General features: G+C 37.6%; 1 protein-coding gene across 1 annotated transcript; it reads right to left on the minus strand.

The window, feature by feature from the left end:
- Window positions 1-25,722: 25,722 nt before the first annotated feature.
- On the minus strand, window positions 25,723-34,733 carry LOC118847371 (zinc finger protein with KRAB and SCAN domains 3-like). Its single transcript, XM_036755822.1, has 5 exons — window positions 34,308-34,733; window positions 33,844-33,994; window positions 32,933-33,015; window positions 31,760-31,886; window positions 25,723-26,489 (listed from the first exon to the last, which is right to left on the minus strand). Exons 1-5 carry the CDS (start codon window positions 34,731-34,733, stop codon window positions 25,723-25,725), a joined length of 1,554 nt encoding a protein of 517 aa, XP_036611717.1.
- Between the last annotated feature and the right edge of the window lie 37,356 nt (window positions 34,734-72,089).

A 72,089-nucleotide genomic window follows, 5' to 3' on the forward strand; every position in this document is an offset into this window, starting at 1 on the left:
AAATGCCAAATGTTTTCAAATTTACATTTGAAATTACTCTTGCTGTAAACCTTTAGCACTATCTTGCTAGAGTTCTTTGAAGTAGAAACCCTATTGTCACTCTCTTAATTTCTGCCTTTTGGTTTTTTTTAACTTAAATTTAATTATTTCTAATTTTTAAGAATCTATTTTCTCTCTTCTCTCACTGAAAAAGAATAAAAACAAAACCCTTGTAACAAATACGCATAGTGAGGCAAAGCATGTTGGCTACGTACAGTACGTATGTATATGTATTTATATATGTATACATGTATTTGTATATATTTATGAACATGTATATATGCATATCAATCTATACCCTCAGTCCACTGCCTCTCTGTCAGGAGCTGGCTAACATTTTTCTTCATTGGTCTTTCGGAATTATGGGTGATAACTGCTTTTATCAGTTCTTAGGTCTCAAAGTTTTTTGTCTTTATGAGTTTTTGATATTGTTTAAATTGTTCTCCTGGGTCTGCCACCCCCATTCTGTATCAGATTATATAGCCTTTCCAGATGAGTCTTTGTGATTCCCATTCCATTGCTCTATCTACTGTACCACCCAGCTACCATATGTGTGTGTATATATATATATATATATATATACACATATACATATATACACACACATATATATACACACACACACATACACATATATGTGTGTGTGTATACACACATACATACTATATATATATGTATACATGTATATACATATATCTATCTATATCTTTTTGTAAGGAAGCAAAAGGAGTTTTTTTTTCTCTTTTGTAACTGGTCAGATCTTTCTCATTTTTCCTGTTGAGTCTGTATGGCAGGAGATATTAACTTTAGCATCTGTAATCAGCCATTGGATCAATCCTGGAAGACAAAAGAAAGTGTTTATTCACAAAATGGAGTCCCTCATACTCCTTAGGCCCTGAAGCTGAACCTTAACTTGAGGGAACAGCTCTCTGAGAGGGTGTGTTGGTAACCACAAATGGGCTCCTTAGCACTTAGTCAACAAGTGCCCTTGAATAGTTTGGCTTTTTCCCCTGAACTAAATGAATGTTCTGAAGTTTGGGGTGCTGGTTTTTTCCCCTGAACTGACTGAATGCCGTCTGTATGTTGGATTGGAGTAAGCTTGTCGGCCCCTTCACCTTGCTTCCCTTGATTAAGCAGATCGAAAGAACCTGTGCTTTCCTCGGCGTACCTTACACCCCCGCAGAAGCTGCTAGCCGGATGGTTAAAAACAGCTTCCGTTGGAGCCAGAGACAGCTACAGCCACAGCCGAAGCTGAAGGTAGCAGAGCTGACCTACGTGTGGATTGAGAAGTGCTGAACAAGGACTTGAGGCCGGTGGGTAATCTTTTTACCATAGAGGGGAAGCATGTATATGATTTTGCTTTATACCATCATGCTTCTCTGTGGCCTCCTGGTTACTCTTGTGAGGCGGACTTATTGGGCCTGGAAGCTTTTGATCAAAATATCAAAATGGGGATGGTGGTTTGTGGGTTGGTTACTGTGGAGCCTAAATATATGCTTTGATTCTTCTGCATCCTACTTTGAGAATTCCTTATATCCGGTGGTTCCAAGCCTTTCAGACATATATATGATTCTTTTTGAAATTATAAACTCTGCCCTCATAATATAGAGGGAAGGGACCCCTCTGAGATTATAGAAATCTTCCTGACAGTTTTAGGGTTCAGATGTCATATGGTGAGAAGTGTTGTTGAACCCAGCTTGATGCTTCCTCTTAGAACAACAATTGAAATTTCAGTATGAGCATTTGTACCTCTGAATTCAGTAAACACTACAAATAAGGGTTTGATTTATTGTTTTGTTGATTGTCTTGACTTAAGAAAGTGATGGAGCAAATGTTAATAATACAGATTAAATTTAAAAGTGTATCATGGGCATAATCTGGGTTTTTTTTGGAGGGGGCAGGTAAGAGCTGGTGGTTAAACATTTAGCAACACACTATTGCATATGCCAAAGATATCCCTCTTATGGAGATTTCCCTTCCTGCCTGCCTTCCTTTCTTTTCAGGTTAAGATATCAGAATGGTCAAGTGAGTTATCCAAAGTAACACAACTAAAAATCCTCAGAACTGGAACTCAAACCCTGATCCTCTGACCTTTGAACTCTTAGAATTTATTTGGAATCATAAATTTTTCTTGTAGGAAATGCCTAAGGGGAAAAGTGCATGGTGCAATGGAAAGAACATTTCATTTGAAGTCAGAGGACCTGACTTTGAATCTTGGTTCTGCCACTTGCCATTTGTGTGACTTTAAGTGAGTCACTTCTTATGGAGCCTCAGTTTCCTCAATTTCAAAATGAGATGATTAGACTAAATGATTTCCATAACCCCTTCCAACTTTAAATTGTGATTCTATGATCCTAGGACCGACTTCTGTTGCACCCCGCCTCCCAATTCCAAACTTTATACTGCAACACATACCAAGATTGGTGATCAAAAGGAACTATTCAAATTACCTGTAGAACTGATACATTCACATTTCCCATTATTAAAGATAGTAGTGTTGACAATAGTTGCCCAGTGTTTATTAAGAGCCCTAATTATTTATTAATAAGTAATGATATCCTGCAGCTATCAAGAAACTATTTAAGAAACTACTCAGTGAATTTTGAGACAGACTGTAACAACAATGCTGCTTGCAGCTGCTGCGGGGGTGTAAGACCAATAACACCAGCACACAGGAGGGCAGCTAGCACAGGTTCCTTGATCTGCTTTTCTAAAGGAAAGCAGCTTTAAAGGGGTCAACAATCTTACTTTGATCAAACACACACACACACACATGTATATCATGACAGGACTTCCAACTGTCTGACTAAAAACAATACATACATAGTTACCAGAGAGAGAAGCACCATCATCTGGGTTTTTCAAAGCTGGGGGCCCCTTAGTGGTTACCAGGAGTCTCATCTGGCTAAATCACATGAACACTCTTTTAATAAGTAAGCCCCAAAGCAGAATGCTAACCTCAGAGTATATATGCTCTTCTTCAGGGCCAGAGGGCATCACAACCCTTGTGACTCAGGCTTCCATGTGACTCAGGTTCGAAACAGGTCACATAGGCCTGTTATGGGGTGGGGAAGCTCTTCAAATTGTATTAACATAACACAGACATATGCACATACATATGCACACACATTTCCAATTGTGAAAGGAATTTGAAGAGTATGACAATAATCATTTCTTTAATTATAACATTGTATTAGGTGGTGATGAACTTGGCTATGACATTTTCTCCATTAACAGCTCATTAGTGTCATTGAGCAAGTCACTTTTTGGCCCTAGTGCTCTCATTTGTAAGCTGGGCATAATTCTCCCCGCTTCTAATCTCTGGCCCAAGTGCGTGGTGGGGATTAATTAGATTAAATAAATGTCAGCAAGGATCTTTGTGGTCCCTAGAACTAGTCTGGTTTTTTTTTCTATCCAAGGTATTCTCATTATCATTATTATGCCATTTATACTACAGGGCTCCTAAATAACAGCTGTTAGAGATGCAAAAGATTTTGTTGGATTGCCAAGTCCCTCCTCCCAACCTCTTACAGTCACAGGGCAGGGCAGAGTCCCAAGGCAGAAGACACATAATGGATTAAACTGATCCTACACTTGATCATAGCCAAAAGGTTTGTGTTAATGAGCTCAATAGTATTTACTTGGTAGGTGTCCAGAACAGCTGTCCTTTTTTTGTTGTTGTTGCATGTGCCAGAACCCAGGCCAAGGCAAAGCAGGATTTAGCAAATCCAATTACTTCTCAGGATTTGCTTCTTTCCAAGGCAGTACTTATCATAATCACTGGTTGATAACAGACACTCTGTTAAGTTGTTACTACATACTCAGCACAGCAGACCCGGAGATATATTCAAAAAATAATAAAAATGATGTTTAATTTATGTAACAAAGCTTATCAGATATGTTTTACATTTATACTGAAAGTTTAGCTTTGATAATGATAGTATGAACAACTAATTCTGGATTCACTTGATTCACTAACACCCAGGCAACAATTGCATTTTAATTGTTTCATATCTCACGAAGATATTTTTTGATTAATTTTTTTTTTGGTATATATATCTGCAGGAGCAGGAATGCAATACATAGGACATCCTAATTAAAAAGGAAAATGGATCATCAAACAAGTAGATTATTATGAAATAAATGTAAAGGACCCTGGGGGGAAAACACGAGAATATAATCTTCAAACAGGGTAAGATCTGTGTGTGTGTGTGTGTGTGTGTGTGTGTGTGTGTGTGTGTGTGTCTCTCACTCTCTCTGTCTTTTAATATTGAAAACACCTGGATATTTCAGAGATGTAAGGTGAAAGTGACCTTGTAATAAGGAAAAATTCTTATATGGAGGAAAGATGCCTGAATGAGCAGACTAACTGGTTACTGAAATAAGAAAATCCTTCCAATCAGTTTGAAGTAAAGAGCTCATACATTTGTACAATGACTGAAATGACATTGACGGCCAATCGCTTTAAGTCTGCTCATGCACACATGCTGGCTGCCAGAGTGCTAACTTTATTCAAGATAGTTCTTGGTGAGAAAGAAAAGAAGAGGGAAGATTTGTGCCTGTGGGTACACAAATCTCATTTTTAAAGCATATATATACATACATATGTGTGTATATACACATACATGTGTGTATATATACATACATGTGTGTATATATACATACATGTGTGTATGTATGCATAGATGTGCATGTGTATACATACCTATGTGTATATACACACACATATGTGTATATACATATATATGTGTGTGTGTATAGATAGATAGATAGATAGATAGATAGATAGATAGATAGATAGATAGATATATATATATATATATATGGTTGTTTTTTCCATCTATTTTATATTTTCTGTCATTAGCCATCATTTATTTATTTATGTTTAATTTTTGGACTTCTTTAGGTGAAGCAACCCTGCTTCAGTGAATCCTTTGGTCCCACCCTTCCATCAATAAAGGGCATGTTAATGGCACAAAATAAACACACATTCCTCTGCCTCTTTGTGGAGCATGAGCAATATTTCAGCCATTGATTTGGTGAACTGCAAGACTTTTCCCAAGGCAGTATATTTCTTTGAGAACATTAGGTGACATTCTCAACCTAAATCTTTGTTTGTAGGTTACTAACTGCCTACAGTAAATTGTTTTTCTAGACAATATATCTGATTGCCTACAGGATCCTCCTTATTTCATAGAAGCTCAAAGTTAAAAGGAAGTTTGATATAAGATTCACCTACCATCTAACCCATATCTGATCCAGAATCCCTCTACAACATACTGAGCAAATGGTTATCCAGCCATCATTTGAAAATCTCTAGTGAGGGGGACCCAAAGCAACCCTTTTGACTTTTAAGCATTTCTAACTCTTAGAAAGTTTTTCCTTATATCAAGCCTCTACCTTTCATTGTAATGGTAATCAGGGCAGGATTTTTTTTCACTATTTTCTCTTTTGGAATGCTAAAGTAACCAAGTACCTTTGATTAAGTCTTACTAGGTGCAAAGCTCCAGACCCACACCCTTTTGCTGATTAGATATGAAGTCTTTGAGCCCTAAGAAGGGTATATAAACTCAGAGGTTAGCATTTTGTTTGGGGCTCTCACTCACTGGAAGAATGTTGATGTGGAGACTCTGGGTAGCCTCTGGAGCCCTCTCCACCCTGCCTGCTGCACCCCCATGCTTTAGAAAACACAGATGTTGGTGCTTCTCTGGTAACTATGTATTGTGATTTGGCTAGACAGAAATGTTCATCTGTTTATACTGTCTCTGTCTGCAATTTCTGTTTGTATTTGCTCTGAAGTTCAGGGTACTGGCTTTTCCTCCTCAACTAATTGAATGACATATATACATATATGTGTGTGTGTGTGTGTGTGTGTGTGTGTGTATGTTTAATTAAAGTAAAATTGTTAACCCCTTAAAGTTACTTTCCTTAGAAAAGCAGATCAGAGAACCTGTGCTGGCAGCTCTTGTTACTGGTCTTGTTGGGTCTTACACCCCTACAGTAGCTGCTTGCCACATAATTGTTATATGCATATGCATTCTTTCTCATTTCCTCCTAAATACTGAGGTTTATTTTCAGCAATAACTGTTCACCAAGATTGTTGGTTAGTGAAGAGCCTGTGATCCACACAGTTTGGAAAGGATATTCATGGTAAAGGAATTCTTGAAGTTTTATTTGTAGCCAAACGATCAAAATGGTTTCCCAAAGCAGCCCATTCAATTCTTTTTTTTTTCACTTTTGAGATTTTTTATTTTTACTTTTCAACACTCGGTTCTACATAATTTTGAGTTCCAGATTTCTTTCCCCCCACCCCTCTCCCTCCCCAAGGCAGCATGGAATCCAATATATCTTCTACGTATAACTTTGCATTGAACTTATTTACACACTAGTCAAGTTGTGAAGAAGAATTATGACCAATGGAATGAATCATGAGAAAGAAGAAATAGAACCAAAACCCCCCCCCCAAAAAAAACAACCCAAAACCCAAACCAAAAACAAAAGAGAAAAAAAGGAAAAAGAGATGAGCATAAAGTGAGCCTCAATCTGCATTCAGACTCCATAGTTCTTTCTCTGGATATAGATAGAATGATCCATCATGAGTCCTTTGGAGTTGTCTTTGCACCTTGTGTTCCTGAGAAGAGCAAAGCCTATCAGGGTTAGTCATCACAGAATCCATATCTGTGGTTGTGTATGATGTTCTTCTAGTTCTGCTCCGCTCACTCAGCATTACATCATGTAGGTTTTTCCAGGTTGTTATAAAGTCCATATCATCCCCATTTGTTATAGCACAATAGTATTCCATTATGTTAATATACCACAACTTGTTCAGCCATTCCCTAGTTGATGGGCATTCCCTTGATTTCCAATTCTTTGCTACTACAAAAAGAGCTGCTATAAATATTTTTGTACATATGGGTCCTTTTCCCACTTGTGTTATTGTTTCAACAATCTGGCTAGCAGCTGTTGTGGGGGTGAAAGACCAACAGAAGCCCAACAACAGGCACACTACCAGCATGCTGCAAAAGCCCAGGTTCTTTTGATCTGCTTTACTAAGGAAAGCAACGTTAAGGGGTTAACAAGCTTACTTTAATTCAGCATACAGACATCATTCAATTAGTCCAGGGGAAAAAGCCAGCACTATGAACTTCAGAGCAAAATACAAACAAATTACAAACATCGACAGACAGACCAAATATAATTCATAGTTACCAACATCTAAGTTCAGCCGGGAAGCTCATAAAAAGGGCTGGCCCAGAGTCAGTCACACCACCATAGCTGTGAGTAAGAGCTCCAAAAAATAGAAAGCCAACCCCTGGTTTTATATCTTTTTCAGGGTCAAGGGTGAGTCACACATGCGACTCACCCACGTGACCTAAAATCGTCACAAAGATGTGACTTAAACCCACGTGGTCTAAAAGCCTCTGATGTCCAAAACATGCCACTCAAACCCCTGTAAACTAGTCCCTCCCTTAGTTAGCCCCACCTGGGGCCCCACCTTGGTTGCTAATTCACACCCACATAGGTTTAGCACCTAATTGGGTTTTGGGTCTGGGGCTTAGCACCTAATAAGAATCAAAGACACTTAATTAATAATTTTAAAACAGTAATTGGTATTACAGTTCTCTCTTTGGGATACAACTCTAGAAGTAGTATTGCTGGGTCAAAGGGTATGAACATTTTTATAGCCCTTTGGCCATAGTTTCAAATTGCTCTCCAGAATGGCTGCATCAGTTCACAACTCCACCAGCAACATAACAATGTTCCAATTTTCCCACATCTTCTCCAGCATTTATCACTTTCCTGTTTTGTCATTTTGGCCAATCTGACAGGAGAGATGTGCTACTTAAGAGCTGTTTTGATTTGCATTTCTCTAATCAGTAGTGATTTTGAGCATTTTTTCATATACCTATAGACATCTTTAATTTCTTCCTCTGAAAACTGCCTGTTCATATCCTTTGACCATTTCTCCACTGGCGAATGACTTGTATTTCTATAAATTTGGCTCAGTTCCCTGTATATTTTAGAAATGAGGCCTTTATCAGAGATACTGGTTATAAAGATTTTCTCCCATTTTTCTGCCCCTCCTAATGTTTGTTGCATTTGCTTTTTTTATACAAAACATTTAAATTTAACATAATCAAAATTATTCATTTTGCATTTTGCAATGCTCTCTATCTCTTGTGTCATGAATCCTTTTCTTTTCCATAAATCTGATAGATAAACTATTCCTTGCTGTCCCAAATGGCTTATAGTATCAGTCTTTATTCCTAAATCATGAACCCATTTTGACTTTATTTTGGTATATAGTGTAAGATATTGGTCTATGCCCAGTTTCTGCCCTACCATTTTCAAATTTTCCCAGCAGTTTTTATGAAATAGTGAATTCTTAGTCCAGAAGCTGGATTCTTTGGGTTTATCAAAGTGTATGTTGCTATAGTCGTTGACTTCTCCATCTTGTGTACCTATCCTATTCCACTGATCCACCAGCTAGTTTTGATGACTGCTGCTTTACAGTACAGTTTAATATCTGGCATGGCTAGGCCACCTTCCCTAGCATTTCTTTTCATTAACACCCTAGATATTCTAGACCTCTTGTTCTTCCAGATGAATTTTGTTATTATTTTATCCAGCTCTGTAAAATAAGTTTTTGGTAGTTCGATTGGTATGGCACTGAATAGATAGATTAATTTAGGTAAAATTGCTATTTTTATTATATTAGCTTGGCCTACCCATAAGCAAGTGATATTTTTCCATTTATTTAGATCTGACTTTATTCGCATGAAAAGTGTTTCATAATTTTGTTCATATAGTTCCTGGGTTTGTCTTGGCAGACAGACTCCCAAATATTATATAGTGTCTACAGTAACTTTGAATGGAATTTCTCTTTCTGTCTCTTGCTGTGGGGCTTTGTTAGTAATTTATAGGAATGCTGAGGATTTATGCAGGTTTATTTTATATCTTGCAACTTTGCTAAAGTTTTTTATTATTTTGTGGCGGAGCCAAGATGGCGGCTGGAAAGTAGGGACTAGCGTGAGCTCCCTGCCGAGTCACTCCAAAAACCTATAAAAAATGGCTCTGAACCAATTCTAGAATGGCAGAACTGACAAAACAGCAGAGGGAAGCAGGGCTCCAGCCCAGGACAGCCTGGATGGTCTCTGGGTGAGGTCTGTCCCACACGGAGCTGGGAGCTGGGAGCAGAGTGGAGCGGAACAGAGCCCAGCACGAGCAGCATGGACCAACCAGACCAGGAGCTGGGCGGAATGTGCCCTACCACCCTGAATCAGTGAGCTGCGGCAGTCACCAGACTTCTCAACCCACAAACACCAAAGACAACAGAGAAGGTTAGTGGGAAAAGCTGCGGGAGTGGAAGGAGTTCACAGTTCGGCTACCAGTCCTGAGGGCAGTGGAGGTGGGGCAGCTACAGTTGCAGTTGCTTCCAGGCCACAGGCCCACCTGGTGGGAGGAATTAAGTGGTGGATCAGAGCAGGAGTGCACAGCCTGCTGAAGATTTAAGCCCAGTCTGGGTTGGGGGTTCTTGGGGAAGGAGCAGTGCTGGTGTGGCAGAGCTGGCACATCCCCCCCAAACATGGAACATAGAACTCTTCAGTCTACAAGCAGTCATACCCCACTGAAAAACTCAAGGGCCAATTTAGTTGGTGGGGAATATGGCCAGGCAGCGAAAACACACCCAGATTCAGTCTCAGACTTTGGATTCTTTCTTTGGTGACAAAGAAGACCAAAACATACAGAGAGAAGAAGTTAACAAAGTCAAAGAGCCTACAACAGAAACCTCCAAGAAAAACATGAACTGGTCTCAGGCCATGGAAGAGCTCAAAAAGGAGTTGGAAAAGCAAGTTAGAGAAGTAGAGGAAAAATTGGGAAGAGAAATGAGAATGATGCAAGAAAACCATGAAAAACAAGTCAATGACTTGCTAAAGGACACCCAAAAAGTGCTGAAGAATACATTGAAGAAAACAACACCTTAAAAACTAGACTAACACAAATTGCAAAAGAGCTCCAAAAAGCCAATGAGGAGAAGAATGCCTTGAAAGGCAGAATTTGCCAAATGGAAAAGGATGTTCAAAAGACCACTGAAGAAAATACTACCTTAAAAATTAGATTGGAGCAAGTGGAAGCTAGTGACTTTATGAGAAATCAAGATATTATCAAACAGAACCAAAGGAATGAAAAAATGGAAGACAATGTAAAATATCTCATTGGAAAAACCACTGACCTGGAAAATAGATCCAGGAGAGATAATTTAAAAATTATTGGACTACATGAAAGCCATGATCAAAAAAAGAGCCTAGATATCATCTTTCAAGAAATTATCAAGGAGAACTGCCCCGATATTCTAGAGCCACAGGGCAAAATAGAAATTGAAAGAATCCATCGATCGCCCCCTCAAATAGACCCCAAAAAGAAATCTCCCAGGAATATTGTCGCCAAATTCCAGAGCTCCTAGATCAAGGGGAAAATACTGCAAGCAGCCAGAAAGAAACAATTTGAGCATTGTGGAAACATAATCAGAATAATCCAAGATCTGGCAGCTTCTACATTGAGAGATCGAAGGGCTTGGAATACGATATTCTGGAGGTCAATGGAGCTAGGATTAAAACCTAGAATCACCTACCCAGCAAAACTGAGTATCATGCTCCAAGGCAAAATATGGACTTTCAATAAAATAGAGGACTTTCAAGCTTTCTCAGTGAAAAGACCAGAACTGAATAGAAAATTTGACTTTCAAACACAAGAATCAAGAGAAGCATGAAAAGGTAATCAAGAAAAAGAACAAGAAAAAGAAATTGCAAGGGACTTACTAAAGTTGAACTGTTTTGTTTACATTCCTACATGGAAAGATGACATGTATGATTCATGAGACCTCAGTATTAGGGTAGCTGAAGGGAACATGCATATATATATATATATATGTTTATGTATATATATAAGTGAATGTATATGTGTGTATATATCTATGTGTGTATATATGTGTATATATATATACATACATATATATATATATATATATATATATATATATAGAGAGAGAGAGAGAGAGAGAGAGAGAGAGAGAGAGAGAGAGAGAGGACACAGGGTGATTTGAAGATGAAGGGAAGATATCTAAAAGAAATAAAATCAAATTAAGGGATGAGAGAGGAACATACTGAGAGAGGGAGATAGGGAGAGATAGAATGGGGTGGATTATCTCACAAAAAGGTGGCAAGAAGAAGCAGTTCTGTAGGAAGAGAAGAGAAGGCAGGTGAGGGGGAATGAGTGACTCTTGCTCTCATCAGATTCGGCCTGAGGAGGGAATACCATACATACTCAATTGGGTATCTTACCCCACAGGAAAGAAGAGGGAAGAAGATAAAAAAAAATAAAGGGTGGATGATGGAGGGGAGGGCAGATGGTTGTGGAGGTAATCAAAAAACAAACACTTTCAAAAGGGGACAGGGTCAAGGGAGAAAATTCAATAAAGGGGGATGAGTTGGGAAGGAGCAAAATATAGTTAGTCTTTCACAACATGAGTATTGTGGAAGGGCTATACATAATGATACACATGTGGCCTATGTTGAATTGCTTGACTTCTTAGGGAGGGTGGGTGGGAAGGGAAGAGGGGAGAGAATTTGGAACTCAAAGTTTTAAAAACAGATGTTCAAAAACAAAAAAAAAAACGTTTTTGCATGCAACTAGAAAATAAGATACACAGGCAATGGGGCATAGAAATTTATCTTGCCCTACAAGAAAGGAAGGGAAAAGGGGATGGGAGGGGAGTGGGGTGACAGAAGGGAGGATTGACTGGGCAACAGGGCAATCAGAATATATGCCATCTTGGAGTGGGGGAGAGGGTAGAAATGGGGAGAAAATTTGTAATTCAAACTCTTGTGAAAATCAATGGTGTAAACTAAATATGTTAAATAAATAAATTTATATTTAAAAAAGTTTTTTATTATTTCAAGTAGTTTTTTACTTGATTCTCTAAGTAAATCATTATATCATTTGCAAAAAGTGATAATTTACTTTCTTCTTTGCCTATTCTAATTCCTTCAATTTCTTTTTCTTCTCTTATTGCTACAGCTAATGTTTCTAGTACCAAATTGAGTAGTTGAGTAGTAGGGGTGATAACGGACATCCTTGTTTCACCCCTGATCTAAGTGGGAATCCAAATAAAACAAATAATGCTTGTTGATGGTTTTTGGTAGATGCTATTTATAATTTTAAAGAAGGCTACATTTATTCCTATGCTTTCTAGTGTTTTTTAGTAGGAATGGGTGTTGTATTTTATCAAAGGCTTTTTCTGCATCTATTGAGATGATCATATGGTTTCTGCTAGTTTTGTTGTTGATATGCTCAATTATGCTGATAGTTTTCCTAATATTGAACCAGCCTTGCATTCCTGAAATAAATACTACCTGGTCATGGTGTATTACTCCTGTGATAAGTTGCTGCCATCTTTTTGCTAATATTTTATTTAAAATTTTTGCATCAATATTCATTAGGGAAATTGGTCTATAATTTTCTTTCTCTGTTTTGACTCTACCTGGTTTGGGTATTAGTACCATATTTATGTCATAAAAAGAATTTGATAGGACTCCTTCTTCACCTATTTTCCTGAATAGTGTATAAAGTATAGGAATTAATTGTTCTTTAAATGTTTGATAAAATTCACATGTAAAACCATCTGGCCCTGGAGATTTTTTCTTAGGGAGTTCATTGATGGCTTGCTTAATTTCTTTTTCTGAGATGGGATTATTTCAAAATTTTATTTCCTCTTCTGTTAACCTGGGCAATTTATGTTTTTGTAGATATTCATCCATATCCCTAAGGTTCTCAAATTTATGTGCATACAATTGGGCAAAATAATCCCTAATTGTTGTTTTGATTTCGTCTTCATTAGAGGTGAATTCACCCTTTTCTTTTTTGATACTGGTAATTTGATTTTCTTCTTTCTTTTTTTTTTAGTCAAATTGACCAAAGGTTTATCAATTTTATTGGTTTTTTCATAAAACCAGCTCTTTGTTTTATTTATTAATTCAATAGTTTTCTTGGTTTCAATTTTATTAATCTCTCCTTTGATTTTCAGTATTTCTAATTTGGTATTTATTTGGGGATTTTCAATTTGTTCTTTTTCTAGCTTTTTCAGTTGCATGCCCAATTCATTGATCTCCTTTTTCTCTATTTTATTCATATAAGCATTTAGAGATATAAAACTTCCCCTAAGAACTACTTTTGATGCATCCCATTAGTTTTGGTATATTGTCTCTTTATTGTCGTTCTCTTGAATGAAGTTATTAACTGTTTCTCTTATTTGTTCTTTGGCCCACTCATTCTTTAGAATTAGATTATTTAGTTTCCAATTAATTTTTTACTTATTTTTCCATGGTTCTTTGTTACAAATAATTCTTATTGCATCATGACCTGACAAGTATGCTTTGACTACTTCTGCTTTTCTGCACTGGACTGTGAGGTTTTTATGCCCTAGTACATGGTCGTTTTGAGCATGTGCCATGTACTGCTGAGAAAAAGTATATTCCTTTTTATCCCCTTTCAGTTTTCTCCAGAGTTATATCATATCTGCCTTTTCTAATATTCAGTTCACTTCCTTAATTTTTTTCTTATTTATTTTGAGGTTAGATTTATCAAGTTCAGAAAAGGGGAGGTTGAAGTCTCCCATTATTATACTTTTACTGTCTATTGTTTCCTATAACTCCCTTAACCTCTCCTCTAAGAATCTGCATGCCATACCACTTGGTGCATATATGTTAAACAATGATATTGATTCATTGTTTATGGTCCCTTTTTAGAAGGATGTAGTGTCTTTCTTTATCTCTTTTAATTAAATCTATCTTTACTTTTGCTTTGTCTGAGATTAGGATTGCTATACCTGCTTTTTTTACTTTAGCTGAAGCACAATATATTTTACTCCAGTCTTTAACCTTTACACCTGTGTGCATCCCCCCCTTTCAAATGTGTTTCTTGTAAACGGCATGTTGTAAGATTATGGTTTTTAATCCATTCTGCTATCTGCTTCCGTTTTATGGGAGAATTCATCCCATTCATGTTCACAGTTATGATTTCTACCAGTGTCTTTTTCTCCTTCCTATTTCCCCTCTTTTATGCTTTTATTTCTCCCTTTCCCCTTCTACTCCTCAACAAAGTTTTGCTTTTGACTGCTGCCTTCCTCAGTTTACCCTCCCTCTTGACTCCCCTCCCTTATCATTTTCCACTTGCTACTTCTTCCCTCCTTTCTGACCACCCTCTTCCTTTTTTCCCCCTTTCCCCTCCTACTGCCTGTAGGATAAATTTAATTTCTATACTTATCAGGGTATGTTATTCCCTTTTTGAACCAGATCTGATGACAGTAAAGCTCAAATACTGCTCTTCTCCCTCCCTTCTTTCCCTCTACTGTAATGTGGTTTTGTGCCTCTTCATTTGATGTAATTTACCCTTTTCTACTACCTCCTTACCTTGTCTCCCATAACCCTCCCTTTACCTCTCTTAATTATGTTTTTAATCCTTATATCAGTTATTTTATAAAGACATCCACAGTCTATGTGTATCCTTTTCAATTGTCATAATAGCTGTACTATTCTCAAGATTGACATATATACATATACATACATACATATATACATGTATAACATTGCATAAGATGATATAATCCTATATAAAAATCCTAGATTCCCATATGGACAATACAATAGAGTCTTGTACCCCGTGCCAGCCAGGTGTCCCCAGCAATCTCCTTTGGACAAGTTATCTGGCTCCCTTACCATATGTGGGCTGAGAGCTCCAGAAACAGTCATTGTTAATTCAGTCATTCCCAAGACTTGCTGCTAACTTCCTGAGGCTCAGTTGGCTACTGTCTTGCTTGGGTATGGCCTGTGCTAGACTCCATTCCTTCTCACCCCATTGAGACAGACCTTTCCTGTCAACCTTCTAAGTTGTCTTGGGTTGGAAAAAATGTTTCAACCTGTCCTTTTATTGATTCTGCTGTTCTAGAATTCATTTTGATGTGTTTTTTTTTAAGTTTTTGTAGGAGAGTTTGGGAGAGCTCAAGTGAGTCTTTCCTCTGCAGTCCTGGCTCTGTCTCAGTTGGCATGGTTTTGAGATTTTCTCCCCAGCTCTATTCAGCAGTATGTGAAAATAATGAGTAAGGAAAGTTATCATGAAAGACAATGAGCTATTTTGGTCGTGTAGTTTGAAATGATGAATTCTACAAGCGAAAATATCCTGTTGGTAGTTAAACATGTGGAGCTCAGAAGAGAGATTAGGAGAAGAGCTTTAAGAGTCATTTGAATAGAGGTGATAGTTAACACTGGAAGTGAAAGATATTGACAACGAACATAGTGCTGAGAGAGTAGAACTAAGGAGGGACCTATGGGAAACATTCACATTAAGAAACTGGAGAATATGAGAAACTACTGGAATAGGAGTAGTAGAGGTAGGAGATGCAGCAATGTGATAACTACTAGAGAAACGTATATCTGGAAGAAGGGAGTGGTCAATAGGGTTAAAAGTTACAAAAAGGTAGAAAATATGAAGGCCATTGGAATTAGAGGTGTGTGGGAGCTATTGAAGGGATTTATACCCCACTGTCTCTTTAATCTAAGGGGCTGCATTTACACTCCATTGTTAAGAAATCCTGGGACCATTCCTATGAAAACAATAACAACTATTTCAAATGTCTTTGAAGTAGTCATTATCCAATTTCTATCACTCCTTGAAGGTTTTCAGTCTTCCATGTTATATATCATGGGAACTTCTTTAACTTCCCTCTTTTTTGTTAGGGAATTCCCCACCCACCAACTTTTATTGTCACAAAAAGGTTCTGCCTACAACATTTATTGCTTTGAGGAAATGCTAGGGCAAGTATAAATTACATAACTATGCATACAAAGGTATGATTGGCAACGTGACTCCTTAATCAGAGAAAAATTTGCACTATGGCTGGATGCTATTTTCCTATGCCTCTTAGAAAGTACTCATGGGAGAGCTAGGCTTTAAGTTGTTGTTCTGAAAGCAATTAAAGGTAGATTTTTAGTTTTTTGGCTTGAATGGCTTCATTTGACCTTTGTTGATCTTTTCTTCAATTCAGCAAGTATTTATTAAGTCTATTATGGTCAAGGCATTTGGAAAGGCAGCAGGTATAAAAAAAGGAAGAAAAAAGTGACAGTCCATGATATCAAGGAGTTTACAGCCTAGCAGAGAAATTAAGACATGTATAAAATTAAGTACAATAAAACATAGTTAAGGCAATGAGAAATTCAAGCTGTAGGGATGGTTTATAGCTTCAAGATGAGGTGGCATCTGAACTCAATCCTGAAGGATATCAACAGTGGAGATTTGGAAGGAAGAAGTCTTTTTTTTTTCAACAAAAGTCTTTAATTCTACTACTACTGTTACCTACTGTGCTAGGCTAGGCTTTCTGGGGCACACATAAAAGATGAACCTGACTGAAGGACTAAAGTAGAAAAGATAGAGTGAAACAATAAGAGATATTTTCAAAACATTATGTGAATACGGAGGTATTTCCATCTAGGGAGATCAGGGAATGCTTCATAAAAGGAGGCAGCACTGGATCTGGAGCTTGAAGATGATTGAGCATTCAACAGGAAGACCTAAGTAGGGGTGGGGTGGGAGAAGGGCATCCCTGGAAAAGGGAATAGTGTGAATAAGGGATTTTAGGATCATAGATTTAGTGATAAAGAGCAAAGAGGGGTAGGAGAGGTCAGAAAGATAGAATTAGGAGAATCAGTATCAAAGAAACAAAGGGCAAATTTCAACAATTTTAACTTTAATTTTACATTTCTCTTTAAGCTATAATTTGCTTATTTCATAGTTTTATTCCCTTTAAAATCAGGGTAAAAGGAGTGACATTGTATAGGAGACTGCTGATAGTTTGTCCTTCAAAGGGCAATGGGTTCAAAGGATTTCTTTATGAAAACTTAGCTCTCAGAAGAGACTTTCTGCTCCAGTCTCAGGCATTCCCTGGACCTGAAGGCCATTGGGGAAAGTTAAGAACCCCACATCAAAATCATAACTTCTGGCAATACACCTGAGCTACAGTACAAAATTTTCTCTAGGAAAGAAATTCACTTAGTACCTAAAATAGTTCAGAATTCCTAGTAGGACTTATGTCTAGAAACTGTATGTTTAATCCTTGTATGAAGAAATCTGAGAATTTAAAACCATATTAAGCTTATTTTTGGTTTGCATAATAAACCCCTCTTCTTTTCTTATATTTTCATATTTTTATTTTCGTTTAGTTTGAGGTTTTTGTTGTTCTGTTTTGTTTTGTTCAAGGCTGGCACTATCTATCTCACCCAGGATAGAAGTACAATGGCCACTCATGGGCCTGATCCCATTACTGATTATCATCAGAGCTTTTAATTTGCTCATTTTGGCCTGGCCTGACTTGCCCCTCCTTAGACAGCTTGGTGACCACCCCCCCCCCTACTTCAGAGAATTCCCATATTTGTACCGAACTTAGGGACAGCATCCAATTGGTTTAGCACAATGTATCTCAGAACTCAGAGCTCAAGTAATCTACTAGTCTCAGCTTTCCTAGCGGCTGGGATTAGAGTACCTGCTATATAGTAGGGGCTTAATAAATGTCTGTTGACTGACCATACCCAGGTCATACTTTACAAATGAGTTTTTGACAAAATGTATTGAGCAGCTACTATCTCTTAACATTGTGGTAGGGAGTACAAAGGCGGTACAGAAAAGATATGATTTATAACCACAAAGAACTTATATAATGATGGAGACCAAGCACCTGCACAAGAAATAGTAAAAATAAAATGAATGCAAGGCACAATATATGTGGCAGATGACATGGTAGGAATTACCAACATACCTGGATGAAGTTATACCTGAGGTAATTTTGAATTATCACCTCAAAACAATAAGAGACTCAAAATTACAAAGCAATATGTTACCATATATTGCTTTGTAACTTTGAGTCTGTTATTATTTTGAAGTGACACTAGTTGGAATCTAGACGCCTAACACTTCTTACTTCCTTTAACTCACTAAAGATCCTGAAGCTTTATTCAAGGAATATTTGTTGTTGTTCAGTCATTTTAGTCATGCCTGACTCTTTGTGACCCCATTTGGGGTTTTCTTTGCAAAGATGGTGAAGTGGTTTGCAATTTCATTTTACAGATAAAGAAACCAAGACAAAACAGTGTTAAGTGACTTGCCCAGCATCACACAGCTAGTAAGTGTGTGAGGCTAGATTTGAACTCAGGAAGATGAGTCTTCCTGACTCCAAGCCCAGCAGTCTATCAATATTACCACCTGGCTACCCCAAGAAATATATAGAACATTGTTTATGAGTGAGAGAAGATAACCTTCAATGAAAGATAATTTTTATTACTCAGCATTACTCTTTCAAGTTCCCTTGGTCCAGAGAAAGAAGCCTTACTTAACTTCTCCCAAAGGGTTGGGAAGGAAGGAAGGAAGGAAGGAAGGAAGGAAGGAAGGAAGGAAGGAAGGAAGGAAGGAAGGAAGGAAGGAAGGAAGGAAGGAAGAAAAGCATTTATTCTTTACTCATATCCAAAGGTCCAGATTTTAGAAACCAGCTTGAATCACAAACCAGATCACAGAAAAGAGCTAATGAGGGGCAGATAAGCAAATGCTGAGTTATTTTACTCTGCCATAACCCCAGCTGAAAGCTCCTGACTTTTAACTGTTTGTTCTGACTTCATAGAAACAAGATTATGGGCTCAGAGCTTGCAGAACTTTAGAGATCATCCCTCATTTAACAGGTAAGGAAAATGAGGACTACAGAGGGTTTAAGTGACTAGCCTAACATCACAGTCAGTAAATCATGTGGTTGGGATTCAAAGGTAGGAAGTTGGAATTCAAATTATGTTATATAATGCTGTCTTGGTATTCAAAAGTCCTCTACTGGGAGCCAAAGTTGCAATTTTAACACATTTATACCAGCAATTGTGAAAATACAACATTTTGATGGCTCTATTGTTTGCAACAACCAGTAGGATTATTGTTTATTGGACACAGTTAATTTTAACCAGAAGAATAAAGGCTACCAGTGCTGGGCATAATGCACTGTACACAGTAAATACATTATAAATGTATGTTGAACTGAATTGATTTCAGAAGTCTAGGTTTGAAGTCTGATTCCAACACTACTCACCTGTTTCATTCTCATTTCTTCATTTTAAAATGAGATTAATAATATTAATAATAATAAAATGAGAGTAATAATATAAGTGAGAAAGTAAAATTATTCTATATTTTTTATTGATGCTCTTTACAGTTAATTGATTTTGCCCTGTAACTGCCTAAGTCATCATTCCTTATCTCTGGATTTAATTCAGGAATTCATCTGGCTTGCAATTAGCTATGTCTAGGAATCTAGTTCTCTTGTTAATCACCATTCCATTCTTGCCTCAAGGAAATCTGCTATCCTGGAGGAATGAGGGTGGACACCAGGGAGTCTGGTCTACTATATTTATACCACCAAGTTAGCCTCCAAGGATGTCTAGTTTGCTATCCAAAGAAGTCTGGGCCACTATCTCTGACCTTGCAGTTGAACTCAAACAATGAACATTTCTTAGTCACAGAAGGGAAGGGGGGTTCATGCTAGACCCTCATTCCCAATTTCCGACCAATCATATTGTTTCTCATGTCTCAACTCTGTAACCAATTATATTGATTTCACCATTCATGATGTTGAACTCTTGTAACCAACTGTAACTTGACCCCTGCCTAAGAAGTCCTATTTTTTGTTCTGTACTCCCCCAAAACTACAAAAGGGGGCTGTCCTTCTTGTTGGGGTCTTTGACTTAACTAAGACAGCCACTGACCTACGTTACTACCAGGTTCAGACCCTGCTAATAAACAATTATATTTTTTGGAGACAATGTGCCTCAGTTTATTTTTGTTGAATTTCACTGGTGACACAGAGTTGTTGGGAGAAAAGTATTTTATAAACCCTTAAATAATCAGCAAGATAGGTGAGTTACTAGTGAGTTATTAGTGTGGGCCAACTGTCATCAAATAGCATTGCCATCAAAACACATGGTTTGTTAAGTGAGTTTCACGTATAAAAACTCAGTAAGTTCATTAAGGACAATTTATTAAAGGCAGGTAATATATCTTTGATTTCTTTTGTTTAGTACTTACTACATGATTTTGCATACAGCAGGCCTTCGTATATATATTTGACTGAAAAACAAGAATTCGCCTTTGGAAGTAAACAAAACAGGGGCTATAAGAAACTGATAAGAAAAAAGAAAAATAAAAAGATCTCTTATTGCTAAATTTTTTTGCCATTGTTACAAAGAGAGATGTTTTTATAGCATAAAGGATTTGGGATTAGCACTAAATGGAATGATAGGACTCAAAGCATAAGGTTGTAACCATTTGTAACATCTGTATTAAATGACTGGTCAGCTGCTGATACATCTTATATTCTGGACTGGAAACAGTCTGAAGCATGGAAGGCATAACCTCAGGAAGAAGAGCCTTTTATGGGAGCAGAAGAATTAATATTACCTTCTCTGTGACTCAAGAGGGAGTAATGCTAAAAACAGGGAGAAGATAATTAGGTTGTGAACTATTACAGACAATATAACAGTGCTTAGTAATATCTGGACCAATCAATTCTCCTTGTTTTTGTTTTCTGCTTTAAGAAACAGTGTAAGGAAATCCAGGAAGACTTATATGAATTGATGCAAAGTGAAGTGAGCAGAACCAGAACAGTCTACACAATAACAGCAATACTGTAAAACTATGAGACTTAGCAATTCTGATGAATACAATAAACCATTAGAATTCCAAAAACTCGTGATGAAAAATGCTAACCACTTCAGATAGAGAACTGATGGACTGAGGGCATATTTTTTTCCTTGATTTGGTACCCACCCTCAACCCTGAACAGGGCTAATGTGGAAATATATTTCGCATAACTTCACATGTATAAGAGGTATTGTGTTTCTTGTCTTCTTAATGGTTGGGATAGGGGGAGAGACAATTTGGAACTGAAAATAAAAATAAAATTGAATTTAAGAAACAGTATAAGGAATAAATTAATTATAGAATATCAAATGTGACTTCAAATGGGGATATAGGACTTTATGTAACTATGAGGAAGTTTTTGAAAAGTTTTCTTGCAAGAAGTGAAATGCTTGCTGGTACACTGAGTTTACATGGGAATGTGGATTCTTCTTACCAGAGGTTATTACCACAGCTTTTCCATTCTTATTTTGCATTTATTTTCTCTACCATGTAGAATACATTTATTTTGTCTATCATGTAGAACAGCGCTTCTTAAACTGTGGGTCACAAAAAATTTGGCAACAGTAAAAGATTTCTGAATGACCAAAAATTAATTCAAAATTCAATGAATCCAAGGTGTTTCTGGCATCACTTACCCATTTGCATTGCGCAACTTCACTGCAGCTTTGGTGCTGAACACAAAACATGTGCACTTTGCACTGCGCATGCCCTTAGGTCACACAATACCAGTGAAAACTGCCAGTTTGCCAAAAGGGGTCTTGAGTGGAAAAAGTTTAAGAAGCCCCGATGTAGAATGAGATTTGGACTAGAAGACACAAAAATAGTTAATAGAGAGTTGATATACAAGACAAGCAGGAAGAAAGTGTCCCTAATGTCACCAGACCTAAAATGAACTATATCCCAAGGTATTTAAAGAAGTCGCATATATGACTGGACCAGGCATAATGAAAGAGGTACCACAAAACTAAAGATGAAGAAATATCCGGATTTTCAAAAAAAAATACAAAGAATGTAACCTGACTTCCCAGTAAGTCTAGAACACATTACTACATATCTAAATGAATATTTAGAAAAGGAAGTAGTAATTACAAAGAATCAGCATGTCTTCATTAAAAAAAGTTATGCTTATGTCAATAGAGGGAGAAGAAGTTTTTGACAAAGTTCAATGCACATTTATGGTAAAAAGCCTACAAATAATTAGGCAAAGGATTTTTAAAATAAGATTTTTTAAGACCATCCATAACCAAATATGCAATATATGCAATAAGAAACGTAAGAAGCTTTCCCAATAAATACATAAGTAAAGCAAGGATGTCCTTTTTTCCTTCTGTTATATGACAGGAGTGCTAGAAATGCTAGTGGTAGCTATAATATAAGAGAAAGAAATAAAGATAGGTATTTTTTGACCACATAAGGAATCAGCAAAGAAAAAGACAATGCATGGCTTCAGTAATGAAAGATGCTGGCTACAATATAAATCCAGAAAAATCAATGGCATTTCCATATTACAATAACAAAATCCAGGAAGTAATAACAGAAAGGCAAAATCCTATTTAAAATAACTACAAAATGTACAAAATATCTAGAAGTCAATCTACCAAAACAATTCAGTACCTCTATAGATACAATTATAAAATGCTACTCAAAAAAATGTAGAACTTAAATAATGAAAAGGATATTCAGTACTCATGGCTAAGCTTTGTTAATATAATAAAAATGACAATGCTACAGTAGTAATTTACACACTTAGTGCCTATACTAAACCAGCCTACCAAAAGAATATTCTGTAGAGCTAGACAAAATAATAATAAAAAAATTATTTAGAGGAACCAAAAATCTAGAACATCAAGGTAAATGAAGAGATACATTTGGTGGAAGGGAAGAATAGCACTTGCAAACATAAATCTACAAGCAGAATTCATCAAAAGCATTTTGTACAGGTTAAGAAATAGAAAACTAAATCAATGGAACAGTCTATACAAAGAAGAACCAAAAGTAACTGAACTCAATAACCCAGTGTTCATAAAACTTGAAAACATAAATTACCTAGGAAAGAATTTCCAATTTGATAAGAATTACTGGAAAAACTGGAAGTAGTGGCAGAAATTGGGTTTATACCAACATATTACATCACATGCCACAAAAAGGTAAAAATGCATAGATGACTTGAATATTAAATATCATACTTTTAAAAAATCAGAAGAGAAGTAAATCATATATCTTTTCTTAACCAAATAAAAAATGGATAACTTCAAATTGCATACATTTGGAACTTTTTCATTAAAAAAAAATGTAGCCAGGATAAGAGGAGAAGCAGTTAACTGGGAAAAAAATCTGAATCAAATATTTTGGGTATGAGTGTAACAGGCAAAATATATAGAGAATTAACACAAATATATAACAGAAAGCCACTCCCCAATATACTGGAGATCAAAAGATATGAAAAAAAGAAAAATTGAAAACTATTAACATCATGTGAAAGAATTCCCTCAAATTTCTAATGTTAAGAGAAAAGCAAATCAAAACAACCCTGAAGTCCCTTCCCCTCATACCCAGGAAACTGACAAAGATGATAAAAGATAAGAATGGTTAGTGTTGGAGAGGATGTGGAAAGATAGGCACAAAAATACATTTTTTTTGGTGGAGCTGGGAATTGCAACTATTCTGGAAAGCAACTCGGAATGATGTGGAAAAAGTGACAAACATGTCCATACCATTTGACTCAGAGATTCTACTTCCCAAGAAGGTCAATGATAAAAATAGAGGCCCCACTAAACATTTATAGCAACACCTTTTGTGGTAGCAAATAACTGGTAACAAAGCAATGTCCACTAAATTGGACTAAAGGAATTACATAAATGTAATAGAATATTTCTATGCTATAAGAAATGATGAATATGATGCATACTGAGAAGCATGGCAAGACTTATGGGAACTGATGAAAATTGAAACAAAACCAGGAAAACATTCATGACTACAACAATACAAAAAGGAAAGAAAACAAAACAACTGTAAATGATAAAAATTTGTCCCAAAGAAGAGATATGAGAAGACACAGGAATGGGGATCACCCATACGGCTATTACATATAATATCAGACTTTTTCAATGTCAGATTGGCTAAATTTTTCTTCTTTTTAAAACTTCTTTATTATAAGGTATGCCTTTCTGGGAGGGAATGGTTGAAGGGACACAGTACAATATAAAAACAAAGGATATCAACAAAAATTTATTTTTAAAAACTGAACTATGAAAGACTAAACTTATTTCCTTTGGGGGGAAGGGGACACAGAGTCACTAGTCTAGATCAGGAAAATACAGTGGAAGAGCAAAACTTCTGACTCTCATGATATTCTTTTTTTGTATCATAGACCCCTTTGGCCTATGGACCCCTTCTCAGAATAATGTTTTTAAATGCATAAATATATAAGATTACAAAAAACCCAACTACTCTGAAAGTTATTTTTTTTAAGTTCAAAAACCTCAAGTTAAACCTCAAGTTAAGAACTCATTGAAAGAAGTCTCTAATGGCAAGCCAATATCCATGTTTGGTCCTGGATTATTTAATATGTGTATCACTGACTTGAAGAAGATTAGCTGGAATGCACAATAGAAAGTGTGCTGGATATGTAGTCAGAAGAATCCAGTTCTGCTCAAATACCAGTTTTGCTACTTGCTACCTGTGTGACCTGGAACCTAAATAGCTCCGAGTCTCAGTTTTTCATTTAGAAAAAAAGAAGGTTCAACTAAGTGACCTCTAATGTCGCTTCTAGATCTAATAAATGCCTACCAGCTTAACAGATAAAGCAAAGATGGGAGGGATTGCTAACACACTGATGAACAAGTTAGGATCCCAACAAATCTTGACAGATTCTACAAGCTGGCCAATTCTAATGAGACGAAACACGGTTGGAAAATGTAAAGTCTTACATTGGGTTCAAAAATCACTTACGCCAGTACAATATTGGGAAGGCATTGCTAGTTTGTGTAAAGAAGATCTGGGGAATATGGTGGGTTTCAAATTCAATGAAACAATGTAACAAACATTAACATCACTTTGGGCTACATTTAGAAAGGCACAGAGTCCAGAGAGCAGATGACCCTACTGTGCTCTGCCTTGGTTAAATCACGTCTGACATACTGTGCTCAGTCACGGGCACCACATTTTAGGAAAGTCATTGATAAGCTAGAGCAGGGGTGGGGAAATGGGGCCTCAAAGCCACATGTGGCTCTCTACGTAAGTGTGGCCATTTAACTAAATCCAAACTTCACAGAACAAATCCCTTCAATAAAAGGATTTGTTCTATGAAGCTCGGATTCAGTCAAAGTGCCACACTCGAGGACCTAGAAGGCCACATGTGGGTTCCAGGCTGCAGGTTCCTCACCCATGAGCTAGAGTGTCAAGAGGGCAACCAAGATGGTGAAGATCATTTCATATGAAGGTCATCTGAAAGAACTTGGTGTTAAACCTTGAGAAGAAAAGATACAGCTTTCTAAGTATTTGAAAAGTTTTTTCATGGAAAAGGGATCAGACTTTTTCTATTTGGTCCATGAATATAGTTATGAGTAGAAGCTGCAAGAGGTGGATTTTAGTCTTAGTGAAGGAAGAATTTCCTGATAACTAGAGCTATCCAAAAGTGGAGTGAGGAGGTAGTCAGTTCTAATCACCTGAAATCTTTAAGCAAAATTTGGATGGCCATTGGTCAGATATTCTGTAGAAGAGATTTTTGTTCAAGACTGAGGTCTTTTGAATTCTGATTCTATAATTACAGATACTCTGCGGTGGCATTTCAAAATACTTTCAACTCTAGTGTTTACTAAACTTGTTATGCTGGTAGAGGCTTTTGTCTATTGTGGCTTCTTTGATATTTAATAAGATAGGAATTCTGATTAAAAGCTCTTCAATACACTAAAGTTTTTCTCCTGCATGGATTCTCTGATGTTCAACAAAACCTGTGACCCCAGTAAAATTTTTCTCACATGCCAAACATTTATATACTTCTTGTCCTTCAAGATTTCCCCATTGGGTTTCTACCTCTTCCTTACCTGCACAGGCCTCCCTATGCTCAGGATCATGAAAAAGTCTATTACCAATGTGGATTCTCTGATGTCTGAGAAGATGTGAACTCCGCCTGAAAGCTTTTCCACATTTACTACACTGATAAGGTTTCTCCCCAGTATGGATTCTGTGATGTTCAAGAAGGCTGCAGCTCTGACTGAAAGTTTTCCCACAGTCATCACATTCATAGGGTTTCTCCCCTGTGTGGACTCTCTGATGTTTAATAAGATCTGAGCTGTGACTGAAGGCTTTCCCACATTCTTCACACTCATAAGGTTTTTCTCCAGTGTGGATTCTCTGGTGTATAACAAGGGCTGAACTCCCAATGAAGGCTTTCCCACATGCCTCACACTCATAAGGTTTTTCACCAGTGTGGATTCTCCTGTGCTTACTCAAACCTGAACTTTGAGCAAAACACTTCCCACATTCATCACATTTATATTGTCTTCTTCCAGTAGTGTTTCTCTGTTTTTTTTCTAACCTGCTTTCTTGTTCACAAGACTCTCCACCCTCTAGACCCCTGGGAACTTCTCCACTAAGTTGGCAAGATGGGTGTAATTCCTCAGGAAGTTCTTGTTTTTGAACCATTTCTCTGATATCCATCCTTAGTTCACCATCTGAAACAATAAATACAACCTCAAATGTCAATATGGCATGCCAGCAACAATGTAAAACAGAACTAAGAACCTTGGTCTTAAACTGGGTTTGCATTACATCTTTGCCACTTGATTTCTGTGTTACCCTTCCTAAGTCTCAAGTTCCTTCACATATGAAATGAGGATAATAAATGAGAATAATAATACTTATACTACCTAACATTTATACTGCCCTTCACAGAGTACTGTGAGGGTGTTTTATAAAGGTGAACTGTGGTGCTAGGATGTGCAATAAATGTGAGCTACTATAATAATAAGAAAAAAAATCTGTGGGAGAGTGAAGAATATAGATCTTTAAGATTTACTAAGAATACAGAGCTTGTATCTTCCTGTATCATTCCATCTTGAGGCTGAAGATGTAACTGAGAGATTCAGCAGAATACTAGATAAGAAGCTTAGGTATGACAGAGCCTGGTCAACTATAAAAAATATTACACACTATAGAAAGTAATAGGGAATGGAAATCCCAGAAAGAAAACCCCATGCAAAGAATAAATATGGAGAGCTAATAAGGATTAGAGAAAGAGAGCAGTCTCCTTTTCTAGATCACCCATCCATGTCTTATCCCTATATATAGTTAATGGTTTGACCTGGGCCCTCTCCTCTCATTACCCTCCATGAGCTCAATTAACCAGCATATGCAGATGACTCCCAAGATGTGTGCATCTAGTCCTAGTCTTTCTCCTTTACTCAAGCCCATTACCAAATGCCTATTGGATATCTCTAAACAAATGTACCGTATACATCCGAAACTCAATACATCCAAAATAGAAGTCATCTTTCCCTCACAGACATTCTCTGCTCCTTCCTAACTTCCCCTTTTCTGCTAAAGGCACCACCACCCTCAAGGACATCCACCATAGCACACTATATCCATCAGTGGAACACACCTACCACAGCACATTTGCTGTGTCTTGTGAATCCTTTGCATCTATCTCCTTCTCTCCATTCATACAGCAAGCACCCTAGTTCAGGTGCTCATCATTTATAGCCTAAACCAGAGGTGCCAAATACACAGTGCCGTCCCCCAAATTAAAATGCAATTGGGAGATATTTAGCAAAATAAACAAAAATGAAATAGAATGTAATGTTAATATGTGGTTCTCTAAGTCAATGTGCAGATGGCAGGGAATCTTATGTATGGTTTAGAGGACCTCATTTCTATTTGAGTTTGATACCACTGGCCTAGACCACTGAAATAATCTAAAAGAGCACTGTTCTTGCTACCTCCAATTTCCTTCCCCTCCAATCCACTCTCCAAATAACTGTAAAATTAATATCCCTAAATAATAGGTCTGACCACATCACATCCTCTGCTGAAGAAGCTCAATTTGCCTTTCCAATAAAATATAAATTGTTTGTCTTTCACAATCTTGCTCTAGCTTTTATTACTCTCCTTCATGCACTTTATGTTCTAGCCCAATAACTTATTGCTCCCCATACATGGTATTGTATCTCTTAGTGCCTTTGGACAAGCTGTTTCCCACCTCTGTGATGTACTTTTACCTCCATCTTCACTTCATATAATCCCTAGCTTCATTCAAGGTTCAGCTCAAGTGAAATCTATGCTAATCAACGCTTATTTAGTGTCCTCCACCCTAGAAATGATTCTATTTGCCTTGTGTATATTTTATATATGTTTTTCTAGGTATATGTTATTTCCCCTCAATAGATTGTAAACTTGAAGGCAGAGACTATTTTGTTTCTGTCTCTGTATCCCTGGCACCAAGAACAGTGCCAGACATATAGTCAATGATTAATAAATGCTTACTGAATGAATGAAAGAAAAAGGTAAACAGGTAATTTTTTCTGACATTGAAAAGAAGAAATAGCAAAGAAAGGGATTCAGACAACACATAAGAAAACTGTGCATTCCTTTTAGGGGGCAGAGCCAAGATGGCAGCTGGAAAGCAGGGACTTGCCTAAAGCTCTCCTCCAGGACCTTCCGAACACCTATAAAAATGGCTCTGAACAAGTCAGAACCCATGAAATAGCACAGGGAAGCAGGGCTCCAGCCCAGGACAACCTGGATGGTCGCTGGGTAAGGTCTACTGCACCGTGCTGTGAGTGAGGTGGAGCACAGCCCAGTGTGGGCTGCCCCTGGACCAACCAGACCAGGAGCTGGGTGGAACAGGCCCTAGCACCCTGAATCAGTGAGCCGTGGCAGTCACCAGACTTCTCAACCCACAAACACCAAACACAACAGAGAAGGTTAGTGGGAAAAGCTGTGGAGGACAGAGTGAAAGGAGTTCACTGTGGGCCACCACCCCTGGGGCAGCAGAGGTGGTGCAGCTCTGAGAGTGCTTACAGAGCTACAGGTGCAGTTGCTTCCAGCCCCAGGCCCACCTGGTGGGAGGAATTAAGTGGTGGATCAAAGCAGGAGTGCAGAGCCTGCTTAGATCTGAGATAGGTCTGGACTGCCAGTTCTTGGGGGATGAGGAGTGCTGCTGTGGCAGAGCTTGCTGTGTAGAAATAGCTCTGAAAACAACAGCATAGCCCCTCAAGCTTGGGACAAAGTACTCTCTACTCTACAAGCAGTCATAGCCTGGCAAAAAGCTCAAGGGTCAAGTAGTTGACTGGGAACATGGCCAGGCAGCAAAAATGGACTCACATTCAGACTCAGACTTTGGAATCTTTCTTTGGTGACAAAGAAGACCAAAACACACAGCCAGAAGAAGTCAACAAAGTCAAAGAGCCTACAGCAAAAGCCTCCAATAAAAACATGAACTGGTCTGAGGCCATGGAAGAGCTCAAAAAGGATTTGGAAAAGCAAGTTAGAGAAGTAGAGGAAAAATTGGGAAGAGAAATGAGAATGATGCGAGAAAACCATGAAAAACAAGTCAATGACTTACTAAAGGAAACCAAAAAAAATACTGAAGAAAATAACACCTTAAAAAATAGACTAACTCAAATGGCAAAAGAGCTCCAAAAAGCCAAGGAGGAGAAGAATGCCTTGAAAGGCAGAATTAGCCAAATGGAAAAGGAGGTCCAAAAGACCACTGAAGAAAACACCACCTTAAAAATTGGATTGAGCAAGTGGAAGCTAGTGACTTGATGAGAAATCAAGATATTATAAAACAGAACCAAAGGAATGAAAAAATGGAAGACAATGTGAAGTATCTCATTGGAAAAACCACTGACCTGGAGAATAGATCCAGGAGAGAGAATTTAAAATTTAAAAATTACTGGACTACCTGAAAGCCATGATCATCTTTCAAGAAATTATCAAGAACTGCCCTGATATTCTAGAGACAGTGGGTAAAATAGAAATTGAAAGAATCCACTGATCGCCTCCTGAAAAAGATCCCAAAAAGAAAACTCCTAGGAATATTGTCACTAAATTCCAGAGCTCCCAGATCAAGGAGAAAATACTGCAAGCAGCCAGAAAGAAACAATTTGAGTATTGTAGAAACACAATCAGGATAACACAAGATCTAGCATTTTCTACATTAAGGGATGGAAGGGCTTGGAATATGATATTCCAGAGGTCAATGGAGCTAGGATTAAAACCAAGAATCACCTACCCAGCAAAACTGAGTATCATGCTCCAAGGCAAAATATGGATTTTCAATAAAACAGAGGACTTTAAAGCTTTCTCAAGTGAAAAGACCAGAGCTGAATAGAAAATTTGACTTTCAAACACAAGAATCAAGAGAAGCATGTAAAAGTAAACAAGAAAGAGAAATCATAAGGGACTTACTAAAGGTGAACTGTTTTGTTTACATTCCTACATGGAAAGATGATGTGTATGATTCATGAGACCTCAGTCTTAGGGTAGCTGAAGGGAATATATATATATATATATATATATATATATATAGATAGATAGATATATATATATATATATATATATATATATATACACACACACACACACATAATATATGTATACATATACATAATATATATGTGTGTGTGCATATGTATATATATACACATACATATATATGTGTGTGTGTAGTATATATATATGTATATGTATATGTATATGTATGTGTGTATATATATACACACATATATAGACAGGGCTCAGGGTGAGTAGAATATGAAAGGATGATATCTAAAAAATATAAAATAAAATTGAGGAAGGAGAGAGGAATATTTTGAGAGGAGAAAGGGAGAGATAGAATGGGGTAAATTATCTCACATAAAAGTGGCAAGAAAAAGCAGTTCATTGGAAGGGAAGAAGGGGCAGGTGAGGGGGAATGAGTGAATCTTGCTCTCATCAGATTTGACCTGAAAAGGGAATAACATACACACTCAATTGGATATCTTATCCCACAGGAAAGAAGGAAGAAGGAGATAAAAAAGGGGGGATGATAGAAGGGAGGACAGAAAGAGGGAGGAGGTAATCAAAAGCAAATACTTTTGAAAAGGGACAGGATCAAGGGAGAAAATTGAATAAAGGGGAACTGGATAGGAAGGAGCAAAATATAGTTAGTCTTTCACAACATGAGTATTGTGGAAGGGTTTTGCATAATGCTGAATTGCTTGTCTTCTTAGGGAGGGTGGGTGGGGAGGGAAGAGGGGAGAAAATTTGGAACTCAAAGTTTTAAAAGCAGATGTTCAAAAAAAAAAACGTTCTTACATGCAACTAGGCAATAAGATATACAGGCAATGGGGCATAGAAATCTATCTTGCCCCACAAGAAAGTAAGGGGAAAGGGGATGGGGGGGAGTGGAGTGACAGAAGGGAGGGCTGACTGGGAAATGGGGCAATCAGAATATATGCCATCTTGCAGTACGGGAGGATAGATATGGGGAGAAAATTTGTAATTCAAATCTTGTGGAAATCAGTGCTGCAAACTAAAAATATTAAATAAATAAATAATAATTTAAAAAAAGAAAACTGTGAATTTCTAAATTTGTGAAGGTCAGCATTTGACACAACCAAGTTGCTGTCAGTTTCTACAAAAATGAAACAGTGGTAAGAAGAATTCTGGACTAGATGCAAGAGACCTAGATTCTAATTCTAGCTCTGTCACTAATGCCACTACAATTATGACCAAGGCATTTAACCTTTAAGCACTTAGATTAAATTCTCTTTAAAGTTCTTTCTAGGTCTAAAATTCTATGCTTTGAAGGCATCATCTCAAAGTTCTCTTTCTATACTAGTCATCCCTACAAGTGAGAGATTCATAATTTAACTCATAGAAGGCCCCATAGCTTCTAACAATGTTCCAAGTCAAGAAACAAAATCTAAATAAAGACTAATTCTCCATAAGTTCTTACCCAAGGAGACCATGTACCCAAAATCCTCCTGAATGTCACCTCTACAGAGGTTCATTTCAGATGGCCCCAGCTGCCCCCACTCCTCAGGGGTCAGAGACAAGATTTTATCTTCCATCTTCAGCAACCTCTGAAACAAAAGGAAATCTCCAGTTAATTTCTACTGTTCAATTGCTGAGATCTACTGAGAATGCTATGAAGGAAAACAAGCTTAGAAATAAAGCTGCAAATATTTTACCAAAGAGCAGAATAATCATCTTTATCAAGAAAACAAAATCAATAGTCTTTAAAGGAAGGGAATGAATGAGATGTGATCTTATCATAAACAGTAAATATCTAGAACAAGTATTTCCATCTATGCATAATATACGGCAGAGAATTAAGAAAACAAAGTACTGTAGTGATAAGAATTGTGGAGATCTCAAGGAGGACAAAGAAAACTAGATAAAAAAACAGGAACAGACCTAAGAATTTAACATAGAAAATGCCATAGAATTAATAACAGTCCAGGGAAGATGGAAAAGATCAAGTATGAAGATAAAGGTAGAGATATGGACAAAAGGGAAAATAACCTCTTATGCAACCCTGAATTTAAAGGATATATAAAAGATATTTTTTCAATTGAATATTTTTAAGGATAATATTGTTGGTGTTGTTGTTTGGTCATTTTTGATCTTGTCTGTTTCTTAATCACCCCATTTGGAATTTTCTTGGCAAAGACATTGGAGTGGCTTGCCATTTCCTTCTCCAGATCATTTTACAGATGAGGAAACTGAAGTAAAATAGGGTTAGGTGACTTGCCTAGGTATCACATAGCTAGTAAGTGTCTGAGGCCATATTTAAACTCAGGAAGATGAGTCTTTCTGACTGCAGCTCTGGCACTCTCCACTACACCACGTAGAAGCCCAAGGCTAATATAGGTATAAATTAAAAGAAAAAAGAAAGGCATTAAGTAGGCAAAACTATTTGGTTTAGAGTTTAAGAAAGATGGTGATTAAGAAGTTTGGGCATCTATAGTCTAAATCTGAATGGTTCTTGCATCAGGGCCAAAGAACTTGGGCTAAGTTTCCTTGCAGGGAGTTTACTGAACAAGTTCTAGAATAAAGGGAGAAGACAAGACGATAATTAGGCAGCAGCCCTGGGGTGTCTGTGAGGACATCTGGGGCTGTAGCTCACCTGAAGCCTCGGAGTAGGAAGCACAACTGCTGCTTCCAGATCTCTATAACTCTCTTTTGGGAAGCAGGCAGGAACTTGGAGAGCTATGAAAAAAGAAAGGAGTCTCGATTGAGACCAGGTCTGCCATGTAGCCTCCCTTCATTGTGGAAATAGGAATTCTTAATCTATACATTACATATCTACATCCATACGGTATGTTCAAAAGCCTGATTTCTATTCCTGTCATTCTTAAGGCCTAAAACAAATATTTCAAAATATTTCATTTACTTTATCTACATTATACACCTAGTGTGTGGTACCGCAAGTACTTTCTAGAAGTGGCCTTAAGGATGGTGTGGAATCTGGGGAAGGAAATAGGAAAAAAGGAAGACACTTCCAGGTAGCTGCCACATGATAACCACAGACATGTAATAACAGATAATAATAATAATACCAGTAATAATAATAACATGCAATAATCAGATTATACCATAAATGCCTTATGGAAGGAGATATCCTAGAATGTTGATTTTTCATGGAGTCTCTTCAACTATGGGAGGAGGAAGGAGTGTTTTTACTAGAGGTCGCATGGAAAAGACATTGAATGATTTCTACACTGAGCCTAAGAGGTTAGTTAGGTTAACTTCATGGTAGTCAAACTGCACACTCAGGACTAACAGAAAATTCTGACCAATATTGTCCACATCATAATTCTTGTACTATTTTATTATTCAGACTTATAAAAGAATAATTTTTAAAAATATCACTACCATTTCAGTGTATATAGTAAATCTCTGAAAGACACTCAAATCGACAATGAGTCTAAAGAAGTGTATTTGTGATTGTCTCTGTTACTCTATTAAGAATATCTCTTCATCAAAAGGGTACCTCTTTTCAGTTTTTGGGAGACCTCAGAGGACCCTAACACTCACCTCTCTCTTGGAGGGAGTGGAGTTCCTTAGATTCACACTTAAGGTTGGTCTCCACAGGCTGGAGCTGTATACTCCACTGGGATTCCTGCGCTGAGCTCAGAGGAGTCATCTTGTTCCAGAGCCCTTCCTTTCCCTGTATACTGGCTGGGACCTGGAGGCAAGCAATTAGGTACATTTTTGCTTCTGAGGGAATCACTGTGAGACCTAGAAATAACGCCTCAGAAAAAAACAGCACTGGCATAAAATGAGACAGGAGGAGACTGCCTCAGGGACACAATTCATTATAACCTTAATACAAACACAACTATAACAAGTTTTTCTCAACCACTAAACTAATCTCTCACTCATTCAGGCTTTGAAATTACCCCTTTAACCCGCCTTACTTTCCCAGAAGGCTGATATAACTATATTAGTATAAACTAGTAGAGTAGCACTTTTATTAACAAATCACCTTTCCTTTTTACCTGCTGTCTTGATTCATCAAACTCCTTTTCCAAATCTTCCAACAGGCTCACGGCCTCCTCTCCAGTCTCCGGATGATGGTTCAGAACCCAGGACTGCAGCTCCTCAGGTAGGATACTCAAGAATTGTTCCAGCACCAGCATTTCCAGGATCTGTTCTTTTGTACAACTTTCTGGCCTCAGCCATTGACAGCAAAGTTCCCTGAGCTGACTCAGAGCCTCCCTAGGACCAGGGGTATCTTGGTAGCAAAAATTCCTGAAGCGATGCCTAGACATCTCCCAGTTGGAGGGACTGCTTCTGTGTAGACTAGATTTCCCTATATGGTTAGGCTCTTCCTCTTCTTCCATCTTCACTGCCAGAAGTCCTAACTGTTCTTTAGGAGCCTGGTTGTCCAAGAAGGCTGCAGCATCCCTGGATCCTGTAGCCATTCTGAGTTGGAATAGTTCCCCTAATGGAGGCTCACTCCAGCGGGGTTTTTGCTTTTTCAGGGAATTCCTGAAGGATGAGAAATCATTACAGATTCATGAAAAAGTCTGCTAAAAACTACTTTATGTACATGTTAATGGAGGCCCAGTCAGCAGTAAGGAATCACTGAAAGTTGCATTACAGTTGAGAAAGATAACAGGGAATATGATACAGACTTAGAGAGGAATAACACTGAATGAATGACTGAATGAATGACTGCACCTTTGTTATAATTATGTTGATAAGAACAAGGCATAGTGAAGCTGGATTCTGACGAGATTCCATTAGAACAAACAGGTGCTGTTGTAATGCAACGGTTGTATCTATGATTGCGCAGTATGAATCTAAGAAGAGTTGTTTTTAACAGATGATAGTTTCTGAGATAAGGATAGAGAAGAAAATCAATCTATACAAATTATGAACCTGAAAGCACGAATAACATTGCCTTACATGCTTACGACCAGGAATAAGTAAAAAAAAAAAAAGTTTTAGAAAAGAGCTGCCCCCAGCTTTGACATGTATAGAACTAAACTGGTTAGGGTAGTTCTTGTGTTTTACATAAAACCGTAATTTAAGTCATTCGCCTTGCTACAAGATGACTAAGTGCAAGCCAGTAAGTACTTTTATGAAGAGTTTAGACCCAGGCATGATTTGGCAAAAGGCTTTATAAAGTCTTATCAATGAGTTTCTATTGTAATGTAACCCCAAGAAAACGCATGAAGAAAATTAGGAAGAAACATTTAGCCGGAGCAAGCGAGGAGCTAACAGAAACGTTAACGGGAAAACAGCTCCAGTTTTTCAAGCTACCAGGCTCTGAGGACCCCCCCGGGGGCGGGGGGGGCTCCTCCGGGCACAAAAGGTGCACCTGCTTCGGGACGCAGGTCCCCAGCAAAGCCCTGGAGCTCCCTTCGGCTCCTCCACTGATGCAGGAAAATGGATTCCTTCTAGCCAGGTCTCCATCCACCAAGTCCAGGGAAGGTACCCTGGCACCGGAGCCGGGCCCAGCGCGTAGGAGGCGCCAGGGAGAGAAGGCCACTGGGCTAGGCAGGGGGCGGGAGCGACCCCTCCCACCAGGCGCCTTCACGTGACGACAAAGCTCCTTCGTTCCCCAGAGTCCGAGTGTTTTCTTTGCTCTCTCCTTCTTCGTCCCTCGCCGGGTGTCTACACGGAGTGTGGGGCTGGCCGTGGCGACGGGAAGCCGCGCGGACCTAGCCCCGGAATCCCCCGAGTGCATCTCCCGCCCGCCCCGCTCACCTGGATAGCCTGAGGCTGGCCCGTGCGGCCGTGAAGAATGAAGGAAGAAATGCCGGGTTGAAGCACTACGTGACCAAGACCAAAGAAACCCACACGCGGAACTCCCGGAGCGGGCTCAGCGGGGCCGAAGCGAGGGAACCCAAGCACTTCCGGGCCACGCTAGCACCCCAGTCTCGGTGATTTTCTCTCATTCTTGACCTCAAAATTAACCCGTGAGGGCTTACTCCTAGGGTGCCTTCGTGGCACTGTGCTAGAACCTGGAAAACGCCCCTGATTCGGGAGTTCCCCCTTGCTACTGAGAGCCAATTCTTAAATTTTTTTTTAGTTTATCAGTTCTTAAATTTTTAATGTGAGAATTTACATCTCGGGAAATGGGCAAATACTTAGGGTTTGATTTTTTGTTTTGTCGATTGTTTAGACTTAAGAAAATTATGGAGAATGATGTATTAATAATGCAGATTAAACTTAGAACAACTTCCTCTGTACTTTTATTTTTCCCGGAGAGGTTATTGTTATACATTTCTACCAGCACACCCCATAGTGAACTGCTAGATTCCAAGTTGTGACATGTGGGAAATTTTAGATACTTTAGTCTGAAAATGAAAATAATTGGGCTTAAAGATAGGGCTTGTCAGTGAGGATTTTTAGTTCTAGTCATGTAAATCTCCAGTGATTAACTGAAACAATAAATAGATCATCTCTTATCCACGGGTGATATCAAAAGATGAGGAAAAAATGCAACAGGTTTACTACAGTACATGAGGATATAAACAGATCATCTCTGTGTTCCTTTCTTACAGTTTCTGGAAACTCCTTTGGAATCAAAGGAACTGGATTCAAATTCTGCCTCTTGGTATTTTTACTACCTGTATGTCTGTGGAAGAGTCACTTAACCTCCTTATGCCTCAGTTGCCTCAAATGCAAAATAGGGAGTTGGACTAGATGGCCTCTGAGGTCCCTTCTGGCTCCAGATCTGTGATTCTGTGTTCCTTTGTTTTTTAGATAGCTGTATAATGGTATCACCTTACACAAAAAAGGATGAGGAGAGTCCAGTAAGGTACCCAAGCTAAGGAGGAGAAGTGACTGTCATGGCAGGGGAAAGTTTTATGGCCAAAGTTCACAGTAAAGGTGGAGGTACTGCAACCTGAGATTTAAGGTTATCCAGTGGGGCTGGGCCATCAATGAATGACTGAGAGTAGAACATGGGAAATGAAGAGGGCCCCATCAGAATGGGACTGAGCAAAGAAGAAGGCAAAGAAGATGACTTGAGCAGGAAATTTCAAGTAAAGGGAGATAGTAAGGAATTGAGTAAATTTGGAAAATGAAAAGGAAGATACGGCGTAGCTTAGTTTTCAATTGTGACCAACTCTTCATGACCCTTTGTGGGGGGCGGTTTCTTGGCAAAGATACTGGAATGGTTTGACATTTCCTTCTCCAGCTCATTTTACTGATGAAGAAACTGAGGCAAACAGGGTTAAGTGACTTGCCCAGGGTCACACAGCTAGTAAATGTCTGAGGACACATTTGAATTCAAGTCTTCCTGACTCCAGGCCCAACATCCTATCCACTGTTCCACCTAGCTGCCCCTAGGATAGGGTAGTGATGTCCATATTCATAGGAAAGAAAGACTAGGGTAAATAGGAACATGATAGCTAAAGACTTGGAGACTGTAAGAAAGGTGATAGGAGAAAGATCAGTATAAGTATAATATCTAGGGCTTTTTCACATGTGTCATCCCTTGAATAACTTACCCCACATTCACGATTTTTGGTGAGTGAGTCCATATCCACTGCCTTGTTTACTTTTTCTCTAGTCACCCAGAGGACAAAAGTAGTTCAATGAAAGATCATTGTAAGATCTGCCATAAAACATTCCTGTTAGGAGCAAGCCTATTTCAGGCCACTTTCCTTTAGTTCAAGTTCAGTGTTAGAACTAAAAGAAGCGCTCATAGGTCATACAATAGTTAACAAATGGAGTTTTGCTTAGGCATAGCATAGAAAGGATATTCAATGAGGATGCTCAAGTACTTAGCCTGAGTAGATACAGTTCTCTTCATCTCCATATAGAAAAAAATCTGGTCAGCGTGGCAGAGTGTGGTAACAACAGTCTTAGTACCTCCTAAGTCTAAAAGGCCCTAAATCCACACAAGTGGGCCTTTTTATGTCCTTAGGTGACCAGGAAGTCATATCTATATGAACATAAGCTGCATCAGGCTATGGCTTGAGTTTGTTCTCCTGGACGGTCAAGTCCCAGGGATAGTTTTATCATCTTTCGGGGAAAAACTAGCTTAACCCATGCTGAGTGGGGTGGGGCAGAAGAGGGAACCCTGGTAGACAGTGGTCCTATCACAGTTTTCCTCACATAAGCCAGACAGAATGCCCACAACCAAGATTAGCCCTTTTCTTTTTCACTCCTCTGTCTACAGAGGAAGCAAAATCTTTTGTTAGAGAGTTAAGATATTCTTAGATGCTCCCAAAATGTTTTCTGGATGCAAATGAATTGGAGCCAAAGCAAAAAGTAAGCTAAGGAAGTCATTGTCATACCTGAGTAAAAAAGCATTGAAGCGCTTGCTAAATTCTGGGGAGACAAAAAAATAAAGAAGTAAAGACAGTCCTTGCTCTAAAGGAGCTTAGATTCTAATAGAGAGGCACTTTAGTCCAGAAAGTTAAAGGGATGGTGAGTGGGGCTCTAGGAGAGTAGTTCTATTCCCATTCAGGAAGCATTTCACAGTTGATTTAATCATGATTCATAGTGCCAAGCTGTGTAGCAAGGTGTTGCAGTGGATAGAGTTCCAGGCCTTGAGTCAGGAAGACTCATCTTTCTGAGTTCAAATCTGACCTCCAACACTTACTAGCTGTGTGACCCTGGACAAGTCACTTAACCCTGTTTGCCTCAGTTCCTCATTTGTGAAATGAGCTAGAGAAGGAAATGGCAAACCGCTCCACTATCTTTGCAAAGAAAACCCCAAATGGAATCACAAATCACTTCATCCATCTATCAGTGTAGCATTTTATACTAATCACATTCAAAAACCAGTATAGAGGAGCAATTATACTTTTAAATTCTTATTTATGCAGTTTCTAAGTAATGCCAAATATCAACTGTATTATTTTCCATTAAGGTCTGATCTAGCCATAACGGGTCAAACATCACATTTATCTCACATTAAATGATATAATGTAATTTAGCTTTAGGACAAACTCAAATAAAGTCTGGATTTATAATCATAAAGGCCATTATTCAGAATCTCAATCTGGGTCATTAATTGCCAGCACCTCAAATCCCAGAGCCCACTTCTTTCATTTAGCTCCATTCCAAAGATTTATGGTGATAGTCTCACATTTTCATTTCCTTCTTAAAGTATTTCAGCATTTAAAAAAAAATCTTCAAACCCTAATTTGAAAATTTGCAGCAAATATGTTATATTTCAGTTACAAATTTAGACTCTAACTAATACCATAAATTTCTACAAACTAGAAAAAAATATTTCCTTTCTTGTCTATCTTTTGTCTCTCTAAACCCCAGTCTGTCCAGGGCTAAAATGACAGAAAGAAGATAGCTTGCAGGTTTTATCTTTCTTTCTTTTAGGAGAGTTTAGCATGAGATTACAGAAAATTGAGAAATCTGTTTTAAATATGAAACTTCATTAATCCTCCTCACCATTCTAAATTATCTGGCTGCAAGTTTTTTGTTTGCTTGTTTGTTTTTTTAACAGAAGTCTTTATTTCCTTAGAAATCTCCAAGGTAGCAGAATCTACAAACAATATTAAACACTTATATAAGACAAAGGTTTTCCTGAAAAGTTCATAGGGAAGGTTGAAGAGTAGAAAAGAGGTTTCCCTACTGTTGAAGTATGAATGTTCAACCCACAAATGCCCAATCCTGAACAATAGTTTATTTGACTGATACATGACTTGAACTTCCCTCATTAATCTAAGGTCCTTCTAAATAAATGGGTGTAATACTGATATTGGTTTATCAAGGTCACTCAATCAATTAAAGTGGTATCAGGATAAGACAATAAACAACACAAATATCTGATAAAGGATTCCTTCCCAGCAGGACATGTGGTTCAACCAGTGGCTTTTGTGTTTGAGTCTTGGATCACAGTGCCAAATTCACCAAGATATTAGGGTGGCTGCAACCAGTATATAGTCACAGACACTGACATCTAGTTTATTTCCTTTTTTTTAACTGATAATATTTTCATATATGAGATGTAAATGATTTACCCTTATTGAGACCCTCATAATTGATCTTGATGTTTACTTTGTATTTCTCCTGGATGTCATATGTCGATTTTTCCCTTAAGTTCTGCTGTTTTGCCATAAATACCTGAAAGTCTTTCAGTTCGTTAAATGTCTATTTTTTTTTCATTCAGGATTATACTTAACATTGCTGAATAAGCTACCCTTGGTCATAACCCGAGCTCTTTTACTCTATGAAATATTGTATTCCAAGACCTACAGTCCTTCAACATAGTAGCTACTAGGTCTTGTGTAATCCTCATTATAGCTCTATGATATATAAATTGATTTTTTCTTGTTGCTTCCAATATTTTCTCCTTAACCTGGTGTTGTAAAAATTCAGCTAGCAGCTGCTGTGAACTAGCTCAAGCCCACAGAACGCTGCAAGTCCAGGTTCTTTTGATCTGCTTTACTAAGGAAAGCAATGTTAAGGGGTTAACAATCTCAATTTAATCCAACATACAAAATATCATTCACTTAGTTCAGGGGAAAAAGCTAGCACCCTGAACTTCAGAGCAAATACAAACAAATTACAAACATACATTTGTAAACAGACCAAATACAATTCATAGTTACCAACATCTGGGTTCAGCCATGGCTGGCCCAGAGTCACGCGTCAATACTGCTGTAGCACAGAGCTCTGAAAAAAGAAAGCCAGCCTCTGGTTTTATATATCTTGTTCAGGGTCAAAGGTGAGTCACACATGTGACTCACCCATGTGACCTAAAATCATCACAAAAATGCGACTTAAACCCATGTGGTCTAAAAGACTCTGATGTCACAAACATATCACTCAAACCCATGTAAACTAGGCTTTCCCTTGAGGCAAGGATGTCATTGAAGACTCCTAATTTTATCAAGGAAACAAAGGCCAAACCCTTCAAGGGGACTTGGGTTGAATAAGTGCTGAGAGCCCATCTTGATTCCCAATACATCTGGAAGCTTTGAAACTTGACTATGATAATCATCTAAGTTTTTCTCCTGAGATCACTTTCAGGTGGTGATTAGTGAATTTTTTTTCTATTTCTGTGTTGCCTTCTTGTTCTAGAACTTCAGGGAAATTTTCCTTGATAATTTCTTGTAGTATTATATCAAGAGTCTTTTTTTATCATAATTTTCAGGCAGTCTGACTAGTCTTACATTATTTCTTCTCAATCTGTTCTCCAGATCAGTCGTTTTCCTGATAGATGTTTCACATTTCTTTTATTTTCTCATTCTTTTGATTTTGTTTTATTATTTCTTTATGTCTTAGAATGCCATTAGGGGGGTGGAGCCAAGATGGCAGCTGGAAAGCAGGGACTTGCATGAGCTTCCCACCAAGTCTCTCCAAAAACCTATCAAAAATGGCTCTGAACAAATTCTGGAACTGCAGAACCCTCAAAATAGCAGAGGGAAGCAGGGCTCTAGCCAAGGACAGCCTGGATGGTTGCTGGGTGAGGTCTATCACCAACAAGCTGGGAGCAGAGGGGAGCACAGCCCAGTGTGGGTGGCAGCAGGACCAACCAGACCAGGAGGCTGGTGGAAGAGTTCCTAGCGCCTTGAATCAGTGAGTTTGGCAGTTACCAGACTTCTTAACCCACAAACACCAAAGACAACAGAGAAGGTTAGTGGGAAAAGGTGCAGAGAGTGAAAGGAGTTCGCGGTTTGGCCACCGCCCCGGGGCAGCGGAGGTGGTGCAACTACAGAACTACAGCTGCAGTTTTTTCTGGCCCCAGGCCCACCTGGTGGGAGGAATTAAGTGACGGATCAGAGCAGGAGTGCAGAGCCTGCTTAAGATCTGAGTCAGGTCCAGGTTGGCAGTTCTTGGGGAAGGAGGAGTGCTGGTGTGGCAGAGCTAGGTGTATAGAAATAGCTATGAAAACAACAGCACATCCCCTCAAGCTTGGAACAAAGTACCCTTTACTCTACAAGCAGTCATACCCTGACAAAAACTCAAGGGTCAAGTAAGTTGGCTGGGAACATGGCCAGGCAACGAAAACAGACTCAAATTCAGTCTCAGACTTTGGAATCTTTGGTGACAAAGAAGACCAAAACATACATCCAGAAGAAGTCGATAAAGTCAAAGAGCCTACATCAAAAGCCTCCAAGAAAAACATGAAGTGGTCTCAGGCCACAGAAGAGCTCAAAAAGGATTTGGAAAAGCAATTTAGAGAAGTAGAGGAAAAATTGGGAAGAGAAATGAGAATGATATGAGAAAGCCATGAAAAACAAGTCAATGACTTGCTAAAGGAGACCCAAAAAATACTGAAGAAAACAACACCTTAAAAAATAGACTAACTGAAATGGCAAAAGAGCTCCAAAAATCCAATGAGGAGAAGAATGCCTTAAATGGCAGAATTCGCAAAATGGAGGTTCAAAAGACCACTGAAGAAAATGTCACCTTAAAAATTGGATTGGAGCAAGTGGAAGCTAGTGACTTGATGAGAAATCAAGATATTATAAAACAGAACCAAAGGAATGAAAAAATGGAAGACAATGTGAAATATCTCATTGGAAAAATCACTGACCTGGAGAACAGATCCAGGAGAGATAATTTAAAAATTATTGGACTACCTGAAAGCCATGATCAAAAAAGAGCCTAGACATCATCTCTCAAGAAATTACCAAGGAAAATTGCCCTGATATTCTAGAAGCAGAGGGCAAAATAGAAATTGAAAGAATCCACCAATCGCCTCTTGAAAAAGATCCCCAAAATAAAACTACTAGGAATATTGTCACCAAATTCCTGAGCTCCCAGATCAAGGAGAAAACATTGCAAGCAGCCAGAAAGAAACAATTTCAGTATTGTGGAAACACAATCAGGATAACACAGGATCTAGCAGCTTCTTCATTAAGGGATCGAAGGGCTTGGAATATGATATGCTGGAGGTCAAAGAATTAAAGTATTAAAATCAAGAATCACCTACTCAGCAAAACTGAGCATCATGCTCCAAGGCAAAATATGGATTTTCAATAAAATAGAGGACTTTCAAGCTTTCTTAGTGAAAAGACCAGAGCTGAATAGAAAATTTGACTTTCAAACACAAGAATCAAGAGAAGCATGAAAAGGTAAACAAGAAAGAGAAATCATAAGGGACTTGCTAAAGTTGAACTGTTTTGTTTACATTCCTACATGGAAAGATGATGTGTGTAATTCATGAGACCTCAGTATTAGGGTAGCTGAAGGGAATATACATATACATATTCACATTCATATACATATACATATTATATATGTATATATAATATATATATATATAGAGAGAGAGAGAGAGACAGAAGGCACAGGGTAACTTGAATATGAAGGGATGATATCTAAAAAAATGAAATAAAATTAAGGGATGAGAAATAAATATATGGAGAGAGGGAGAAAGGGAGAGATAGAATGGAGTAAATCATCTCACATAAAAGTGGCAAGAAAAAACAGTTCAGCTGGAAGGGAAGAAGGGGCAGGTGAGGAGGAATTAGTGAATCTTGCTCTCATTGGATTTGACTTGAGTAGGGAATAACATAGACACTCAATTGGGTATCTTATACCCACAGGAAAGTAGGGGGAAGGGGATAAAAAACAGGGAATGATAGAAGGGAGGGAAGATGGGGAGAGGAAGTAATCAAAAGCAAACACTTTTGAAAAGGGACAGGGTCAAGGGAGAAAATTGAATAAAGGGGGACAGGATAGGATAGAGGGAAATATAATTGGTCTTTCACAACATGAGCATTATAGAAATGTTTTACATAATGATACATGTGTAGCCTATGTTGAATTGCTTGCCTTCTTAGGGAAGGTGGGTGGGAAGGGAAGATGGGAGAGAATTTGGAACTTAGAGTTATAAAACAAATGGCAAAAAAAGTTGGTTTTGCATGCAACTGGGAAATAAGATATATAGGGAATGGGGCATAGAAATCAAATCCTGACCTACAAGAAAGTAAGGGGAAAGGGAATTGCAGTGGGGAGTGTGGAGACAGAAGGGAGGGATGACTAGGGAATGGGGCAATCAGAATACATGCCATCTTGGAGTGGGGGGGTAGTGTAGAAATGGGGAGAAAATGTGTAACTCAAAATCTTGTGGAAATCAATGTTGAAAACTAAAATATTAAGTAATAAAATGATTGTTAAGAGAAAAAAGAAAAAAAAGAATCAACCAAACAAATTCTAAAGAATGAAAAAATGGAAGTAAACATAAAATATCTCATTGGAAAAGCAACTGACCTAGAAAATTAATCCAAGAGAGACAATCTAAGAATTATAGGTCTTCTGGAAAGTCATGATGAAAAAAAGAGCCTGGACAGTATCTTCCAAGAAATCATCAAGGAAAACTTCTCTGAGGTCCTAAAACCAAAAGGGAAAATAGTCATCAAAAGAATCCGCCAATCACCCCTTGAAAGAGAATTGGAAACTCCAAGGAATATCATAGCCAAATTCCAAGATTATCAGGTCAAGGAGAAAATACTGCAAGCAGCCTGAAAGAAACAATTCAAATATTGTGGAACTACATTCAAAATCACACAGGACCTTGCAGCTTCTACATTAAAAGATCAGAGGGATTGGAATATAATATTTCAAAGGAAAAGGAGCTTGGACTACAACCAGGGATCAACTATCCAGTAAAATTGAGCATAATCTTTCAGGCAAGGAGATGGACATTCAATGAAATAAGGGAATTCCAGAACTTCCTGATAAAAAGGCCAGAGGTCAATGGAACAAAAGGTAAACAAGGGGAAAACCTTGTTATTCAACAAGGGCAAATGGTTTACATCCCTATATGGTAGGGTGACATTTGCTAATTTTGAGAATGGTGTGGTTAGTACAAGCTCTAAAAGGGTAAACACAGACAGAGGGTGTGGGTATAAATTAACTAATGTGATGATAAAAAAAAACTTAAAGGATGAAAAGTGATTGTAATGGGACAATAGGTAAGGAGGAGGCAGAAAAGGGTAAATTTCATCACATGAAGAGGCTCAAAAACATATTATACTAGTGGGAAAGAAGGGAGGGAGAAGAGCAGTGTTTGAGCTTTACTGTCATTCAATTTAGTTCAAGGCGGGGAATAACATACTCTTTTCAGTATAGAAATGAAACTTCCATAGAGACAGTAAGAGTGGAAAGGGGAAAAAAAGGGAGAGCTGGGTAGAAGGGAGGGAAGAAGTACTAAGGGAAAAGGGGGGGGGGCAAAAAAGGGCAGGAATATGGAGGGAGGCAGCGGTCAAAAGCAAAACTTTTGAGGAGGGCAAAGGACAAGGGAGAAATAACAACATAAATGGCAGGGGGGAATAGGATGGAAAAAAAGACACAGATAGAAATCATAACTGTAAATGTGAATGGGATGAACAGTCCCATAAAACAGAAGTGGATAGCAGAATGGATTAAAAACTAAAATCCTATAATATGTTGTTTATAAGACACACATTTGAAACAGGGGGATACATACAGAGTAAAGGTAAAAGGCTGGAGCAGAATATGTTATACTTCAGCTGAAGTAAACAAAAGCAAAGATAGATCTACTTAAAGGAGATAGGGAAGGAAACTATATCCTGCTAAAAGGCACCATAGACAATGAAGCAATATCATTACTTAACATATATGCACCAAGTGGTATACCATACAAATCCTTAGAGGAGAAGTTAGGGGAGTTACAGGAAGAAACAGACAACAAAACCACACTAGTGGGGGACCTCAACCTCCCCCTCTCTGAACTTGATAAATCTAACCTCAAAATAAACAAAAAAGAAGTTAAGGAGGTGAATACAATTTTAGAAAAGGTAGATATGATAGCCCTCTGGAGAAAACTGAATGGTGATAGAAAGGAATATACCTTTTTCTCAGTGGTACATGGCACATGCAGAAAAATTGACCATGTACTCGGGCATAAAAACCTCAATCCAACGCAGAAAGGCAGAAATAGTCAATGTATCCTTTTCAGGTCATGATGCAATAAAAATTATTTGGAATAAAGGACCAAGGAAAAATAAACTAAAAATTAATTTGAAACTAAATAATCTAATCCTAAAGAACAAATCATAGAAACAATCAATAACTTCATTCAAGAGAATGACAATAATGAGACAACATGCCAAAACTTATGGGATGCAGGGAAAGCAGTTCTTAGGGGAAGTTTTATATCTCTGAATGCTTATGTGAATAGAATAGAGAAAAAGGAGATCAAAGAATTGGGCACAAAACTGAAAAAGCCAGAAAAAGAACAAATTGAAATCCCTAATAAAATGCCAAATGGGAAATACTGAAAACCAAAGGAGAGATTAATAAAATTGAAATCAATAAAACTATTGAACTAATAAATAAAACTAAAAGCTGGTCTTGTGAAAAAAAAAAAACAATTGATAAACCTTTGGTGAATTTGATTTAAAAAAAGAAAAAAGAAAACCAAATTACCAGTATCAAAAATGAAAAGGGCAAATTCGTCTCTAATGAAGAGGAAATTAAAACAATAATTAGGAATTCTTTTGCCCAATTATATGCCTATAAATATGATAATCTTAGGGAAATGGATGAATATTTACAAAAAGATAAATTGCCCAGATTAATAGAAGACAAGGTAAAATAGCCATCTCAGAAAAAGAAATTGAGTAAGCCATCAATGAACTCCCAAGGAAAAAATCTCCAAGGCCAGATGAATTTATTTTATTTGTAAGTGAATTCTATTAAACATTTAAAGAACAGTGAATTCCTATACTTTATAGACTATTTGGGAAAACAGGCAAAGAAGGAGTCCTACCAAATTCTTTTTATGACACAAATGTGGTACTAATTCCTAAACCAGAAGGAGTGAAAACAGAGAAAGAAAAAGTAGACCAATTTCTCTAATGAATACAGATGCAAAAATTTTAAATAAAATATTAGCAAAAAGACTACAGCAACTTATCAGGAGAATAATATACTATGGTCAGGTAAGATTTATTCCAGCAATGCAAGGCTGGTTCAATATTAGGAAAACTATCAGTATAATTGATCATATCAACAACAAAACTAGCAGAAACCATATGATCATCTCAATAGATGCAGAAAACTCTTTTGACAAAACAACACGCATTCCTATTAAAAAACACTAGAAAGCATAGGAATAAATGGAGTCTTCCTTAATGTCATAAGTAACATCTACCTAAAACCATCAGCAAGCATTATATGTAATGGGGATAAGCTAGATGTATTTCCAATAAAATCGGGGGTGAAACAAGGATGCCTGTTATCACCCCTGTTATTCAATTTAATACTGAAAATGTTGGCTTTAGCAATAAGAGGAGAAGAAGAAATTGAAGGAATTAGAATAGGCAAAGAAGAAACTAAGTTATCACTCTCTGCAGATGATATGATAATTTACTTAGGCAATCCTAGAGAATCAATTAAAAGAACTACTTGAAATAATAAATAACTTTAGCAAATTGCAGGATATAAAATAAACTCACATAAATCCTTGGCATTCCCATATATTCCTAACAAAGTCCAACAGCAAGAGTAGAAAGAGAAATTCTATTTACCGTAGACACTATAAAATCTTTTGGAGTCTACCTGCTAAGACAAACTCAAGACCTATATGAATACAATTGCAAAGCACTTTTCATACGAATAAAGTCAAATCTAAATAAATTTCCTCATAAATAAAGTTGCACATGGTTCGGCCAAGCTAATATAATAAAAATGACAATTTTACCCAAATTAATTCACCTATTCAGAGCCATACCAATCAAACTACCAAAAAACTTTTTTACAAAGCTCGATAAAATAATAACAAAATTCATTTGGGGAAACAAAAGTCCAGAATTTCAAGGGAATTAATGAAAAGAAAAGCCAGGGAAGGTGGCCTAGCCATACCAGATATTAAAATTTATAATAAAGCATCCATCATCAAAACTACTTGGTATTGTCTAAGAAAGAGAGTGATGGATTGGTGGAATAGGTTAGGTACACAGGACATACTAGTCAATGACTATAGCAATCAACTCTTTGATAAACCCAGAGTCCAGCTTCTGGGTTAAGAACTCACGATTTCACAAAAACTACTGGGAAAACTAGAAAATAATAGGGCAGAAACTTGGCATAGACCAATATCTCATACTGAATGTCAAAATAAAGTCAAAATGGGTTCATGATTTAGGAATAAAGGCTGATACTATAAACAATTTGGGAGAACAAGGAAGAGTTTCCCTATCAGATTTATGGAGAAGGGAAGAATTCATAACCAAACAAGAAAGAGAGAGTGTTACAAAATGCGAAATGGAAAATTTTGATTATATTAAATTGAACAGTTTTTTGTACAGACAAAGCCAATACAACAAAGATTAGGAGGAAAGCAGAAAATTGGGAAAGAATTTTTACAACCAGTGTCACTGATAAAGGCCTCATCTCTATAATATACAGGGAACTGAGTAAAATTTATAGAAATACAAATCGTTAACCAATTGATACATGGTCAAAGTATATGAACAGGCAGTTTTCAGAGGAGGAAATTAAAGATAGCTATAGTCATGTGAAAAAAAATGCTCCAAATCACTATTGATTAGAGAAATGCAAATTAAAACACCTCTTAGGTACTACATCTCTCTTGTCAGATTGGCTAATGACAAAACAGGAAAATCATAAATGCTGGAGAGGATGTGGGAAAATAGGAACACTGCTACATTGCTGGTGGAGTTGTGAACTGATGCAGCCATTCTGGAGAGCAATTTGGAACTATGCCCAAACAGCTATAAAAATGTGCATACCCTTTGACCCAGCAATACCACTTCTAGGGCTGTATCCCAAAGGGATCATACAAGCAAGAAAGGGACCCGTATGTACAAAAATATTTATAGCAGCTCTTTTTTGTGGTGGGAAAGCATTGGAAATCAAGGGGTGCCTATCAATTGGGGAATAGCTAAACAAATTGTCATATATGAATGTAATAGAATACTGTTGTATTATAAGAAATAAGGAACAGATGGACTTCATAATAACCTGGGAAGACTTATGTGAACTGATGCTAAGTAAGGGGAGCAGAACCAGAAGAATAATATAAGGTTCAAAGACAGCTCCAAAAGACTCATGATGGAAAAAGCTATCCATATCCAAAGAAAGAATTATGGATTCTGAATGCAGATTGAGGGAAACTATTTGCTCTTTTTTTCCTTCTTTTTTGGTTTTGTTTCTTCTTTCTAATGATTCCTTCCACTGGTTATAACTCTTCTTTAGAACATGACTATTGTGTAAATAAATTTAGTGTGAAGGTATATGTGGAACCTGTATCAGATTACATGCCATCTTGGCAAGGGAAGGGGGAGATGAGGGTTAGAGAGAAAATTTGGAACTCAAAAACTTGTGAAACTGAGTGTTGTAAACTAAAAATAAAAAATAAATTAAAAAAAGAAAATCAAATAAGAGAAGTAGAGGAAAAATTGGCAAAAGAAATGAGAGTGATGCGAGAAAAACATGAAAAACAGATCAACACTTTGCTAAAAGAGACCCAAAAAATGCTGAAAAAAATAACACCCTAATAGTTAGACTAACTGAAGTGGCAAAAGAGGTCCAAAATGCCAATGAGAAGAAGAATGCCTTTAAAAAGTAGAACTGGTCAAAAGAAAAAGGAGGTCCAAAAGTTCACTGAAGAAAATAATTCTTTAAAAATTAGAATGGAGCAAATGGAAGCTAATGACTTTATGAAGAACCAAGAAATTATAAAACAGAACCAAAAGAATGAAAAAATAGAAGACAATGTGAAATATCTCTTTGGAAAAATAACAGACCTGGAAAATAGATCCAGGAGAGATAATCCAAAAATTATTGGTCTGCTTGAAACCTGTGATCAAAAAAAGAGCCTAGACATCATCTTTCAAGAAATGATCAAGAAAAACTGCCTTCATATTCTAGAACCAGAGGGTAAAATAGAAATTGAAAGAATACACTGATCACCTGCTGAAAGAGATCCCAAAAGGAAAACTCCTAGGAATATTGTAGCCAAAGTCCAGAGTTCCCAGGTCAAGGAGAAAATATTGCATGCAGCCAGGAAGAAACAATTCGAATATTGTGGAAGCACAATCAGGATAACACAAGATTTAGCAGCTTTTACATTAAGGGACTAGAGGGCTTGGAACATGATATTTCAAAGGTCAAAGGAGTTAGGATGAAAACCAAGAACCACCTACCCATCAAAACTGAGCATAATGCTTCAGGGAAAAAATGGATTTTCAATGAAATAGAGGACTTTCAATACTCTTGTGGAAAGACCAGAACTGAATAGAAAATTTGACTTTCAAATATAAGACTCAAGAGAAGCATAAAAAATGTAAACATGAAAGACAAATCATAAGGGACTTTTTAAAGTTTAACTGTTTATATTCCTACATGGAAAGATGATATTTGATGAGACGTTTCTCGGTATTAGGATAGTTGGAGGAAATACACACACACACATATGTATATGTGTGTGTGTGTATAAATATATATGTGTGTGTGTATATATATATATATATATATTAACAGAGGGCACAGCATGAATTGAACATGAAGGGATGATATCTAAAAAATAAAATTGGGGGTGAAGGAGAAATATATTGGGAGAAGGAGAAAGGGAGAGATAGAATGGAGTAAATTATCTCACATAAAAGAGCCAAGAAAAAGATTTTACAATGGAGGGGAAGAGAAGGGAGGTGAGAGGGAATGAGTGAACCTTACTCTTCTCAGATTTGGCTTAAGGAGGGAATAACATACATAATGAATTGGGCGTCTTACCCTACAGGAAAGTGTGGGGGGGGAGGGGATGAGAGGGCCAGATCACAGAAGGGAGGGCAGAGTTGGGGAGGCAGTAGTCAGCGGAGGTACTGGTGCTAGGGGGCGGGAAGTAGGCAATACTTGAACTTCACTCACACTAAACTGTTTCAAAGAGGGAAGATTATGTATACATACACAACTGGGTATAGATATTCACCATACCCAACAGGGAAGTAGGAGGGTAAAGGGCTAAGAGAAAGGGGGAATGTGACCAGAGAGAATGCAGATAAAGGTCAACAATGGTAGAAGCAAAACAAGACTTTTGAGAAGGAAATAAAGTGAAAAAGAAAAGGATAAATAAAAGAGAATAGGATGGAAGAAAATACACAGTTAGCAAATATGACTCTGGATGTGAATATGATGAACTCACTCATAAAATGGAGAATGGATTACAAACAAGAATCCAGCTATATGTTGCTTACAAGAGACACATGAAGCAGAAAACCACATACATAGATTTAAAATAAGGTGCTGGAGCAGAATCAGTAATACTTCAGCTTATATAAAAAAAGGCAGGAGTAGCAATTATGATCTCAGACGAGGCAAAAATAGAAAAAGAGAAAATGAGGAAAACTATATTTTGCTAAAAGTTACCATAGACAATGAATTAATATCAATACCAAACACATATGCACCAAAGGGCATCTGAATTCTTGAAGGAAAAGTTAAATATTACAGGAGGAAAGTTAAATGAATTATAGGAGGAAATTGAAAGTAAAACCATACTAGTAGGGACCTCAATTTACCTCTTTAAGACCTAGACAAATCTAATTATGAAATATATAAGAAAGAAATTAAGGAGATTGTATCAGCAAGGCAATAGTCACAACATCAACGATAATTGTGAATATGACTGTGTAGTTCTGTATCCAAAATATAAGATATTCTCCATATAGAAGGTAGAATTAGTAAAACATTTATTCAGACACCAAAGAACCAAATCCCCAAACCAATAAGTCCAACCCATCCAAACAGCAACCAATTCCCAAAACCAGTAAGCCCACTTTATCATAATAGCAAGGAACTTAAAACACAACATCACAGCATGGAGCCTCACCATCCCAGTAACCTTCCCCCGAGCTGGGCCCTTCCCACAAACACACTCACAGCATAGCTAGCATACCTCCTATCTCTCCTTCAGCTCTAACTCCTCTGAGCGTTTTCTGTTCCACCCTTTCCTGTTCCTCTCCTCCCACCACATGTGACTTAAGCTTCCTATGATATAAGCAGGTCACATGGGCCTATTAATGGATGGAGAAGATCTTCAAATTTATATTATCATTATAGAGATGAATAGAATTTTAGAAAAGTCATATATTATAGAAAGAATGGAGAAGACTGAATAGAGCTGGAAAGGAGTACACCTATTTCTCAGATATATATGTCACCTTCACAAAAACTGACTATGTGTTATGGCATAAAAACTCTGCCAACAGATGCAGAAAAGCGTAAAAATATAAAATGCACTCTTTTTAGAGCACAATGCAATAAAAATTACATTCAATGAAGGGCCTTTGAAGGATAGATTAAAAAGTAATTGTAGATTAAATAATCTAATTCTAAAGAATGAGTCAAAGAAAAATTATCAATCAATAATTGGAACAACCAATAATTTCATTAAAGATAATTTTTAAATGAGACAATATACCAAAATTTGTGGGTACAGCTAAAGCAGTCCTTACAGGAAAATGTATATCTCTAAATGGGTACATTAATAAAAGAAAGAAAGAGCAGATTGATAAATTGGACATGCGACTAAAAAAGAAAAAACAAAAAAGAACAAATTAAACACCCAATTAAACATCAAGTGAGAAATTCTGAAACTCAGTGGAGGGATTAAGTAAAAAGAAAAACATTGAACTAATAAAACCAGGACTTGATTTTATGGAAAAAAAATAGAATAGGTAAACAAGTGTATAATTTGGTTTAAAAAAAAGAAGGAATATATTCTCGGTGGTGCAGCCAAGATGACAGAGTAAAGGCAGGGACTCACCTGAGCTTTCATTCAAACCCTTCAAAATACATTAAAAAATGACTCTAAAAAAATTCAAGAGTAGGAGAATCAACAAAAAGACAAAGTGAAACAAATTTCCAGCCCAAGACAACTTGGAAAGGTCTGTTACACCAGGGTAAGAAAGGAGCACAGTCCAGCACAGGCCATGCCAGCACAGTCCGTCCAGCAAACTGGGAGCAGGCCATGGGGTGATTGAATCACTGGCAGCATGGCGGTTTCCAGAACTCTCAGGCCATAGATGCCAAAGACAAGTTAGAAGTTCAGCAGGAACGGTCTGTTGCATCTGGGTGGGAGTCGAGCACAGTCTAGTGCTTGCCACCCCAGCATAGCCCTGGTCCCAGCAAAAGTGGCAGCAGCTGCTTCCAGGGCTCTCAGCCCACAGATAGTAAGGAGGTTGAACAACTTGTCAGAAGGAGATAACAGGAATTTTTTGCTAGCACTGAGGCAAGACTCTGTTGCTTTGCCCATGTGCAGATTCAAGTCACAGTCTCAGAGAGAGCAGGAGCCCTAGCACAGCAGAGCTTATGACCACAGTGGAGGGGGGACCCTCCTCAGAATTCCAGGGCAGAAAAGAGTGCTTGTGGTCACTCACAGACCAGAGCACAGGCCAGGAGAGTAGGAAACACCTCTCATTAGATCATACCACCTTGGAAGAACTGAAAACTTAACAGATCCTTGAAAGTATCTCTGAAAACGGCTGTACAAAACCCTTTGAAGCTTGGGAAAGTGTGCCCTCCACCCTGGAAGCAGAGCCCTCCTGTAACAAAGAGTTAGAAATCAAGTAATAGGCTGGGAAAATGAGCAAACGACAGACAAAATACTGACTATAGACAGTTATGGTGAGAAGTAAGATACACACATACATTCAGAACAAGAAAACAAAGTCAGAGCTCCAATATCCAAAGCCTCCAAGAAAAATATGAACTGGTCTCAGGCCATGGAAGAACTCAAAAAGGATTTTGAAAATCAAGTAAGAGAGGTAGAGGAAAAATTGAAAAGGGAAATGAGACCGATGCAAAAAAATCATGAGAAAAGAGTCAACAGCTTGGAAAAGGAGACACAAAAAAGACTGAAGAAAATAATGTAAAAACAGATTAAGCCAAATGGTAAAAGAGGTTCCAAAAGCCAATGAGGGAGAAGGATGCCTTAAAAAGCAAGATTGGCCAAATGGAAAAGGAGGTCCAAAAGCTCACTAAAAAAAAATTCCTTAAAAATTAGAATGGAGAAAATGGAAGCTAGTGAATTTATGAGAAATCAAGAAGCAAAACAAAAAAAAAATGAAATAATAGAAGACAATGTGAAATATCTCACTGGAAAAACAACTGACCTGGAAAATAGATCCAGGAGAGATAATTCAAAAATTATTGGACTACCTGAATGCCATACTAAAAAAAAAAGAGCCTAGGCATCATCTTTCAAGAAATTATAAAGGAAAACCATCATGATATTCTAGAACCACAGGGTAAAACAGAAATTGAAAGAATCCACTAATCACATCCTGAAAGAAATCCCAAAAGGAAAACTACTGGGAATATTATAGACAAATTCTACAGTTCCCAGGTCAAGGAGAAAATATTCCAAGCAGCCTGAAAGAAACTATTCAAGTATGGTGGAGCCACAATCAGGATAACAAAAAATTTAGCAACTTCTGCGTTAAAGGATTGGAAGGCTTAGAATATGATATTCTGGAGAGCAAAAGAGCTAGGATTACAACCAAGAATCACCTACCCAGAAAAAGTGAGTATAATACTTCAGGGGGAAAATAGATGTTCAATAAGATAAGGAATTTCAAGCATTCTTGATGAAAAAAGCTAGAAATGAATAGAAAATTTGACTTTCAAATGTAAGTCTCAAGAGAAGTATAAAAAGTTAAACAGGAAAGGGAAATCATAATAGACTTAATAAGGTTAAACTGTTTACATTCCTATATACACACACACACACATATAGACAGAGGGCACAGGTGTGAGTAGTTGAATATAAAGGGATAATATCTCAAAAAAAAAATTAGGGGGTGAGAGAGGAATGTACCGGGAGAAAGAGAAAGGGAGAGGTAGAATAGGGTAAATTATCTCACATAAAAGAGGCAAGGAAAGCTTTTACAGTGGATGGGGAAAGGGGGCAGATAGGGGGAGTGAGTGAACCTTACTCTCATCAGAATTGGCTCAGAGAGGGAGTAACATACACACTCAATTGGGTATAGAAATCTGCCTTACCCTATAGGAAAGAAGGAGGGAAGGGAAGGCTGTGGGGGTGGAGGGGTTGATAGAAGGGAAGGCAGATTCAGTGAAGGGGTAGTTAGAAACAAAAGACTTTAAAGGCCTCCTTTCTCAAACATATAAAGAACTGAGTCAAATTTATAAAAATAAGAGCCATAACGTAATTGATAAATGATCAAAAAATATGAAAAGTTTTCAAATGAAGCAATCAAAGCTATCTATAGCCATATGAAAAAATATTCTAACTCACTATTGATTGGAGAAAATATTAAAATAAGAACGTTCTTGTTTTTTTTTCTTTTTTTCTTTTTTCTTTTTATTTTTAGTTTGCAACACTCAGTTCTACATAATTTTGGGTTCCAGATTTTCTTCCCTCCCTGCCTCCTTCCTCCCCAAGATGGCATGGAATCCCATATAACTTCCTTGTATGACTTCGCATTGAATTAATTTACACACTAGTCAAGTTGTGGAGAAGAACCATGACCAATGGAATGAATCATGAGAAAGAAGAAACAGAATAAAAAAACAATAAACCACAACCCAAAAACAAATAAAAAAGAGAGGAAAACAAAGGGGGGGGGCAGAGAAAAAAGCAAGCATGTAGTGTGCCTCGATCTACATTCATACTTCATAATTCTTTCTCTGGATGTAGATAGCATTCTCCATCGTGAGTCCTTTACAGCTGTCTCTGCACATTGTGTTGTTGAGAAGAGCAAAGTCTGTCAGGGTTAGTCCTCACAGAATCCATTTATCTGTGGTTGTGTTATACCCTAATGTTCTCCTGGCTCTGCTCCGCTCACTCAGCATTATGTCGTGTAGGTTTTTCCAGGTTGTTATGGAGTCTGTATCATCCGCATTTCTTATAGCACAATAGTATTCCATTACCTTCATTTCCACAGCTTGTTCAGCCGTTCCCCAATTGATGAGCATCCCTTTGATTTCTAATTCTTAGCTATCACAAAAATAGCCGCTATAAATATTTTTGTCCATATGGGTCCTTTTCCCACTTGTGTGATCTCTTTGGGATACAACCCTAGAAGTGGTATTGCTGGGTCAAAGGGTATGAACACTCTTATAGCCCTCGGGTTTAGTTCCAAATTGCTCTCCAGAATGGCTGCATCAGTTCACAACTCCACCAGCAATATAACAATGTTCCAATTTAACCACATGCTCTCCAGCATTTATCATTTTCCTGTTTTGTTATTTTAGCCAATCTGACAGGAGAGAGATGGTATCTAAAAGTGGTTTTAATTTGCATTTCTCTAATCAGTAGTGATTTCAAGCATTTTTTCATATGCCTATAGATATCTTTAATTTCTTCCTCTGAAAACTGTCTGTTCATATCCTTTGACCATTTCTCAATTGGGGAATGACTTGTATTCCTATATATTTGGTTCACTACCCTGTATATTTTGGAAACGAGGCCTTTATCAGTGACACTAGTTGTAAAGATTTTCTCCCAATTTTCTGCCTCCCTCCTAATCTTTGTTGCATTGGCTTTTTTTGTACAAAAACATTTCAATTTAACATAATCAAAATTATCCATTTTGCATTTTGTAATGCTCTTTGTCTCTTGTAGAGTCATGAATTCTTTTCTTTTCTATAAATCTGATAAGTAAACTATTCCTTGCTCTCCCAAAATGCTTATAGTTTCAACCTTTATTCCTAAATCATGAACCCATTTTGACTTTATTTTGGTATATGGTGTAAGGTATTGGTCTATGCCCAGTTTCTGCCCTACCATTTTCAAATTTTCCCAGCACTTTTTGTGAAAGAGTGAATGCTTAGCCCAGAAGCTGGCCTCTTTGGGTTTATCAAAGAGGAGATTGCTATGGTTGTTGACTTCTCCATGTTGTGTACCTATCCTATTCCACTGATCCACAACTCTGTATCTTAGCCAGTACCAGGTAGTTTTGATGACTGCTGCTCTATAGTACAATTTAATATCTGGTATGGCTAGGCCACCTTCTCTAGCATTTCTTTTCATTAATACCCTAGGTATTCTAGACCTCTTGTTCTTCCAGATGAATTTTGTTATTATTTTATCCAACTCCGTAAAATAATTTTTTGGTAGTTCAATTGGTATGGCACTGAATAGATAGATTAATTTCAGTAAAATTGTCATTTTTATTACATTAGCTAGGCCTAACCATGAGCAACTGATATTATTCCATTTATTTAGATCTGACTTTATTTGCGTGGAAAGTGTTTCATAATTATGTTCATATAGGCCCTGGGTTTGTCTTGGCAGGTAAACTCCCAAATGTTTTATAGTGTCTACAGTAACTTTGAATGGAATTTCTCTTTCTATCTCTTGCTGTTGGGCATTGTTAGTAATGTATAGGAATGCTGAGGATTTATGTGGGTTTATTTTATATCCTGCAACTGTGCTAAAGTTGTTTATTATTTCAAGTAGTTTTTTACTTGATTCTTTAGGATTCTCTAAGTAAGTCATCATATCATCTGCAAAAAGTGATAATTTAGTTTCTTCTTTTCCTATTCTAATTCCTTCAATTTCTTTTCCTCCTCTTATTGCGACAGCTAATGTTTCTAGTACCAAATCGAATAGTAGGGGTGATAATGGACATGCTTGTTTCACCCCTGGTCTTATTGGGAATTCATCTAGCTTATCCCCATTACAAATAATGCTTGTTGATGGTTTTAAATAGATGCTATTTATAATTTTAAGGAAGGCTCCATTTATTCCTATGCTTTCTAGTGTTTTTAATAGGAATGGGTGTTGTATTTTGTCAAAGGCTTTTTCTGCATCTATTGAGATGATCATATGGTTTCTGCTAGTTTTGTTGTTGATATGCTCAATTATGCTAATCGTTTTCCTAATATTGAACTAGCCTTGCGTTCCTGGAATAAATTCTACCTGGGTCATAGCGTATTATTCTCGTGATAAGTTGCTACCATCTTTTTGTAATATTTTATTTAAAATTTTTGCATCAATACTCATTAGGGAAATTGGTCTATAATTTTCTTTCTCTGTTTTGACTCTTCCTGGTTTGGGTATTAGTACCATATTTGTGTCATAAAAAGAATTTGGTAGGACTCCTTCTTCACCTATTTTCCCAAATAGTCTACAAAGTATAGGAATTAATTGTTTGTTCAATGTTTGATAGAATTCACATGTAAAACCCTCTGGCCCTGGAGATTTTTTCCTAGGGATTTCATTGATGGCTTGCTCAATTTCTTTTTATGAGATGGGGTTATTTAGAAATTTTACTTCCTTTTTTGTTAACCTGGGCAATTTATGTTTTTGTAGATATTCATCCATATCTCTAAGGTTGTCAAATTTATGGGCATACAATTGGGCAAAATAATTCATAATTATTGTTTTGATTTCCTCTTCATTAGTGGTGAACTCATCCTTTTCATTTTTGATACTGGTGATTTGATTTTTTTCTTTCCTGTTTTTAACCAAATTGACCAAAGTTTTATCAATTTTATTGTTTTTTTTTCATAAAACCAGCTCTTGGTTTTATTTATTAATTCAATAGTTTTCTTGATTTCAATTTTATCAATCTCTCCTTTGATTTTCAGTATTTCTAATTTGGTATTTACTTGGAGATTTTCAATTTGTTCTTTTTCTAGGTTTTTCAGTTGTATGCCCAGATCATTGATCTCCTTTTCCCCTATTTTATTCATGTAAGCATTTAGGGATATAAAACTTCCTCTAAGAACTGCTTTTGCTGCATCCCATAAGTTTTGGTATGTTGTCTCATTATTGTCATTCTCTTGAATGAAGTTATTAATTGTTTCTCTGATTTGTTCTTTGGCCCACTCATTCTTTAGAATTAGATTATTTAGTTTCCAATTAATTTTTATCTTATTTTTCCATGGTTATTTGTTACAAATAATTTTTATTACATCATGATCTGACAAGTATGCTTTGACTACGTCTGCCTTTCTGCACTGGATTGTGAGGTTTTTATGCCCTAGTACATGGTCAATTTTTGAGTGTGTGCCATGTACCGCTGAGAAGAAAGTATATTCCTTTTTATCCTCATTTAGTTTTCTCCAGAGGTCTAAGATATCAGCCTTTCCTAAAATTCTGTTCACTTCCTTAACTTCTTTCTTACTTATTTTGAGGTTAGATTTATCAAGTTCAGAAAGGGGAAGGTGCAGGTCTCCCAATATTATCGTTTTGCTGTCTATTTCTTCCTGTAACTCCCTTAAACTCTCCTCTAAGAATTTGCATGCCATACCACTTGGTGCATAAATGTTAAACAATGATACTGCCTCATTGTTTATGGTGTCTTTTAGCAGGATATAGTGTCCTTCCTTATCTCTTTTAATTAAATCTATCTTTACTTTTGCTTTGTCTGAGTTTAGGATTGCTACACCTGCTTTTTTTTTAAATTTAATTTATTTAATATATTTAGTTTTCAGCATTGATTTTCACAAGAGTTTGAATTACAAATATTCTCCCCATTTCTACCCTCCCCCCACTCCAAGATGGCATATATTCTGGTTGCCCTGTTCCCCAGTCAGCCCTCCCTTCTGTCACCCCACTCCCCTCCCATCCCCTTTTCCCTTCCTTTCTTGTATGGCAAGATAAATTTCTACGCCCCATTGCCTGTGTATCTTAGTTTTTAGTTGCATGCAAAAACTTTTTTTTGTTTGTTTTTGAACATCTGTTTTTAAAACTTTGAGTTCCAAATTCTCTCCCGTCTTCCCACCCACCCTCCCTAAGAAGGCAAGCAATTCAACATAGGACACATGCGTATCATTATGTATAACCCTTCCACAATACTCGTGTTGTGAAAGACTAACTATATTTTGCTCCTTCCCAACCTATCCCCCTTTATCCAATTTTCTCCCTTGACCCTGTCCCTTTTTGAAAGTGTTTGTTTTTGATTACCTCCTCCCCCATCTGCCCTCACTTCTATCATTCCCTTTTTTGTCTTCTTCCTCCTTCTTTCCTGTGGGGTAAGATACCCAATTGAGTGTGTATGGTATTCCCTCCTCAGGTCAAATCCGATGAGAGCAAGATTCACTCATTCCCCCTCACCTGCCTTCTCTTCTCTTCCTACAGAACTGTTTTTTCTTGCCACTTTTATGTGAGATAATTTACCACATTCTATCTCTCCCTATCTCCCTCTCTCAATATATTCCTCTCTTATCCCTTAATTGGATTTTATTTCTTCTAGATATCTTCCCTTCATCTTCAACTCACCCTGTGCCCCCCCTCTCTCTATATATACACATACATATATACATACATACATACACACACACACACACACACACACACATATATATATATATATATATATATATACATACACATATATACATATATGTATATTCCCTTCAGCTACCCTAATACTGAGGTCTCATGGAACATACACATCATCTTTCCATGTAGGAGTGTAAACAAAACTGTTCAACTTTAGTAAGTCCCTTGCGATTTCTTTTTCTTGTTCTTTTTCTTGATTACCTTTTCATGCTTCTCTTGATTCTTGTGTTTGAAAGTCAAATTTTCTATTCAGTTCTGGCCTTTTCATTGAGAAAGCTTGAAAGTCCTCTATTTTATTGAAAATCCATATTTTGCCTTGGAGCATGATACTCAGTTTTGCTGCATAGGTGATTTTTGGTTTTAATCCTAGCTCCGTTGACCTCCGGAATATCGTATTCCAAGCCCTTCGATCTCTTAATGAAGAATCTGCTAAATCTGGGATTATTCTGATTGTGTTTCCACAATACTGAAATTGTTTCTTTCTGGCTGCTTGCAGTATTTTCTCCTTGACCTGGGAGCTCTGGAATTTGGCGACAATATTTCTAGGGTATTTCTTTTTGGGATCTATTTGAGGAGGCGATCGATGGATTCTTTCAATTTCTATTTTGCCCTGTGGCTCTAGAATATCAGGGCAGTTCTCCTTGATAATTTCTTGAAAGATGGTATCTAGGCTCTTTTTTTGATCATGGCTTTCAGGTAGTCCAATAATTTTTAAATTATCTCTCCTGGATCTATTTTCCAGGTCTGCGGTTTTTCCAATGAGATATTTTACGTTGTCTTCCACTTTTTCATTCCTTTGGTTCTGTTTTATATTATTTTGATTTCTCATCAAGTCACTAGCTTCCACTTGCTCCAATCCAATTTTTAAGGTAGTATTTTCTTCAGTGGTCATTTGGACCTCCTTTTCCATTTGGCTAATTCTACCTTTCAAGGTATTCTTCTCCTCGTTGGCTTTTTGGAGTTCTTTTGCCATTTGAGTTAGTCTATTTTTTAAGGTGTTGTTTTCTTCAGTGTATTTTTCATTATTTTGCGGGGGGGTCTCCTTTAGCAAGTCATTGACTTGTTTTTCATGGTTTTCTTGCATCCTTCTCATTTCTCTTCCCAATTTTTCCTCTACTTCTCTAACTTGCTTTTCCAAATCCTTTTTGAGCTCTTCCATGGCCTCAGACCAGTTCATGTTTTTCTTGGAGGCTTTTGTTGTAGGCTCTTTGACTTTGTTGACTTCTTCTGGCTGTATGTTTTGGTCTTCTTTGTCACCAAAGAAGGATTCCAAAGTCTGAGACTGAATCTGGGTTCATTTTCACTGCCTGGCCATGTTTACAGCCAACTTACTTGACTCTTGAGTTTTTCAGCAGGGTATGACTCCTTGTAGACTAAAGAGTACAATGTTCCAAGCTTGGGGGGATGTGCTGTTGATTTAAGAGCTATTACAGCCAGCTCTGCCACACCAGCACTCCTCCTTCCCCAAGAACCCCTAACCCGGACTGGACTTAGAACTTCAGCAGGCTCTGCACTCCTGCTCTGATCCACCACTTAATTCCTCCCACCTGGTGGGCCTGGGGCCAGAAGCAACTGCAGCTGTAGTTCTGTAGCTGCCCTACCTCTGCTCCCCCGGGGCGGTGGCTGAACGGTGAACTCTATCCCCCTGTCCCCAGCAGCTTTTCCCACTAACCTTCTCTGTTGTCTTTGGTGTTTGTGGGTTGAGAAGTCTGGTTACTGCTGCAGCTCACTGATTCAGGGTGCTAGGGCACACTCCGCCCAGCTCCTGGTGTGGTTGGTTTGTGCTGCCCACACTGTGCTCTGCTCCACTCACCTCAGCTCCCAGCTCCATGCATGATAGACCTTACCCAGAGACCATCCAGGCTGTCCTGGGCTAGAGCCCTGTTTCCCTCTGCTATTTTGTGGGTTCTGCAGTTCTTCTCTGTTGTGTTTGGTGTTTGTGGGTTGAGAAGTCTGGAAACTGCCACAGCTCGCTGATTCAGGGTGCTAGTGAATGCTCCACCTGGGCTCCTGATCTGGTTGGTCCGCAGGGCCCATGCTGGGCTCTGCTCTGCTCCTCTCTGTTCCCAGCTCCATGAGCAAAAGGCCTCACCCAGCAACCATCCAGGCTGTCCTGGCCTGGAGCCCTGCTTCCCTCTGCTATTTTGTGGGTTCTGCCTACACCTGCTTTTTTTTTTACTTTAGCTGAGGCGCAATATATTTTACTCCAGCCTTTTACATTTACCCTGTGTGTATCCCCCTGTTTCAAGTGTGTTTCTTGTAAACAGCATATTGTAGGATTATGGTTTTTAATCCATTCTGCTATCTGCTTCCATTTTATGGGAGAGTTCATTCCATTTACGTTCACAGTTATAATTTCTATCTGTGTCTTTTTCTCCATCCTATTTCCCTCCCTCTGTATTCTGCTCCCTTATCTTATCGTTTCCCACTTGTTACTTCTCCACTCCCTTCTGACCACCCCCCTCCCTTTTGTCCCCCTTTCCCCTCCTACTTCCTGTAGGACAAGTTAGATTTCTATACTTATCAGGGTATGTTATTCTCTTCTTGAACCAGATCAGATGACAGTAAAGATCAAATACTGCTCTTCTCCCTCCCTTTTTTCCCTCTACTAAAATGTGGCTTTGTGCCTTTTCATTTGGTGTAATTTACCCTTTTCTACTACCTCCTTACCTCTTCTCTCAAAGCCCTCCCTTTACATCTCTTAATTATGTTTTTTATCCTTATATCAGTTATTTTATACACACATTCACAGTCTATGTGTATCTCTTTCAAATTGTCATAATAGCTGTACTATTCTCAAGACTGACACATATATGTATACATATAAAACATGCATAAGATGATATAATTCTATATTAAGATGCAAATAATTTGCCCTTGTTGATTAATAAGGTTTGTGGGGGTTTTCCCCCTGTTTACCTTTTTATGTCTTTCTTGAGTTTTGTATTTGGAAATCAAATTTTCCATTGAGTTCTAGCCTTTTCATCAGGAAGGTCTGGAATTCCCTTATTTCGTTGAATGTCCATCTCCTTCCCCCAAAAATTATGCTTAATTTTGCTGGGTTGTTGATCCTTGGTTGTAGTCCCAGCTCCTTTGCCTTTCGGAATATCATATTCCAGTTTCTCCTGTCTTTTAAAGTGGAAGCTGAAAGATCCTGTGTGATCCTGACTGTTGTTCCACGATATTTGTATTGTTTCTTTTTGGCTGCTTGCAGTATTTTCTCCTTGATTTTGTCATTCTGAAATTTGGCTATAATATTTCTTGGAGTTTTCAGTTTGGGATCTCTTTCAGGGGGTGATCAGTGAATTCTTTCAATGACTATTTTGCCCTCTGGTTCTAGGACCTCTGTGCAGCTGTCTTTGATAATTTCTTTGAAGATACTGTCTTTGAAGATACTGTTTTTTCATCGTGGATTTCCTGTAGACCAATAACTCTTAAATTGTAGCAAGAAAACTGTTTCATAATTGTGTTCACATAGTCCCTGAGTTTGTCTTGGCAGGTAAACTCCCAAATGTTTTATAGTGTCTACAGTAACTTTGAATGGAATTTGTCTTTCTATCTCTTGCTGTTGGGCTTTGTTAGTAATGTATAGGAATGCCGAGGATTTATGTGGGTTTATTTTATATCCTGCAACTTTGCTAAAGATGTTTATTATTTCAAGTATGGTTGATTCTTTTTTCATTATTTTCTTTCATCATTGTCATTTCTTTTCCCAATTTTTCCTCTATCACTGTTATCTCTTTCTTTAATTCTTTTAGCAATACTTAATTGGCTTGTGTCCAATTCACATTTTTTCTTTGAGGCTTTGCTGTTTTCACATTGTTGTCTTCTTCTGAGTTTGTGTCTTGACCTTCTCTGTCACCGCAGTAGCTTTTTATGATCAGGTTCTTTTTGAATTGTTTTTTTTTTCTTTTTTCCAGCCTATTTCTTAAAATTTAACTTTACATTAAAGTTGGGTTTTACTCACCTGGGAGTGGAGAGGCACCATCCCAAACTTTAGGATTTTTCACACTGCTATTTTCAAAGCTAATTCTGAATGTCTTTGAGTTTTCACTGCTTCCAAAGTGAAGAAGAGGTGTAGTCACTGGTGTAGTCACCAATCTCCTGGTCTGTACTCTGGTCTTTATGCAAGAAGGGCCCCTCCTCACCTGCAACCTCAAGTGCTAGTGCTTCTCTCAGCGTTGGAACTGTGACCAGTGCCCTTGCTTTCCTGCGCCTAATCATAATCTCTCCTTTTTACCCTGGAAATATGACCCAAAACTGCGTATGGGTAATGTAGCTGCCAAAGAGTACCTGGTCCTGTGCCCAGTGGCAGCTCAGGGTCCTCTGTAATCTCTTTCTGATTAGTTGTCCATTCCCCTTACTGTCTTTGGTCTGAGAGCTCCTGAAGCTGCTGATGCTGCTGACATAGCTACCTTCCAGACCCACTACTGGTGTTGCTGCCACATACACTCTGGGCTGGCTCCCAACTGAGTTTCACAAACTCTCCTGCCCTCCTCCTAAGTTGTCTTGGGCTAGAAAAATGTGTTACCCTGACATTTTGTTAGCTGTGTGCCCCAGAATTCAACTTGATGTATTATTTTAAAGTTGTTTAGAGGAGATTGTTGGGAGAGTTCAACTGGATTGCTGCCTCTACTCTGCCATGTTGGCTTTGCCCTTACAAATACAGTTTAGATATATAAGCCAGGAAGAGGCAAAAGCAGAGAAAAAACTATAAACAAATTTCTGTAATGAATATTGAAGGAAAAAATTTAAATAAAATATTTGTAAGGAGAACACAGCAATATGCCATACAATGATCAAACACTATGACATTATGACATACTATTGTATAAATTTATACCAGGAATGCAGCGATGGCTCCCATATTAAGTAAACTATGAGCATAATTGATAATATCAATAATAAAAGCAACAAAAATCATGGGATTATATCATTAGATGCAGGAAAAAGCTTTTGACGAGTAGATGCTTTTCCTTTTCCTCTAAAAAAATCTCTTTGGGATACAGATCTAGTAGTAATATTGCTGGGTCAAAGGGTAGGCACAGTTTAATACCTTTTAGACCATTATTTTAGGCTATACCCCCAAAAAATGAAAGGAAAAGGAAAAAGATCATTATTTACCTGAAGAATTCCAGGATTACTATTACAGGTAGCAATCTAAAATTAACTGGAAATCTTGACTGGCTATTGGATGAATGTTCTCAAATAGTTGAATGGGATTTGTGTCTTGTTTTGCTGCTTCCATATTGCTGTTTTAGACTGAAATAATCTATCCTATTAATTAAATGTAATACAAACTCAGTAGAATTGAATCAAACTGGTTCGGAAACATTTATGTTATTCCAACAAGGTAGTAGATTTCTAGTTCTTTGTGTTCCTAAAGGTAGCACTGAGTTTTATTTGATGAGTTTTCAGGAATCATTCTCTAAGAAGCATGTTAAAAGAAAGAAATTTTTATTGTAGATTGAAAGACACATTATATTAAGCGCAACAAACAAATTAGAATAAAAAATTTGAAATATGGAAAAAGAATATTAATCAAGTAATATACTAGATTGTTGTTGATATACAGTGGTCTGTAGAGATTTTATTTTGTTTGCCCTGAAGCATTTCCTAGATTTGTTCTACGGGCTGCAATCTAGAAGTTTCCAGTGGCAATTTTATGAGAATTAAATGAGATTCAATCGTCTTGTTTCCCAAATTATATTCTTTTGCTTGAGATGAAAATAATCTGGTCCATTGATTAAGAGCAATACAAATACCATGGAGGTTAATTAGGTGAGCCTTAAAACCATTTATTTGACTCCAATAAACTACCCAATATCTGCTTCTACATCTATGTCTCTACAGATTGTACTGTGCTTTATTTGCTGAGATATCAGAAATAATCTTATAGATAGCATTCTTGTAGAAAACAAGATTTCATTGACTGCAATAAGAAGCAAAGTAGAGTAAATGATGTAAAATGTATTTACTTCAAAGAATATACCAGATTATTGGTCACATTTATTGAATCCTACTGATTATATTGAGATTTTCTGGCATGGTTTTCAGTGTTACTATTGGCCATAATTTGACATGAACTGGAAGTCTTAACTGGCTATGCCATGAGTAGTTATGATATTCCTTTCCTTTAGTTTGAAATAATCTATTTCACTGATTAAGTAAAACAAATATCACTGGGAGTCAAATAGGTGCATACCAGATCATTTTTTGACTGAAGCAAGGTAACATACCTCCAGGGCTTTTTCTTATTCCCTAGAGGTAGTATTGTGCTTTATTTGTTGAAATAAAAGGAATGTTTGATAAGCCCCAGTCTCATAAAATCTAAGATTCCATTCCTGTTGAAAGAAAAAGATTCTATCAATGGATAATACTAACAACCAAACAGGAGTAAATAATACAGAATGAAATTAAAGTATATTTCCAAAGAATGTAACATATTGAACATGTTCAAATATTCCTAGGGATTATATTTTTTTCTTTCCCTATATGGTGTATTGGGAATCAAGATGAGCTCCTAGCATTTATTCAACCAAGTGCCCTTGAAGAGTTTGGCCTTTGTTTCCTTGATTAAATTAGGAGTCCTGGATGACTTTCTTGCCTCAAGGGAAAGCCTAGTTTACATGGGTTTGAGTAACATGTTTGTGACATCAGAGGCTTTTAGAACACATGGGTTTAAGTCGCATTTTTGTACGATTTTAGGTCATGTGGGTGAGTTGCATGTGTGACTCACCTTCGACCGTGAACAAGATATATAAACCCAGAGGTTGGCTTTCTCTTTCAGAGCTCTGAGCCACAGCAGGAGTGGTATGTGACTCTAGGCCAGCTGTTGTTATTAGCTCCACAGTTTTGATGTTGATGCTTCTCTGGTAACTGTATTTTGTGATTTTGTCAGACAGAAATCTGTCTGCTGATTCGTGTTTATTTGCTCTGTTTGTATTTGCTCTGAAGCTCAGGGTGCTGGCTTTTCTCCCTGAGCTGAGTGGATGATATTTGTATGTTGGATTAAAGTAAGACTGTTAACCCCTTAATGTTGCTTTCCTTAGTAAAGCAGATCAAAAGAACCTGGGCTTGCAGCATTCCATGTGCTGGTTGTTGTTGGTTTTACACCCCCACAGCAGCTGCTAGCCAAATTGTTGAAACATATGGTTTCCAGGCTACACCTGATATTAGTTGGAAATCTATATAGGCTATAAAATGAAGGAACTCAAAGAATTGGATTGGATTTGTTCCTTGTTTAATTGTTAACAATGGTGTTTCCCTTTAGATTGAAATAATGTATCTTGTGGATTAGAAACAATACTAACTAAATAGTAATGAATCAAGTGTCATCTAAACAGTTTATTTGATTCTAGCGAAGGACCACATTTCCAGTTCTTTATCTTTATTATTAGACATAGTACTGTTTTATTTGCTGAGATATATGAAATCTTTTCATAGACAGTATTTTCAAAGATAGAAAGATTTCATTTTGGTACATTGAAATAAACAGATCACAGTAACAGTCATAATGAACAAAATCCAGTGAATGATGTGGAATGTATTTGAAATATTTAATTCAATTAAATTGGAATTAATTCCTGCATATTATATTGTGTTTTTTCTGGTGGGGTATTAGTATTTCTACTACAGGGCACAATATAATAATAATAATAATAATAATAATAATAATAATAATAATAATTGTCATTTATATAGTACCTGCTATTTCCCAAGAACTATGCTAAGTGTTTTACAAATATTATCTCACCCTGGGAGGTAAGTGTTACTTATAGTTAAGGCATTGTAAACTGAGGTAAATTGAGGTTAAGTGACATGTCTAAGGCCACATAGCTAGTAAGTATCTGAGGCCACATTTGAACTTTGGTCTTCTTGACTCCAATCACAGCGCTTAATGCACAATGCCACACTACCAATGAATCACCAATTTGAAGTGAATTGTAAATCTCAACCAGCTATTAGATGAAAATCCTCAAAGAACTGAATGGTATTTAAGTCTCTTGCTTCCCTGTTACAGTATTCCTTTCCTTTTGTTTGAAATAATTTCTTTTATTGGGATTACTCTGAATATGTGCCATGTATTGGCTTCCAGCAAGGTGGTAGATTTTAGTTCTTTCTCTGCTTCCCTAGAGCTTGTGCTGTGTTTTATTAATTGAGATAGAGGGAATTCTTTGATAAGTAGTAGTCTCACAGAATATGAAATTCCATTCCTGCTCCTGAGAGGAGCATGCATGTCAAATGAGTATACCTCCAATTCACAGAGCCTGGGAATTGCAGAGCTGGGAATACTTTCTGGCACAGTCATTTACCAAGGAGGAGGCATGATGAGATAAGATCCACATTTGGCTAACATTTCAGATATGCTGTTGTATAGCATATTTTGCAAAAGGTACTTTCATTGTCATTGAAGTATCTATCAATAGTATTCAAAACTCTACTTTCCAACCTTGGGGTGGCAATTCATCTGCCAAAATGTGATACTACATTGATGTCATGTCAGGTTGTCATCCTTCCCCCTTACAGGTCACAATCCATAAATTGTATGATCCCTCCAAAGACATTTGGAGGAATTAAATGGAAAGCTTCAGTTCTACCCAGCAGGTGTCTCTGGAGCCAGGCAACAGATCAATCTGCTGCTGAAGTTAGCTGCAGCTGTATTGCTTGAGTCAGGAGTAAAAAGCAGTTCAGTGTTGTTAGTTTCACCATGACAATGTGCCTAGGGGAAAAACACAAAAGCAAGAGAGCCCCTGTGAAAAATAAGGGTACTTATGAAAGGTGCCATGTGGGTCTGAATGCCTCCATCATATCTGTGTTAGCCAGGGTTGAAGTTCCAACAGGTCAATGGAAACAATGAAAATGGAGTCAGAGAATTTTAATCATCCCATGCAATGTCTAATGTTACCTGTAGAAATGAAACAAGGAAGGGGTGAGGCCAAGATGTCAGAGCAAAAGCAGGCACTTGCTTGAGTTTTCCCCCAAACACCTCCAAATACCTGTAAAAAAATTACTCTAAACATATTCTAGAGCTACAGAACCCACACAATGACAGAGTGAAACAACTCTCCAGCCCAAGACAACCTGGAAGGTCAACAGGAAAGATCTACCACATCAGGCTGGGAGCAGATCACAGTCCAGTGTGGACTATGCCAGCATGGACTGGGCTGGAGCAGGCCTCAGGGGACTGAATCACAGAGAGCTGTGGTGGGTTCCAGACTTTTTAACCCACAAATGCCAAAGACAACTTAGAAAGTCAGTGCCAAAACTCTGTTGGACCTGGGTGAGAAAGGAGCCCAGGCTGGCCCCAGCTCCAGGGTGGAGGAAGTGGTGGCAGCAGCCAGCAGCAGCAGCCAGTGGTGGTGGAGGGGATAAAGAGGCTGATCAGAAGGGGACTACAGGGATCTCTTTGCTGATACTGAGGCAGGATTCTCTTGCTTTGCCCTGCTTGGATTTGGGTTGCAGTCCTGGGTGGTGGTCCTGGGGTGAGAAGGAGTACTGGTGTGGCAGAGCTTGTGGTGGCTGTGGAGAGGGAATCCTCCTCAAAGTTCCAAGGCAGAAACAAGTGCTTGAGGTCCCTCACAGACCAGAGTACAGGCCAGGAGAGGAGTAAACCCCTCTCCTTTGATCATACCACCTTAGAAGAACTGAAAATTTACAAGTCCCTAGAAGTATCTCTGAAAACAGCTGTGCAAAACCCCCAAAGCTTGGGACAGTGCACTCTCCACACTGGAAGCAAAGGCCTACTTTGACAAAGAGCTCAAAAGTCAAGTAAGTGGCTGGGAAAATGAGCAAATAGTGTAAAAACTCAAACTATAGAATCTTACTTTGGTGACAAAGAAGATCAAAACATACAACCAACAAAGCTCCTACATCAAAAGTCTCCAAGAAAAATATGAATTGGTCTCAGGACATGGAAAAGCTCATAAAGGATTTTGAAAATCAAGTAAGAGAAGTAGAGAAAAAACTGGGAAGAGAAATGAGAGTGATGCAAGAAAATCATGAAAAATGAGTCAACGGCTTGGTAAAGGAAACATACAAAAAATACTGAAGAAAATAACCCCTTAAAAATAGACTAACACAAATGGCAAAAGAGATCCAAAAAGCCAATGAGAAGAAGAATGCCTTTAAAAAGCAGAACTGGCCAAATGGAAAAGGAGATCCAAAGGTCACTGAAGAAAATAATTCCTTAAAAAATTAGAATGGAGCAAATGGAAGCAAATGATTTTATGAGAAATCAAGAAATTATAAAACAGAACCAAAAGAATGAAAAAATAGAAGACAATGTGAAATATCTCATTGGAAAAACAACTGACCTGGAAAATATATCCAGGAGAGATAAATCAAAAATTATTGGACTGTTTGAAAGTCATGATCAAAAAAAGAGCCTAGACATCATCTTTCAAGAAATTATCAAAGAGATATTCTAGAACCAGAGGGTAAAATAGAAATGGAAAGAATCCACCAATCACTTCTGGAAAGAGATCCCAAAAGGAAAACTCCTAGGAATATTGTAGCCGAATTCCAGAGTTCCCAGATCAAGGAGAAAATATTGCAAGCAGCCAGGAAGAAACAATTGGAATATTGTGGAAGCACAATCAGGATAACACAAGATTTAGCAGCTTCTACATTAAGGGATCAGAGGGCTTGGAACATTATATTCTGGAGGCAAAGGAGCTAGGATTAAAACCAAGAATCACCTACCCAGAAAAACTGAGCATAATGCTTCTGGGGGAAAGCGGATATTCAATGAAATAGAGAACTTTCAAGCATTCTTGATGAAAAGACCAGAGCTGAATAGAAAATCTGACTTTCAAATATGAGAATCAAGAGAAGCATGAAAAGATAGAAAGGAAAGAGAAATCATAAGGGACTTATTAAAGTTGAACTGTTTACATTCCTACATGGAAAAATGATATTTGTAACTCATGAGACCTTTCTCAGTATCAGGGTAGTTGGAGGAAATATGTATACGTATACGTACATGTATATGTATATACACATATATACAGATATACCTATATGTTTGTGTGTGCATGTGTGTGTGTTTGTATATATCTGATGAGAGTAAGGCTCACTCATTCCCTTTCACCTCCCAGCTCTTCCCCCCCATTGTAACAGTTTTTTCTTGCCTCTTTCATGTGAGATAATTTATGTCATTCTGTCTCTCCCTTTCTCCTTCTCCCAATATATTCCTCTCTCACCCCTTAATTTTTTAGATGTCATCCCTTCATATTCAACTCACCCTGTGCTCTCTGTCATTCATATATATATGTACATATGTATATATGTGTATATGTACATACACACACACACATATACGTATATACACATACACACCTATGAATATATACATATAGGTTTATATGCATATATACCTCATATATGCATATAAACCTATATGTATATACACATACAAATATGAAGGGATGATATCCAAAAAATAAAATTTAAATAAAAAATAAAATGGAGGGGAAAGGGGGGAGGTGAAAGGGAATGAGTGAACCTTACTCTCATCAGATTTGGCTTAAGGAGGGAATAACATACACAATCAATTGGGAATCTTACCCTACAGGCAAGTAGGGGGGAAGGGGATAAG

Source organism: Trichosurus vulpecula, chromosome 4 (assembly GCF_011100635.1).
Source record: "Trichosurus vulpecula isolate mTriVul1 chromosome 4, mTriVul1.pri, whole genome shotgun sequence".
In the NCBI taxonomy this organism is placed as follows: Eukaryota; Metazoa; Chordata; class Mammalia; order Diprotodontia; family Phalangeridae; genus Trichosurus; species Trichosurus vulpecula.

Bases quoted from the DNA above. Each gene is read 5' to 3' on its own strand.
- LOC118847371 (XM_036755822.1), bottom strand. From the start codon at position 34,733: ATGGCTACAGGATCCAGGGATGCTGCAGCCTTCTTGGACAACCAGGCT. The intron at 33,995-34,307 runs GTAAAAAGGAAA...GCTTGCCTCCAG, and splicing joins TTGATGAATCAAGACAGCAG to GTCCCAGCCAGTATACAGGG. The intron at 31,887-32,932 runs GTGAGCTACAGC...CTTTTGTTTCAG, and splicing joins TTCCTACTCCGAGGCTTCAG to AGGTTGCTGAAGATGGAAGA.